Here is a 72,089-nt window from a genome sequence, read left to right on the forward strand (position 1 = left end):
TTGTTCATGAGTTCTACTAATTGACATTTTCGGTCAGTTTCATAAACGTTCCTCTTTACGGCATTTAACAAATAAATAGTAAGTCATTTTAATTGGTAGTAATCGCATTACTCAAAGTTATCTTATAGTTAAAGCAATGGCTTTCTCAAACTCATGAGGACAAAGGAAAGAGAGATAGCAAGAAAGGCACTAAAGGAACTTTTCTTTTTTCTTTTGCAAAATAACATGGTAATCATTTCATCGATTCTTCATGCATTGATTTGAAGGACAAACGTCATCTCATTCTCTTCAGGTATTATGCAGCCATGTCAGGGTACTCATCTCTGTCGGGGTCTTTCTCTGTCTCTTCTCCCATGGCACTTATAATTTCTTGCCTCGAAGGGAAGTCTCCCACTGTCCATTCTTTGTAGATGTTCGTTCCATTTTCTTCTGTAATTTCTAATTTTATCATTGAGGCTAAAGATTTGCAGTTCTTGTCTAATATCTTGATTTCTTAGCCTGTCTTCTCTTGTGCAACCTTTAACACCTCTAAGGAATTTCATTTATTGTGCATGAATCCGGCTTTCTTGCTTCTTGGTAATCACCCATGTCTCACTTCCATAGAGCAGTGTGGGAACTGTAACAGTTTTGTAAAATTTGATTTGAGTGTCTTTCCTGGTTTTGTTTTCCATGTTTCTGTTTATTGTTCCACATACCCGGTTGAATTTACTGAACTTAATTGCAATATCTCTGCTGTAGCCATATGTAATTTCACATCCGAGATAACTGAAATGGTTTACTTGCTCTAAAATCTTCTGATCTATTTTGGTTCGGATTGGTTCTTTCCCCACGAAGGCCATTGTCTTAGTTTTTTCCTTTGAAATTTCCATGTTAAGTCTTACACATATTTGCTTTAGCAAGTAGATTCCTTTCTGAGGGTCACCTTCCTTATCTGCTAGGATTACTGCATCATATTTAAAAGAATATTCCTGTCTAGGCAGATGCCTTTCTGAAGTTCTGATTTCCATATATGTATTATTTCATTAATGCAGATGTTGAACAAAGTTGGAGAGATGCAGCAGCCTTGTCGTACCTCTTTGTTAGTTGATACCTCACTAGTTGTTTCACGATTAAGATCTAGAGTGATATTTGTGTCTTGATATAAATTTTTTATCGCATTTACTAGAAGTTTTGGATATCTATGATTCGTCGCTATTTCCCAAAGTTTCTGTCTATTGACACTGTCAAAAACTTTTTTTAAGTCAATAAAAGCAATGTGTGTTTCTGTCTTAAACTCTTTCCGTTTTTCTATTATTTGCTGTAGAATAAAAAGTGCATCTATTGTAGAGCGTCCTTTCCTAAAACCCATTTGTTCCTCATGCGGTAGTGCTTAAGCTACTTTTTTTAAGTCTTGTATTTAAAATCTTACCATACACCTTGTATGCTGAGTCCAGTAAACTTATTCCTCTGTACTTATTGCATAGGTTTTTATCTCCTTTTTTAAACATTGAAACAACTCTAGCTGTTTTCCAGTCTTTCGTAATACTCTTCTTCTTCCAACATTCGTTGAAGAGATGTAGCAGTCGTTGGTGTAGTATCATTCCTCCACATTTTAATAATTCAGAGTTAATGCCATGTTTTCCTGCTGCTTGTCTGTTCATAAGTGATGTTAGTGCCGATGTTAATTCGCCAGACTGTATTTCATCTAATTCTTTCTCGTCTAGTTGTTCAATTTCAGTTTCTTGTACAGTATGATCATACCACAATTTGTTATAACAATTTAACGTTGTTTTTCTCCAATACTATTTATTGGTATCTTCTAGCTTTCTGTTGTGTTTATGGTTTTTAAAACCTTATATGTCATTTCTTGTCTTCATATTTCTCAATATGTTACTCAATTAAATGACCAAACGACGAACACTCAGCCGCCCCATCACACCTTCATTGGGCCGCTAAATCGAGTACTGTCAATACCGCAGAAAGCCTTTAGGAGTAATTCGCACACCTGGTGAAACATAGAAATCAACATCCTTGAAATATTTTAGCGGTGCAGGATTAATCATCAACAAATAGCTTCAGCTGGCTGCAGCACAGTTGAAGAAAAAATGGTTCAAATGGCTCTGAGCACTATGGGACTTAACTTCTGAGATCATCAGTCCCCTAAACTCAGAACTACTTAAACCTAACTAACCTAAGGACATCACACACATCCATGCCCAAGGCAGGATTCGAACCTGCGACCGTAGCAGCAGCGCATTTCCGGACTGAAGCGCCTAGAACCGCTCCGTCACAGAGGCTGGCAGTTGAAGAAACTATGGACTTTCTTCTTCACCGAACTGAGACTATTGTCAATGCTGGAGCCGGTGATATCTAGTATTAGCATGACGTCTCCTGCTGGTGACCACAGCTTTATCAGTGTGCTTGCGTCACTGCTAGACTTGTAAGACTACCAAGCCCTACTGTGGACTATCATAAGTAAGTGAAGGCTATGGTAGTCTTTCTGGTAGCTTTGGTCATTTAAGGTTGTACCTGCGTCACATGCACATTAGTTGGGTTGCATACCTGTCTGGCGTTACCTCTTTAGATATGTGGTCAATGTTTTATTTGATTCCCCTAAAAACCAGAGTCGGTGAACCATCTGGAAACTGAGTGAGTGTATACAAAGAGCTGGGTATGTTACAGAACAGTTTTATTGTACGTAGTCATATTCCTGTCTGTTACTTAAAAGTAAAGAATATTTATAGCAAAACAAAAACTGTCAATGTTCATTTCAGGTTTTATTCGAAAACTGTTGACTTGTAAAGTGAAAAAGAGCTAGTTTGTAGCATAAATAAAGAAAGCAATGCAGATTTATCATATAGAACTAGAAAACGAAATTTCCCCTACAGACAGGTGAAACAAAAAGCCACAGAACAAAAATCTGTCAGACATCGCTTCAATACTTCGTCAAGGTCATATAAAACCTGTTGTAGCTATTCTTAAATAACTTTCACATTTATCAGTAATAACAAGAAACTCTTGCCTTTGATCATCCTGAAGACTGTTCTTTTGAATAAAAGGTAAAAATTATGATGTGTATATTGTTATGTTTGCGCATGTAACCTGCACGTGCATCAAAAGTAATTGCTTTGCTTACATAAAACGGCAGAAGCTACGCGATCAGATAATTTTTAATACTTATAAATTGCAACATAAATTCTGTCAAGATATAAAATACATAATGGATTAACACTGAATGATGTGCGGTTGTAATTATGGGCAAAACAAACAACTAAACAAAAAAATGCAGAAAACTCAGCAGCTCCCAGTTTCTTTTTTACACGTTCATTTACAGGGTGTCCAGAAAAGGACTGCCTCATTTCAGAATTAAATATCTCGAAAACAAAGATCGATAGAGGAATGCAGTAAACGGTATGTTTATTGTGAAAGCTGTAAGAAGTTTATACAGCAGTTTGAAATAATAGTTACAAAAGCTGCTAACAGATGGCGCTGTAATCGCCATACGTAATGCCTAGTATAAATAGTGATCCGTAGCCCAGAGCGATCAGTTCCACTATTGAAACGTGATAGGAGGTTAGCGTACCGAAGGAAGAGATTAAAACCATGTACTCCATTGAGCAACGCGTTTTTCTGATGCTAGAGTACCACAGGTTAGAAGAGAGTCCTACGACAACAAGGCGAAGTTTTCAAGCACGATTTAATGTTCCAAAAGGACCCGATGCGAAAAACATTCGTACGCTCTTCGCAAAATTTCAACGAACAGGCAGCTTAACTGATGATTTAGTGGGGCATGTTGGCCGCAAGCAAACCGCAGTTACGCCTGAAAATATCGCCACAGATTCTGGAATAATTCAGCGAAATCCAATGTCATCCGTCCGTAGAATTGCATCTGAGACTGGTTTGAAGCGTTCCAGCTCGCAGAAAATACTGAGAAAGAGCCTACACATGTTTCCATTCAAAATTCAAAAGCACCAGGCCATACCCGTACGAGCTGTGCAACAAAGGGTTGCCTTTGCTAATCAGATGCTCACAATGATTGACAGTGAAGGATTTGATGTTGGCTGCATCTGGTTTACAGATGAAGCACACTTCCACCTGAATAGATACGTGAATAAGCAGAACTGGTGATTTTGGGGTTCCGAAAAGCCATATTGGTGTGAAGCGAAACCCCTGTATTCTCCTAAAGTTATTGTGTGGGGTGCAGTATGCAGCAGATGCATTACTGGCTCTTTTTTCATTGGAGAAACGGTCACTGGTGCACGTTACGTTGCTATTTTTGAACAATTTGTCGCCATACAGGAAGCGTTAGAGGATCGACCAGGTACTGAATGGTTTATGCAAGATGGAGCCCAACCACATCGGACCGAACAAGTGTTTCGCTTTCTTGAGGAATACTTCGGGAATCGAGTCATTGCTTTGGAATATCCCAAATTTACTGGTGCAGGCATGGATTGGCTTCCATATTCGCCGGGTTTGAGTCCCTGTGACTTTTTTTTGTGGGGAACAGTGAAATACATGGTTACCCGAAGCATCCCGCCACGCTGGACGAGCTTGAATCTGCGATCTCTGTGGCATGTGAATCCATTTCGGTTGAGACACTGCGAAATGTGATGGCGAATTTCATTCTTCGTTTGCGCCACCTCTGTAGTGCCAATGGTGAACATTTTGAAAACATTGTGATGTGATTGTTTGAAAAGATTGTTTTCATACGATTATTTCACTTATGTATGCTGATATGAGCTGTACAGCGTACAGCGCCATCTGTTAGCAGCTTTAGTAACTATTATTTCAAACTTCTGTATAAACTTCTTACAGCTTTCACAATTAAAATACCGTTTACTGCATTCCTCTATCGGTCTTTGTTTTCGAGATATTTAATTTTGAAATCAGGGAGCCCTTTTCTGGACACCCTGTATGTTTCCTTCCCTACCAATTCTGCCAATAGTAAAGGTAATCCTACTATGTACTACGTCGTTTGTGTAGTGTACCGAAACTAACGAACCGTAATTTTGGTAGAGTGCAACTCTAGCCAGCACAGAGTCAAGTAACGTTATTGTGAGCGTATTGAGAGGGCAATTATCGTTCTTCTTTTACCACGAAGAGGAAAGGGTCGTGTCGACTTAATATAATTTCTCTCTTTCTTCTTATGATACCGGTGAAAGCATAATAAAGAAACGAGGGGGAAAGACTTCCTGGGAGCAGTCCTCGGCACTGGCTCGGCTGCACAAATTTCCGCCGCCTGATTGCATGATTCGCGTGCGACCACAGCGACTCCAGCGGGCGTCAGCGGTATTTCCGCGCCCCACACTCCACCCCCCCTCTCCCGCGACCGCCGACAACGGCGATCCTCCCCTCCCCACCACCGGTTCATGCTCACTCCGTCCGTCCCGCGCTGTCGGCCTCCTCGAATACGCAGCTAATTGCTACGCCGAATAATAACGGTCCCAGGAAATTAGCGCAGCAATTTCAACCGACTGCCGCCAGTAATAGGAGCGGAAGTCGTTTCGGGGTACTGAGCGGTCTTATGGCTTCCCTTCTAACCAGGCCAAATGCGCTGATTGGCGTTGATAACCCACGTTAAGGGACACACCTGCGTCAATTTGGGCTGTAAGGACGGTGAACAAGAAAAGGCGTTCCCTCGTAAGTCGAAAAGCATTGTAACTTCGAATAAAAATTATACTATGTGATCAAAAGTATCTGGACACCTGGCGCCCTCCATCGGTAATTCTGGAATTCAATATGGTGTTGCCCCACAGCCTTGATGACAGCTTCCACTCTCGCAGGCATACGTTCAGTCAGGTGCTAGAAGGTTTCCTGGGGAATGGCAGCCCATTCTTCACGGAGTGCTCCACTGAGAAGAGGTATCGATGTCGGTCGGTGTGGCTTGGCACGAAGTCGGCGTTCCGAAACATCCCAAAGGTGTTCTATAGGTTTCAGGTCAGAACTCTGTGCAGGCCAGTCCATTACAGGGAATTTATTGTCGTGTAATCACTCCGCCACAGGCAGTGCATTCTGAACAGGTACTCGATCGTGTTGAAAAATGCAATCGCCATCCCCGAATTGCTCTTCAATAGTGGGAAGCAAGAGGGTGCTTAAAAACTCATTGTAGGCCTGTGTTGTGGTAGTGCCACGCAAAACAACAAGGGATGATAACTCCCTCCATGAAAAACACTATAACACCACCGCCTCCGAATGTTACTGTTGGCACTACACACGCTGGCAGATGACGTTCACCGGACATTCGCCATGCCTACACCCCGCCATTGGATCGTCACATTATGTACCACGATTCGTCACTCTACACAACGTTTTTCCACCGTTCAATCGTCCAATCGTCCTTACACCAATAGAGGCGTCGTTTTGCATTTCCCGGCATGATGTGTGGTTTATGAGCAGCGCTCGACCATGAAATCAATGTCAATGTCATAGCACTTGCAGTGGATTCTGATGCAGCTTAGAATTCCATTGTGATGATCTGGATAGATATCTGCCTATTACACATTACGACCCTCTTCAACTGTCGGCGGTCTCTGTCAGTCAACAGACGAGGTCGGCTTGTATCCTTTAGTGATGTACGTGTCCCTTCACGTTTCCATTTCACTGTCACATCAGAAGCAGTATACCTAGGGATGTTTAGGAATGTGGAAATCCTGTGTACAGAAGTATGACACAAGTGACACCAAATCACCTGAACACGTTGGAAGTCCGTGAGTTCCGCGGAGCGCCCCTTTCTGGTCTCTCACGATTTCTAAGACTACTCAGGTCGCTGATATGAAGTAACTGGCAGTAGGTGTCAGCACAATTGCACATGATATGAAAAACATATGTTTTTGGGGGTGTCCGGATGCTTTTGATCACATAGTGTAGCTCCTGAAAACGTGCATTCACGAGGTAGATTTCTAGTATCTACACCATCCCCCTAACGAAAACTTCCCTACAGTAGCGTTCGACCACATTAAAAGAGCTTGTGTAAAGGTAAATTAACGCTAGCCACCATCTAGTGGCAGACGCAACTGATCCGTGAATTTACTTTCAAAATCTTTTCTTAAAGAATTTACTTTATTTACTACCGATTCATCAAGTACATTAACACATCACTAGGTGAGCGTGGAAGTAGTTGCCAGGGAGTAACTGATTAAAATGAAATTACCTTTAAAAAATGGGAATTTTATTCATAAAAGCCTTTTCAAAAACAGATTTAAAATTTATAAGCAGAGAAACACCCTCGAAATATCGAGTTACAATTTTATTTAGAGGCAGAAAGAACAATATTGACAGCATGACCCATCGGGCTGAGAAGCTTGCCGCTCCCTTTCAACACGGCCGTAGTCACGACCGCTCACAACAACCTCTGAAATACTACACTGGTGCAAATCTGCAACGCACCAGATTACTTTAAACTAAAAATTTCAACAACTCACACAAACACATTAACTGTGCACCCCGTAAGAGGGATGGAAATGTTACACTCACACTAAGAAATTATTTGCCACCGAAAGTGCAATTGGTTTTTAAAAGGACTCTTACGGTGGAAGGGTGGAAACTTTATAAAAATTACTATTTAAATAAAACCCACGAAATTCAGACTTACATAAAATGTACAACATGCTCTACATTACACATATACCGCCTCGCACGATGATAGGCAAGATAAAAACATATTTCAGGAATGCGGCCTTCACCTTAATTCTATAAATTCGTTAACACCGAATCCGACAAACATGACAGGCAGCTATTAACGTACGGCAGACCGACAGACAGACACTAACTGCCTAACAAATGCGGACGAGAGACAAACGAGCAAGCTGGGGACGAGAGACTGACCAAGAAAACACGTAGAATTTAACAAGTAAATGAAACAACATATCTCCAATCACTTAACTTCCAATAAACTGAGATTTCTGGCGAAGACGTGGCGCAGCACTCCCAACGCTCTCCCGAACCGTCCGCTGCCAGTCGCTTCAACGGAAGCAGGGAGACGCGCCGATCTCCCGTCTCACGGCGTCGCAGCTCGCTCCGGCCAGCCCGATGTCGTGGTTTCACTCCTGTTGCTCTCGTGTCAACCGCGAAGCCACTACCCATTTCCATACGGCGCGGCCCACTGGACTCACGTGGGGACCTCACACGCGCCGACGCTCAAGGCGGACAAGTCATCTCGTGTCTCAGTGCGCGTCCGACCAACCGACCGAAGCAACCGCCAATGACCGTTGCCCGAGCAACTCGAGCAGACTGGCGGCCTAACGCGCAGACTAAGATGCAGAAACTAAGCCCCGACCGGGCGACCACTCGCTGAGTTCTCTTACTGGCTGAGTAGAAAGACTCTCATTTTGCCGGCTTTAAAGATTAATTCGAACGACAGACATACTAGCACTCCGAACGACAGACAGACACAAACTGCCTAACAAATGCGGACCAGAGACACACTAGCAAACTGGGGACGAGAGACTGACCGAGACTGACCGACTGGCGAGCTCATAGCGCCCCTTAAATGCGTGTGAACAGCCAACCATTCCGCTTTCCCACCAGAGGGAGACACCAAAGCTGCCATTGAAACAGCGGCGCCAACGCCAGAAACGGAGGGCGACTGCTTCACACAACGCGCTGCGCGCGTTCTTCAAAACAGCATTTTTTTTAAGGGGCTCCGGAACGCCCTATACTTGCAATGTTAAAATAACGCTTATAAATTACATCTTTCCTCACCAAGTATTTGAGGTAGGAAGTTGAACTTTTTACAGATTATTTATTGGAATGTGGGCTACAACTTAACACAGGGATTTTACAAAATTTTAGTTCAGTTATTAAAGATTTTTTTTCAATTGTAATGAAAATTCACAACATTTTTTTGAAATTTTTTATTTATATATTCAAAAATATGCAGTTTTTTGAAAAAAGACTGTGTTAAATTATGCAGAAGGTACTGTGTAACATTTACTGAAAATTTGAAACAAATATGTTTGGAAGATCCTTAGAAAACATGTAATTAGTATGAGAAAATAAAAGTTTTGGGAATCGAGCGACAAAGATTGGATTAACTTTTTAGTGCATTCCAGGTCCATAGGATGGATTATCTTCATCCTCTGCAAACTCCTCCTCCAGCTTCCTCTTGTTCCTCCTCCTGTTTACTCTTGCTTGTATTTCTAGACTCTTTACAGCCCTGTCTGCAGCTCGAAGGCGTTCCTTGTCTAAAGCATATATCGCTCGTACCATGTTAGAACCTATCTTCATTCCCATATTTCTAAATACCTTGCACCTTACAATGTTGCCATCATTGAAAGTCGCAACAGCATCATACACACCAAAGTGAAGTGTTTCTATTCCAACAAATACAGTCTTGGGGATTCTCGGCCATATAACACTATTTACACTTTCATTGGGGATTTGAGTTTTTCCGTGAATACACTTTTTCAACAGTTCAGGTGCTGCTAAGTCTCTGAAAATAGGTTTTATCACCTCCATTATTGCATGAGGCAGACCTGATGAACACGGACGTTAATAATAACACCATTTGACAGCAGTTTAACAGCGCCACAGTGGGTCACGCCCATGTAGAACACATTTCAAAAAAAAATTTAAAAATAGTTGTAGTCTTCGGAATTGAATAAATTATATATCTATTAAAAGGTAATAGTCTGCAGATTCAGAAAACGTAAAAAATAAAAATTGAACTTTTCATGATTTTGAGCTTTTCCGGAGCCCCTTAACCACGGCTCAGCAACATTTACTGATAAAATGCGATGGTCGTTCAATAAGCAACACAATATTTTTTTTTAAAGCGGGTTGCTTTTATTGTGATTCCAGTACAATTTTCTCAACGTTATATCAGTTCAATGAGGCGGCCTTACGGCACCTTACTGAGCAGGGCCTGTATGCCGGCGCGGTATGACTCTAGTGGTCGACGTCGGAACCTACTCTTGTTGCATCAGTAACCTCGCTATCGTCCACGTACTGCTTCCCGGAAAGTGCGTCCATCATTGGGCCAAACAGATGGAAGTTAGCAGGTGCGAGATCCGGGCTGTAGGATGGGCGAGGAGTGACAGTCCAGTGAAGTCTTATGAGCTTCTCTCGGGTGTTGAGGCTTGCGTGCGAACGCCCGCTGTCGTGGAGAAGAAGTTCGTTTGGAAGTTTTTTTGGTAAAGAACACACTCAAGTCGTTCCTTAAATTTTCCGAGGATAGCACCACTACAGAGTTGATCGTCGCTCCATGACGCAGGACATCAAACAGAACAACACCTTCAGACTGCCAGAAGACCGGCGCCAGGACTTTGCCTTCTAAGAGTGCGGCTTTGAACTTTTTCTTCGGAGGTGTGGAACCACTCCAAGGATTGCTGTTTTGGTTGCAGTTGGAACTGATAAGCTCATGTTTTAATGCTTGGCACGATGTTCGACAAATGTTTGTCACGATCAGCCTCATTACGCGCAAGCAATTCCACATGGACGGTCCGCCGTCGCTCTTTATGGTCTTCTGTTACACGGCAATGAACGCAATGGGCACGCACACCTTCGAGTACCCCAACTGGTGAAGGAGTGTGTCGGCACTACCGAGAGAGACGTCCAGTTGTGCGATGAGATTCCGAGCCAGCGTCCCACAGATGTTCGGCCTCACATGAGGTTCCTCTTCGTCGAAATGTCTTGGCTCACACTCCTCTAGGGGTAGAACCGTACCTGTCGCATTATACGCCATAACTACACTTGTGACCCGTTGGTGTCTGCATGATTGCAAATACAAAGTCAATATAACATATAGTAACAGTAATATTTATATCTGGAACTAAATTAACGACCCATAAATGATGTAGGCCACACAGTTTCGATTTGGTTAGAATAATGTTTATTCAGATAGCAAACTAATAGCAAAAGTGGTCGTACTTAGAATTACTATCATACAAGGGCGATGTACTTGAGGACAATATTATGGAAATGGAAGAGGATGTAGATGAAGACGAAATGGGAGATTAGATACTCCGTGAAGAGATTGACAGAGCACTGAAAGACCTGAGTCGAAACAAGGCCCCGGGAGTAGACAACATTCCATTTGAACTACTGATGGCCTCGGGAGAGCCAGTCATGACAAAACTCTACCATCTGGTGAGCACGATGTATGAGACAGGCGAAATACCCTCGGACTTCAAGAAGAATATAATCATTCCAATTCCAAAGAAAGCAGGTGTTGACAGATGTGAAAATTACCGAACTATCAGTTTAATAAGTCACAGCTGCAAAATACTAACGCGAATTCTTTAAAGACGAATGGAAAAACTGGTAGAAGCCGACCTCGGGGAAGATCAGTTTGGATTCCGTAGAAATGTTGGAACACGTGAGGCAATACTGACCTTACGACTTATCTTAGAAGAAAGATTAAGAAAAGGCAAATCTACGTTTCTAGCATTTGTAGACTTAGAGAAAGCTTTTGACAATGTTAACTGGAATACTCTCTTTCAAATTCTCAAGGTGGCAGGGGTAAAATACAGGGAGCGAAAGGCTATTTACAGTTTGTACAGAAACCAGATGGCAGTTATAAGAGTCGAGGGGCATGAAAGGGAAGCAGTGGTTGGGAAAGGAGTAAGACAGGGTTGTAGCCTCTCCCCGATGTTATTCAATCTGTATATTGAGCAAGCAGTAAAGGAAACAAAAGAAAAATTCGGAGTAGGTATTATAATTCATGGAGAAGAAATAAAAACCTTGAGGTTCGCCGATGACATTGTAATTCTGTCAGAGACAGCAAAGTACTTGGAAGAGCAGTTGAACGGAATGGACAGTGTCTTGAAAGGAGGATATAAGATGAACATCAACAAAAGCAAAACGAGGATAATGGAATGTAGTCAAATTAAGTCGGGTGATGCTGAGGGAATTAGATTAGGAAATGAGACACTTAAAGTAGTAAAGGAGTTTTGCTATTTATTGAGTAAAATAACCGATGATGGTCGAAGTAGAGAGGATGTAAAATGTAGACTGGCAATGGCAAGGAAAGCGTTTCTCAAGAAGAGGAATTTGTTAACATCGAGTATAGATTTAAGTGTCAGGAAGTCGTTTCTGAAAGTATTTGTATGGAGTGTAGCCATGTATGGAAGTGAAACATGGACGATAACTAGTTTGGACAAGAAGAGAATAGAAGCTTTCGAAATGTGGTGCTACAGAAGAATGCTGAAGATAAGGTGGGTAGATCACATAACTAATGAGGAGGTATTGAATAGGATTGGGGAGAAGAGAAGTTTGTGGCACAACTTGACTAGAAGAAGGGATCGGTTGGTAGGACATGTTTTGAGGCATCAAGGGATCACAAATTTAGCATTGGAGGGCAGTGTGGAGGGTAAAAATCGTAGAGGGGACCAAGAGATGAATACACTAAGCAGATTCAGAAGGATGTAGGTTGCAGTAGATACTGGGAGATGAAGAAGCTTGCACAGGATAGAGTAGCATGGTGAGCTGCATCAAACCAGTCTCAGGACTGAAGACCACAACAACATTACACTCGAGCGCCTATCCATTTGACACAGTTCGATCTTTCACAATCTCATCGCGAATTACATCGCCTCGTTAACTACGCGAAAAGTTAGAGCTCACACTAGGCGCGCGGGTGCCCACCGCTCAGAGACTAAGACCCGCGATACCACACAACGCGAAATTTTCTAAGTCGTTTCACTTCTTAGCCACCTAAAGATCGACCGTCCGCTATCCCATCTTCACCAGCGCTGTACCGTCCGCTTTGGTGTCTAACCAGCACCGTACTCTTTGGTGTCCAGACCAGAGCTGTCCCTCTGCCCGTCTCGAGGCCGCGTCTACAGCCTGCCAAACATCGTCGCTCAACTGACTAGGGAAGTTCCCTTTCCTCAAGCCATCCATCTGATTGGCTACAGATTATTCTACATTATTTTACATTTTAACGTATTTAAATAACCAAAGCTTGACCACTTTAACGTTCTAAATAAAGTAACAATAATATCTATTACATAATAAACGTTAAATTCTCTTACACACAGCCAGTACAATTTCCTTCTTAACTTTGAAAGTCACGGCCAGTACCCTTGCACCAATGTGCTTTCTGATAAATAAATAAAGAACAAAAGGAACTGTTATGCACTAAATTTTACAACAAATATTCTGTTACCCAATGATTCAATAAGGCGTCATGCTGTCATCAATCAATGTGTTTTGTGTGTAGGAAATGATCTGACGCATAACTGAAAATACCGACAATTTAAATTTACTATATCTTTTAAACAAATCATTTTAATGAGGCGCTTCTATATGAAATACCGATCGTTAAGATCGACCGAAGCGTTCTGATTTAGCGTTCAGGTCTCTGTTACGAAACTTATTAATTTCACTTCAACAGTAAATCCTAAACTATTATGGATATGATCAATATTCAGGTTTTATTGGGATAACCATGAAAATTTATGAAGTATGGTAGACTAAAATTACTGTGATTTCATTCCTGAATTACTACAGAATTAAATATTTTTCATAAATGTTTCCCTTTATGAGCAATCTTAGATCCTCCATATTTAATACTGCTACGTCTCCCTGGCCACAAACGGCTTCTACGGGGTTTCCCTGGCACGTAGGTTCTCGTCTGTCTCACTACACCGCCTAGACCTCATTGAGCACAAGACGCCTGCGAATTTCCCCATCTCGTGGCTAATCTGCGCTCTTTATGCCTCACGGTCTTGGATGACAGTGTTCGTTTCACAATTCCTGAAGGCTGACTCTTTCGGCCATATATTTAAATGAGAGCGAAATGCTCGTTAACTCACAAGGTGTTTGATTTTGATCTGTCGGCCACCTCAATCGTGAGTCTTCGCACATTCCAAGTTTGAAGCAGTCACAGCCGTGTGGTGCCGGCCGGACAGGTTCACACGACCCACGACTTTGTTGCGTTGATGACACACACCTCGCCCAACGACTCATCGTGCTTTTGTTCACTGCCAGGTCTCCGTATTAGACTCTCTTCAAACGTCTGTAAATATCTTCAAAGATATTCCACAAAAAATAAGAAAAAACTCAGTGGCAGCTCTCTGCTCGGAACGCAGCTCTGTTGCAGACATCTTTTTGAGGCCACGTATAGCGCCATCCCCTACCGCAACTTCATGAAACTGTTGAGGCTGAAGCGGAAATAATCCACGGTGTCCCATAAGAAATTCAAAATTTTTTCAACAGAAATTGGCCGCGAAAATACATGTGTCACGTTAATTATTGTCCCACACGAAAGTGATAACCTTGAGATCATCATCAGTAAAATAAGCACATTGTTTTCTTTTACATATTAGTGAGTGAAGAAATGTTGATGTGTCGTAGTAAACTTTATAAACGATAAATGCAATCTGTGTAACTATGGTACAAAACATTTTGTGGAATTAAAAAGAAGTGGAATGTGCTGTAATTAATGTCTCTAGCAAAAAGAAAGTTAGTCATCCCTTCATAAGGGCACACTGGTCGCTTCAAGACGTTGTATATGCTGAAGAACTGATACCACAGAGTCGTGTAATTAACTCATGGCAGTGTAGTAATATGTAGACCCTATGTGGCAGTCGGTTGTATGCAATCGCCGCAGTAAAATGGGTCCGCGTGCTTGGATGTGCCCATGACCACACCGTGAATGAAGTCACTAAATGTCTTAATGTTATCCAGCCTGTCTACAAGGAAATATGTACCTGATGAACGTGAACCATGATGTTCATTTAACGTTTTCGATGATCAGGTGTTGACCTTCCTTTTACATCTTCATTTTGAATGAACTGTGGACTCCACATCTACATTTACCTCTACATACATAATCAGCAAGCCACGGTATGGTGCCTGTCTGAGCCTTGTACCACCACTATACATCTCTTTTGCTGTTCCACTCGAAAACAGAGTATGGGAAAAACGTCTATCTACACGCCTTTGTAAGAGCCCTCCTTTCTCTGACATTATCTTCGCTGTCTTTATGCGAAATGTTCATTGGCGGTAGTAGAATCGTTCTGCTGTCAGCATCAAATACCAATTCTCTACATTTTCTCAACAATGTTCCTCGAAAAGAACGTCGTCTTCACTCCAGGGATTCCCTCCTGATTTCCCAAAGTATATCTGTAATACCAGCGTGTTTATCGAACTTACCAGTAACAAATCTAGCATCCCGCCTCGGAATCCATTCGGCGTCTTGCTTTAGTCCGTGCTGTTGGGGATGTACCATCTCGGTTGCGTCAAGACAACAACATGTACTTAAATTCACTCATTAACGATACATAAAATCAAAGTATACTTTTTAATTCTGTGTTTATAAATTTCAATCCTTAACACGATCTGGAATATTTCGTAGTATGCGAGACTGTAATCCCATATGCTAATAGCGTAAGAACCTGTTTACAGGTACAAAAGTATTTTCAAAATGGTTCAAATGGCTTTGAGCACTATGGGACTTAACTTCTGAGGTCATCAGTCCCCTAGAACTGAGAACTACTTAAACCTAACTAACATAAGGATATCACACACATTTATGCCCGAGGCAGGATTCGAACCTGCGACCGTAGCGATCGCGCGGTTCCAGACTGTATCGCGTAGAACTGCTCGGCCACACCAGCCAGCTAAAAATAGTGTCATTTCAGTATTTGCGGATAATATTATTTACGTAATCAGTTATTTCAAAAGTAAAACTATGCTGAAAACTATAACATGTTTTAAGAAAACAAAGTATGTAAGACATTTATTGCTCTTGTAGGAGAAACCCCACAAGTTGGGCAGTTTGAGAGTAGTAGTCTGTGGTATTTGGTTCGTTGTGTCTATGGCGGGTGCCCTGTGTGCAGCCGTGAACATTCTGTGATGATCACCGTGCGAAGTCGCGCAGTGGTCAGCACACTTGTAACGCCGGAAATGCATATCCTCCTATTTCCATCTATTGTACTATAATTTTTTCCTTATTTTGTTACCTGAAGATATAACATTTCTGTGTCTTTGTATATTGTAATTGTGTTACTATTTGTATATATACACATTTATGTCGATGTATAATTGGTTTGTTTTGTGAATATTATTTGTATTTATACGCTGGGTCTGGCCTAGGGAAAACTATACTATCGAACGAATACATCGATAGGTCGTGTGGAGAACGAAAGTGTTTAGGATCTTTGGCAGTGTTAACTCTGCCGCGTGGAGTGCGGGCTGAGCAGAGGGAGTCTGACTGGGGTGGTGCAGTGGAGCAGGTGTGTTGTGTGACGCTCCCGCAAGTTGCCGCGCTTTCGGGGTTTGGCAGAATGTAATTGCGCTCGACATGCTATGATAGTTTCTGACACGGTGTAGTGAACGGGAAGCGTTAGCTGGCGCGCATCAAGAGCCCGTTTCGTCTGGTGACCATGTCGAGAAGAAGGCGCGCCAACATCCAGCTTCTGCAACAGCGACGGCCGACAATGAGTGACTGTCGTCACCTCCTCGATCGACGGCTTCAAACCTTCAATCAACCAACAAGGAAGACTGGAAGCACGTAAAGTTTTAGAACTGTATGGCAGACCTCAGCTTTTCAAACTTTTAAAATTGTTGCATCACAAAATTACAGCAACTTAGCATGAACGTTTGTTGCTCATTGTTCTAATTGCATTACCAAGCAGGGTCCCTTCCTTTTCCGGAATGAACCTGAGTGTCGTTGAAATTCAAACGCCAGCATCATTCGATTTCACTGCTTTAATTTCAAAGTTCAGTTAAGGTATTCATAGCTGGCTACAATATTCAGATTACACAAGCACAAATTAAGAGTGCGAGTTTTGTTACCGTATTCTATCTTACCTGTGACTGCAACTCAGCTTGGTACGTACTAAATTTTGCTACTGTTAATTGTTCAGAATCATTTAATTCAAGTTCAAAGTTAAATTCCTTATTTCTAAATTGCGTAGATTCAAGTAGCTTTTGAAATGATTGTCGAGGTAGTCCAAGAATAACCGTATTTTACTGAATTTCGATGTGCTTCAGAAAGAAAGCTCACTATTAACTTCAGTCACTAAATTAACTTTCGATTTTCCTGTTTTATTAATTCTTTTGCTAAATTAAGTCAGAGTGTAGCGAAATTTATTACTTCTGACAAACTTTCAGTTTTCACACTGCACGTATCAACCTTCAGTTGCCACGCTTCTAGTGCTAATTATATGTGTAATAACCTTTCTTTTTCAGTTACTATAGTAATTGTCCTTAGGACTGGCGACCGTAATTTCCCCCAAATCTCAAATATCTAATTACCGCTAGTTAATTGTTAACGTAACGGCCGCACATCTACTTTCTTTATTATCTTTACCCCTTTTCAAAATTAATTTCCACCTGTTTCATTTGCAGTTTTTCTTTCATTTAGATGTAACCCTTTCGTCCCTCTTTACCGACAAATTAACTTCGGTGACGATTGCTTTTCCCAAATTTCCATTAGGTACACGCGGTTTAATTTGTCACTGTCATTAAGGTCGATAAGTGAGGGGGAGGTTACACACTGGACTCGCGTTCGGGAGGACGACAGTTCAAACCTGAGTCCGCCCGTCCTGAATTACGTTTTCCGTGATTTCTCTAAATCGCTTCAGGTAAATGACGGGATGGTTCCTTGAAAGGGCACGGCCGATTTCCCTCCCCATCGCTGATACAACCCGAGCTTGTGCTCCGTCTCTAATGACGGGACGTTAAACACTAATCTACCCCCCTCCTCCGTGATTATCGGTGAAATACTTACGCTGGAATATTTATAACGTTGCTGCATACTGAGATTGTACGTAATAATTAATACATCGGAACAGTAAAAAAAGTGAGGAAGAAATGCAAACTGTATATCTGCCACCAGTCAGTGACGTCACAGCAAGAGTCCAGTTAAGTGATACTTACTTGTTAAAGCGGAGTTTTCCACTGACAGTTTTTGTTCACAAAGGATTAAATACAGTGTAAACACTGTATTACTACTGAATTACAAATTACTGTGGCACTCAGAAGTTTCAATCCGAGCGTAGTAACCACACTACATTATCTGCATGAATGCTCATGTTGATTAATCCGTGAATAATATTTTAATGTGCGTGCATGACGGTATGAATGATTACCAGATTATTGCGTGATCCAGTGATTCTGTGTAACACACCATTAGCTACTCCATTCTATCCCTCCACTTGGATAGCGTTTTGTTTCATGCTAATTACGAGATATCATTGCGTGAACATAAAAGTGGAATAGTTTTACCGAAAGCACTAAAAAAATAATTATAACTCGATTGCACTAAAAAAATAATTATAACTCTGCGTCAGGTAGTCCGATGTCGTCACTGTCATATTTTCAATGTATTCACATCTTTCGTAGTAAATCCTAACAGCCGCGTCGTAGGGATCGCAAAACCTTGAATAGTACTCAAGAATGGATCGCAGTAGTGCTCTATTTGCGCTCTCCCTTGTAAGATGACCCACACTTCCCTAAAATTCTTCCAATAAACCGTAGCCCACCACTCGCTTTTCCTAGAACAAACCTTACATGCTCGTTGCATTTCATATCACTTTGTCAAGCAGTCCTTACCTGTTCGTTTAATTTCATATCACTTTTCTCAAGCAACAGTCCACTAATACTGTTTTAGATTGTTTTTCACTATTCATTTTCATAACTTAAATTTTTCTTCGTTTGGAGCAAGCTGCCATTCGTCTCAGGAACTAGAAATTGCGTCACCTTGTGTCCTCCTACAGTCAACGGCGACACCCTCCTGTACACCAGAGCATCATCAGCAAACAGCTGCAGATTGCTGCTCACGCTGTCCATCAGATCATTTATGTATATAGTGAATGAGAGCCGTTCTATCACACTTCCCTGGTGCACTCCTAGCGATACTTTGTCAGAATGGCTCCAATGGCTCTGACCACTATGGGACTTAACTTCTGAGGTCATCAGTCCCCTAGAACTTAGAACTACTTAAACCTAGCTAATCTAAGGACATCACACACATCCATGCCTGAGGCAGGGATACCTTGTCTCTGTTGAACACTCGCCGTCGAGGACAGCATACTTGGTTCTATTACTTAAGAACTCTTCGAGCCACTTACATATCTGGGAACCTATTCCGTGCGCTTGTACCTTCGTGAACAGTCGGCAGTGTGGCGTCGTGTCAAACGCTTTACGGAAATCTCGAAATATGGGATCCACCTGTTGCCCTTCATCCACAGTTTATTATATTCGAACTCGGAATATTTTAAAGAATTCTGCAGAAAACCACCATCTCTGTTTTTCCAGTTTCCCTTAGCACTTGTAATCTCCACCTTCTCCTCTTGATTTTTAATGCCACCTTGCGGCCTGGCTCTTTCTGATTGCAGAGTTGCACGTACGTGAAGTTGTGGAATACTTACTCAACAGGAACATTCATTATTATACGACGCCTTCCATACGTCTTTCGACTCTTAGATCAGCGGCTCTGCCTAACTGCCGACGATGTGAGACGAGGCTGGAGCAGCTTCCACGTAAATCGACCAGTGACTGGGGCGGAGACAGCGCTGATTCAATGCTCGTCGCCGAAGGAATGTTGCTGCCGGCTGAGCACGGAGCATTTATACTCCATGCAGCCGGGTGTGTTATGACAGATGGTGGGCTGCCGTCACGTAGTCGACCGTGGGAACGCCGCATCGTGTTACACCACACAGGGGTGTGGTAGCCCAGTCAAGCATAGACGGCTGATGGCCGCGTTGCAGAGTGCTGCTCTGTTCCAGTTCCTAGCTGCTTCGACGTAAATTCGACCTGTATCGGTTACAAAGCTCGTCTGTACCTCGTGTCACAGTAGTTATATAGCAGTTGGATATCACACGCTCTCATCTTTATCAGCTGCCATACGTCATCCCGTAAAGTGGTAAATACTATTTCAAAAATCTTCACGTCAGTCAGATCGAACAAAGGTTCCTGCTGTTCTACAAAGTGCTTAATCTTACACATTATTGATTACAACAATATTAGGAAGAGCACAGTGTGTTCTTTTCGGGCGGAGCTGCAGGTAGTAGTTATGTGTGCGTGAGATGTGATAGCTTGTGCGAATGTGTGTGTGTTTTATTTGCTGAAGAAGGATTTGGCCGAAAACAATATGTGGAAGGGTCTTTCCGTTGTGCTCCAGTCTTTCCGTTGTGCCTGTCTGCAGCTCAACAGATCATCTTTACCGTGAGAATCAATCTCTCTCTCTCTCTCTCTCTCTCTCTCTCTCTCATAAGGCTCACCGGCCACTTGACCATGTTCTTCTTCTGTGCGGATGCACAAACAGTGCCCGAACTCTTACGGGAATCGGCAACGCGCCGCGGGTAATGAGTATAATGGGCGGGGGCACTACGAATGTAGTGCGGGACAATACGTTGAGAATGTGTTTCGCGGGAGGCGTGTCTGAGACAAATCCTTGCAGTCGTACTATCTTCTGTCTGCTCGGTGGCTCAAATGGACGGAGACTCTGCCATATAAGCAGGAGATCCCGGTTTCGATTCCCAGTCGGGGCACAAATTTTCATCTGTCCCCGTTGACATATGTCAACGTCTGTAAGCAGCTAAGGGTTGTAATTTCATAGTAATCAATCTCTCCTTTTCCTATGCTGATATTCCAACGTGGAGTTCCATCGTTTGACATTATTGATTACGATCGTCTACCTTATTGCTATTGAGCCGTGCATGGCTCCTGTTCCTGTCATCATGTATTTTACACCTTGTTTTTAACGTACTTCCACATCACTACGTTAATTTAAATTACTACTGTCACTGAGTTGCTGCTTTGCCTGACCGTGATCGGCGCTAGCAGCGCGTATCGATATATCCCCTCTCATAGTATCTTTGCTCGACTTCTATTACTTCCCGCTCGTTGTCTATCGTAAGAGAGTTCGGGTCGCGAGCTCGGGTTGGCCAGTCCGTCGGAATGCGTCTGGAGTGCAGTCCAGACCTGCCAGTCGGGGAGTTGTTATGCGGCGCTAGGGCAGTCGGGTTGGAGCAGCAGTGAGCTCTGCGTCGGCATGGCTCGTCCGACCATTGCCGCCACGCATCACTTGAGCTGGGCAGCGGTCTTGGTGGATCGTCGGTCGGTCGTCCTACCGGACGACGCGTTTTGGCTCGCCGATTGTTCATGAGTCAGCTGTGTGTGTGTGTGTGTGTGTGTGTGTGTGTGTGTGTGTGTGTGTGTGTCTGTCTGTGTGTGTGTGTGTGCATCGACTCCCAGTTTATCTTCATGCTTAGTTACTGTTGGGTATCGTTCATGTCTTCGTGCAAGTGTTTGTAGAGTCGTGTGTGTGTAGTTGGCGTTAGGTCCACTGACGACTATTTTAGATGTTGTCTGCATTCTGAGGAAGTCGGTCGGAGCTTCGTGATTCACCGACCCAGGACGTCGAGGTTGAGTAGTAGTTTCAACTACCCAAGCCACATCCATTCATGTTGTGGTGGTTCGTTTCAGTGGTTTGCTGTTGGGGAGGTTTCCATGTGAGCAACATCGAGTGTTTCGATTGCTGAAATTTAGCCGCCATGCGGTGCAATTAACTATACTGGTTGACTAAAATTCGAGTGCACCAGCGGAATTTTCTGCCTTGTGGTCGTTAGTGTTCTGGTTACCAGCCCTGGCCACTGACGTAAATTCAGGCAGTGTTCCTTTTGGGTGAAGTTAACTGTATTACCGTTGAAACGTCCCCTTTCAACAATTATACATGACTGTGCTTAAACTGACACACAATATTTTTAGCGCAACGCAATCTGACTTTCAAAAATCCCTACAAAAAAATGGCCCTGACTAACATTAACCTATACCTTTCACAAATCACTTACCTCACAAAAATCTTCATTACTCGAACTACTGCAGTACAGCGAGCGCCACTACTGTCAGCTAAATAAAAGATTCAAACTACTGAAGGCACTAACTACTGATAGGCATAGTTAGCAAATGAAAGATTTTAATATGCAAAAATGCATTAGTGTCTCGAATCTGTTCCTCTACGCTTTTCGGCAGTGCCGTTGCACCGGCAACATTCACATTTTGACAAGCAGAGTATGTGTCTTGACTTATTTGAGAAAACGGTGAGGACGCAAAACCTGAATCTACAGTATTTGCAATATTGTGTTCTGTCATTTCGGATTCCTGAGGCGAGCTGTTGCCGACCGATCGATCGATAATGCTTCCCTGTTCACTAATTGTTTCACTGCCTACGCCATTGTTTGCCGCCCGCTCCATTTCCTTATGCACAATTACCAAATTACTATGTTAAACATTAGTTAATTCATTACACGGTGGCGCTAACACACTGCTTTCGTCTTCACTGTCATTTCTCACTTTACTTTGGAGCCTAGTATTACGTTTTTCACACACCATTATTGTCACAATATTTCACACGACAACACAGAAAAACACAATTTGAAGAGCAAAAATAGGGGAACACATTAACATAGCACTGAAAATAATATCTAGTTAACTGCAAGCGCAGCTGCGAAATACTTGGTGCAAATCTACATGCATGCCACAAGTGTTTTACTGTACAACAATGAAAGACTGCAACTACAAAGGAAATTCTCTCTACAATTACGCGCTATCAATAAACAAAATCTACACTAATTACACAAACTACAAGAAAAAATCAGAAGATTCCAGTGATGTATCCTCGGCTAAGGGTCGACATATGAAACGTCCCCTTTCAATAATTATACATGACTGTGCTTAAACTGACACACAATATTTTTAGCGCAACGTAATTTGACTTTCATAAATCCCTACAAAAAATGGCCCTGACTGACATTAACCTATACCTTTCACAAATCACTTACCTCACAAAAATCTTCATTACTCGAACTACTGCTATACAGCGAGCGCCACTACTGCCAGCTAAATAAAAGATTCAAACTACTGAAGGCACTAACTACTGATAGGCATAGTTAGCAAATGAAAGATTTTAATATAGAACAAACAATGTATTTACCTTAATAATCATAATATATATGCCATCCAGTCTTACAAATTTCAAATCTCCTCCATTTCTCTCCCCACATCCACCACTGCTGGCGGCTCACCTTCTACTCCGCAACGCTACGCGCTGTTCACGTCCAGCTGCCGCTGCCCAACACTACAATGGCAGACAAAAATGCAAACTAGCCACAGACTGCACACAACACAGTCGGTGATTTTCATACAGAGCGCTACGTGGCGTTACCAATATAAAAACCTGAACAGCCTACTTACACCGTATTTCAGATTCGAGTGCACCAGCGGAATTTTCAGCCTTGTGGCCGTTAGTGTTTCGGTTACCTGCCCTGGCCACTAACGTAATTTCAGGCAGCGTCCTTTCCTCATCTGTTGTCACTGTTCAACATGATGTGTAGTTTTTACAGCTAATACATACTTCATTGTGGATCATCACGTTCCTAACCTTTTAGCGTTTGACTTCTCATGTACTGATTGGTGGCGAGGAAGTCCTTGTGTCGGTCGGTCCGTGGCTGCCCCTGGTTGGGTTCCGACGGATCAAGTGTAGCTGGGCTCACCACCTGTGAACGAGGGCAGACTGACCTCCCTGGAAGCTTCTGAGTGCCTTTATGTTTATTGTCCCACTCACCGGTGTTTAATTGTCTGTTTATAATCTATCATAGCCATTGATTTAAAAATTCTTGTTTTTACTGTACTTTATGTGTTTTTTGAATTTTGGAAAATCAATTGTGGGCCTTAAGCCGCTTAAAACCTTATTCTTGAAATTACCCTTTAAGCAAAACATTGCGTCCTTCTGCCTTAAAAAATTATGCTATATATTTTAAAATTTTCAGATTCAACTGTGGCCCTCAGCCGCTTGTATTTCTCCTTGCATATGTTTGTTCTATCTGCTTTTGCCTTGAGGCTTTCCTGCCTAGCTGTGGTACCATATACAGGGTGTTACAAAAAGGTACGGCCAAACTTTCAGGAAACATTCCTCACACACAAATAAAGAAAATATGTTATGTGGACATGTATCCGGAAACGCTTACTTTCCATCTTAGAGCTCATTTTATTACTTCTCTTCAAATCACATTAATCATGGAATGGAAACACACAGTAACAGAACGTACCAGCGTGACGTCAAACACTTTGTTACAGGAAATGTTCAAAATGTCCTCCGTTAACGAGGATACATGCATCCACCCTCCGTCACATGGAATCCCTGATGCGCTGATGCAGCCCTGGAGAATGGCGAATTGTATCTCACCCGTCCACAATACGAACACGAAGAGTCTCTACATTTGGTACCGGGGTTGCGTAGACAAGAGCTTTCAAATGCCTCCATAAATGAAAGTCAAGAGGGTTGAGGTCAGGAGAGCGTGGAGGCCATGGAATTGGTCCGCCTCTACCAATCCATCGGTAACCGAATCTGTTGTTGAGAAGCGTACGAACACTTCGACTGAAATGTGCAGTAGCTCCATCATGCATGAACCACATGTTGTGTCGTACTTGTAAAGGCACGTGTTCTAGCAGCACAGGTAGAGTATCCTGTATGAAATCATGATAACGTGCTCCATTGAGCGTAGGTGGAAGAACATGGGGCCCAATCAAGACGTCACCAACAATGCCTGCCCAAAAGTTCACAGAAAATCTGTGTTGATGACGTGATTGCACAATTGCATGCGGATTCTCGTCAGCCCACACATGTTGCTTGTGAAAATTTACAATTTGATCACGTTGGAATGAAGCCTCATCCGTAAAGAGAACATTTGCACCGAAATGAGGATTGACACATTGTTGGATGAACCATTCGCAAAAGTGTACCCGTGGAGGCCAATCAACTGCTGATAGTGCCTGCACACGCTGTACATGGTACGGAAACAACTGGTTCTCCCGTAGAACTCTCCATACAGACACGTGGTCAACGTTACCTTGTACAGCAGCAACTTCTCTGACGCTGACATTAGGGTTATCGTCAACTGAACGAAGAATTGCCTCGTCCATTGCAGGTGTCCTTGTCGTTCTAGGTCTTCCCCAGTCGCGAGTCATAGACTGGAATGTTCCGTGATCCCTAAGACGCCGATCAATTCCTTCGAAAGTCTTCCTGTCGGGACACCTTCGTTCTGGAAATATGTCTCGATACAAACGTACCGCGCCAAGGCTATTGCCCCGTGCTAATCCATACATCAAATGGGCATCTGCCAACTCCACATTTGTAAACATTGCACTGACTGCAAAACCACGTTCGTGATGAACACTAACCTGTTGATGCTACGTACTGATGTGCTTGATGCTAGTACTGTAGAGCATTGAGTCGCATGTCAACACAAGCACCGAAGTTAACATTACCTTCCTTCAATTGGGCCAACTAGCGGTGAATCGAGGAAGTACAGTACATACTGACGAAACTAAAATGAGCTCTAACATGGAAACTAAGCGTTTACGGACACATGTCCACGAAACATCTTTTCTTTATTTGTGTGTGAGGAATGTTTCCTGAAAGTTTGGCCGTACCATTTTGTAACACCCTGTATATTTTAATTACTTTATTTGCTATTTTAACTGCATTTTTGTTTCGTTGACTTTTAAGATTTCTTGTTTTGAGGCCCTTAGCTCTGAAATAATTGCCTTTTTGAAACTCGTAGTTCTAAAGGTTCGGCTATGTACTGTTTTGGTTTAAAGGTGTTATTAAATTACAACAAATTACAATTTTGAGTGAACCTGACCGACACCTTATTCGGCCCTTCCCACAGTCCTAATCACCTGTTCTGCCCTGCGGGTTTAGCAGGCGTCTCAGCTACAATTTCGACGTCTTGTGTTTTTACCTTTTTTAGGAGTTGTAGTTTCACGTATTTATTCTTTCCGTTTACGTCGTTATACCCCCATATTACCTCTTTTGTATGTTTTACCAGTAATACTTATATGCTACGACACTTCCCTTTTCACAAACAATTAAAGTCAGTAAGTTTTGAGTCTTCCTCTTCTGGTCTTGGTGGTGGTTCCAGCATGCAAACGGAACTGATCAGACATTTGAAAATATTCAGATTGTTGATTCCTAATTCTCTTCAGTAATGAAGCTTTCTACTCTTTCGGGTTTTTCACACAAAATTTACATTCCTACTGCGAAGGAATGTACCCTGTCTTAGTCACTTATCATCAGTTAATACACTGTTGACCATTCAGATTACAACACTAGAAAGTGTACCAAACAACGAACTTTCGCGTGTTGTGTGTGAACAGTAGGAGTAAAAATACGTGATTAAATTGGTTGATGGTTTTGGGATGTGCAGTGTGTCAGTACACATATCTGTCTCCTCTGTCAGCGGCAGTGGCCCTAACAGGGATCTATTACTGTGCTTGGATGACAAGATACAGATACGTCATACCATGGTGCTTAAATTTTCTGACAGATTCTGTCAACCCAAGAGGCATCGATCGCTCTTCTGTTTTTTAATGACCACCAACTTCGCAAAACTTCTGCTCCTAGGATAGAAACGATCCTGTCCATTACATGAAAGTACTGATTGGATTTAAAATACAACTAGAGAGCATCATACTCTCATTTATCCACATATCAGCAAATAATACAAAAATGTTGTTGTTGTTGTTGTTATCTTCAGTCCTGAGATTGATTTGATGCAGCTCTCCATGCCACTATATCCTGTGCAAGCTTCTTCATCTCCGAGTACTTACTGCAACCTACATCCTTCTGAATCTGCTTAGTGTATTCATCTCTTGGTCTCCCTCTACGATTTTTACCCTCCACGCTGCCCTCCAATGCTAAATTTGTGATCCCTTCATGCCTCAGAACATGTCCTACCAACCGATCCCTTCTTCTGATCAAGTTGTGCCACAAACTTCACTTCTCCCCAATTCTATTCAGTACCTCCTCATTAGTTATGTGATCTACCCATCTAATCTTCAGCATTCTTCTGTAGCATCACATTTCGAAAGCTTCTATTCTCTTCTTGTTTAAACTATTTATCGTCCATGTTTCACTTCCATACATGGCTACCATACAAATACTTTGAGAAACGACTTCCTGACACTTAAATCTATACTCGATGTTAACAAATTTCTCTTCTACAGAAACGCTTTCCATGCCATTGCCAGTCTACATTTTATATCCTCTCTACTTCGACCATCATCAGTTATTTTGCTCCGCAAATAGCAAAACTCCTTTACCACTTTAAGTGTCTCATTTCCTAATATAATTCCTTCAGCATCACCCGACTTAATTCGACTACATTCCATTATCCTCGTTGTGCTTTTGTTGATGTTCATCTTTTATCCTCCTTTCAAGACACTGTCCATTCCGTTCAACTGCTCTTCCAAGTCCTTTGCTGTCTCTGACAGAATTACAATGTCATCGGCGAACCTCAACGTTCTTATTTCTTCTCCATGGATTTTAATATCTACTCCGAATTTTTCTTTTGTTTCCTTTACTGCTTGCTCAATGTACAGATTGAATAACATCGGGGACAGGCTACAACCCTGTCTCACTCCCTTCCCAACCGCTGCTTCCCTTTCATGCCCCTCGACTCTTATAACTGCCATTTGGTTTGTGTACAGTTTGTAAATAGCCTTTCGCTCCCTGTATTTTACCCCTGCCATCTTTAGAATTTGAAAGAGAGTATTCCAGTCAACATTGTCGAAAGCGTTATCTAAGTCTACAAATGCTAGAAACGTAGGTTTGCCTTTCCTTAATCTATTTTCTAAGATAAGTCGTAGGGTCAGTATTGCCTCACGTGTTCCAACATTTCTGCGGAATCCAAACTGATCTACCCCGAGGTCGGCTTCTACCAGTTTTTCCATTCGTCTGTGAAGAATTCGCATTAGTATTTTGCAGCAGTGACTTATTAAACTAATAGTTCGGTAATTTTCACATCTGTCAACACCTGCTTTCTTTGGGATTGGAATTATTATATTCTTCTTGTAGTCTGAGGGTATTTCGCCTGTCTCATATATCTTGCTCACCAGATGGTAGAGCTTTGTCAGGACTGGCTCTCCCAAGGCTATCAGTAGTTCTGATGGAATATTGTGTACTCCCGGGTCCTTGTTTCGACTCAGGTCTTACGGTGCTCTGTCAAACACTTCACGCAGTATAATATCTTCCGTTTCATCTTCATCTACATCCTTTGCCATTTCCATAATATTGTCCTGAAGTTCATCGCCCTTGTATAGACCCTCTATATACTTCTTCCAACTTTCTGCTTTCCCTTCTTTGCTTAGAACTGGGTTTCCATCTGAGCTGTTAATATTCATACAAGTGGTTCTCTTTTCTCCAAAGGTATCTTTAATTTTTCTGTAGGCTGTATCTATCTTACCCCTAGTGAGATAAGATTCTACATCCTTACATTTGTCCTCTAGCCATCCCCGCTCAGTCATTTTGCACTTCCTGTCGATCTCATTTTTGAGACGTTTGTATTCCTTTTTGCCTGCTTCATTTACTGCATTTTTATATTTTCACCTTTCATCAATTAAATTCAATATTTCTTCTGTTACCCAAGGATTTCTACTAACCCTTGTCTTTTTACCTACTTGATCTTCCGCTGCCTTCACTACTTCATCCCTCAGAGCTATCCATTCTTCTTCTACTGCATTTCTATCCCCCATTCCTGTCCATTGTTCCCTTTTGCTCTCCCTGACACTCTGTACGACCTCTCGTTCTTTCAGTTTATCCAGGTCCCATCTCCTTAAATTCCCACCTTTTTTGCAGTTTCTTCAGTTTTAATCTTCAGTTCATAACCAATAGATTGTGGTCAGAGTCCACATCTGCCCCGGAAATGTCTTACAATTTAAAACCTTGTTCCTAAATCTCTGTCTTACCATTCTATAATCTATCTGATACCTTCTAGCATCTCCAGGATTCTTCCATGTATACAACCTTCTTTTATGATTCTTGAACCAAGTGTTAGCTATGGTTAAGTTGCGCTCTGTGCAAAATTCCATCAGACGGTTTCCTCTTTCATTTCTCTCCCCCAATCCATATTCACCCACTATGTTTCCTTCTCTCCCTTTTCCTACTCTCGAATTCCAGTCACCCATGACTATTAAATTTTCGTCTCCCTTCACTACTTGAATAATTTCTTTTATCTCATCATACATTTCATCAATTTCTTCATCATCTGCAGAGCCAGTTGGCATATAAACTTGAACTACTGTAGTAGGCATGGGCTTCGTGTCTATCTTGGCCACAATAATGCGTTCACTATGCTGTTTGTAGTAGCTTACCTGCACACCTATTTTTTTATTCATTATTAAACCTACTCCTGCATTATCCCTATTTGATTTTGTATTTATAACCCTGTATTAACCTGACCAAAAGTCTTGTTCCTCCTGCCACCGAACTTCACTAATTCCCACTATATCTAACTTTAACCTATCCATTTCCCTTTTTTAATTTTCTAACCTACCTGCCCGATTAAGGGATCTGACATTCCAAGCTCCGATCCGTAGAACGCCAGTTTTCTTTCTCCTGAAAATGACGTCCTCTTGAGTAGTTCCCGCCCGGAGGTCCGAATGGGGGACTATTTTACCTCCGGAATATTTTACCCAAGAGGACGCCATTATCATATAACCATACAGTAAAGCTGTAAAATACAAACATAATAACAAATTAAAGATTAATTATTTTATTTTTAAAGCAAAAGGATTGACAGTATCATTTTAAATTTTATTGGTTCAATTAAAGTACCCAATAGTATGAGAAAGAGACCTTATTTCTTCCATAATAACCAGATCTAGATTATTATTAGGCTTCCTACCACAAGGCGGTGACGGATCAGAACGTGTTGTTTTCGTTTGCCCAAGAAAGAACTTTAGTGTTGGCCAGCTGAGACCTTGAATTATCCTATCAAGCTCGGAAACGTTAGTCTTTGACCCTGTGCCCCACAATTTAGGTACCATTAGGACGCACTCGGCCCCGTTGTCGGTTACGACACACCCTTGTGATCTGCATTATCATTTTTCATCATGTACGAAGAGCCTGAAGGGCTATTTCTTCATCACTTGCCATTGTTTTGCAGGTTACTATGCCAGAGTATCAACAGCTTAATATGGAAGACGAAATTGGTCTATAATTGCAACGGCAACGTGCTGAACTAATAGATGACGACTGTGAATGTAAAGCTGAGAAGTAGAAGTCAACACAATGGTACATGGGTAGAACTGATTTAACAGAGGTAAAAGCTGTTACAGGCCTATTGTACATGTCAGGTGTCCTAAAAGTTTCTGAACTGACCGTAACGTACACGTTTCCTCCACCTTTGTTTCTATACACTATGACAAAACCTAGATTTGTATCTCTACTGAGTGCAGTGCGTTTTGATAAAAACAGAAAAAAATAAAACTACAAGGGATCTTAAAAAAGAAGCGATAAATTAGCCGAATTAAACGAATTTTTGAATTCGTTCACTCAAAATCGTTCGAATACTACAGCCCTTCACAATTCGTCACTGTATACGACGCCCTTTTCAGCTTTATGGGAAGAAGCCCTTGTCGCATGTATATACCCCAAAAATCAGATACATACGCTCTCAAGATCATTGCAATGTGTGATGCGAGAACATGTTATTTCTGTGGTGGGATTCCTTATGTTGTCAGAGAGAACAGACCCGCAAGTATCTTACTCCTGCCGACACAGCACGTTGTAAAAGCCATTGAAAAGAACCAACAGAAATGTGACGACCGACATTTGGTTCTCCTCTTCGGAATTGCTTGAAAAATTAAATAAGAGAAACCCCACTTAAATCGGTACGGTCTGGAAGAACAAAGAACTACTTCTTCCGTCCATGGCAAATTCCAAAGGTCGTCATACGAACTCTTCAAAATTTCTGTATGGTGATCTTAAACTGCTTGTTTTTTTTTCTGTTGCAGGCCTTCAAAACGACTCCGTACCCTCAGACTCAACGTTTCAATATTAAAAGCTTAGGCTGATTTCGTTGTCTAGGGGCTGGGATACGTAGTTGCCACATTACAAGCCAAATACTGCTTAGTCTACAGTATAAAATATGAACACACATATGAATCGAATGGTTGAAGGTTCCTATCACTCGGCAATTGAGAATTAATATAGAAATTTATAAATGAAAGACTGTAATTAAATAAAATCTGCAGATACTATCTTAAAGACTTTAAGTGATGGGTACGAAAGTAGAAGTACTTTTGAGAATGTGGTATATTTCTGCAAAACACTTACTGGTGTCGATGGTCCAGCAATTAAATGAAATATAAGTTGAATAACAGCTAAACAATTAGAGTCCTACAGCATGTAATTAGTTATGAACAACAACACAGCTCGCGAGATATTCACTTATAAACACACACTACGTCTTCACTATAGAAGCCACGGAAATCTCACAAGTGGACAAGTCGGCACGCCGAAGTATTTCTATCTGCGCAAACTGTAAGGGTTTCCACCGAGTCCGCGTCCGTCGCGCCGTCGCGTCCAGGAGCCCTATTTTGTATCGTTCATACCGATCGGTGTAGTAGGTTAGGCTCGGTTGTGACGTCATTTTCGGTTCTTTATCGAAATATCCTATTCAGTAAGCTTCCGGGACTTGTTACCGAACGGTCCTCCCGCCGATTTTACGACAATTGTACCGAGAGGTTTTGGATTTCGGTCTGGCCCTGTCGGCCGGTGAGCTGTGGTTTATGTACACCTATAATTTGTTATTTTAAACATATTTAGCGGTTTTAGCTTTGGATTTAGTGATTGTGTTACTAACGGATCACGAGAGGACGCATCCAGTTGGAAAGTGAGTTCGTAATAGACTATTTTCCTTTGTTAGAAATATGGTTAGGTTAGGTTGTTACTGTGAATGATTACATCAAAAAAAAAAGTTTTCGGTAAATATTCTCTCAAAATACGTGTTATTTTTATGCAAATAAGAGTTTAACGATCATTAAATATCAAGACATCGGCTCTGCGTACATATATTACATGAGTGAGAACTGACGTTACTAGTGCCTTTGTGTGCTTTTTACCACAAATAGATCAGTTAGTAATTATCGAAACGTGTTTACAACTTTCAAGTAACAATGGAAAGTAATTACGTGAAGCCTAATATTGGAAACCTCCCAAACCGTCACGCATTTATGACTTATGGAGCACCGTTTGGCAACGAAGTCAGCCTACATTCCTCCCCAGAATACTACCACAAAATGTCACTGCGTGTCTGTTGTTTGGCGTGGCCAAGTGGTAGTATCTCTGCTTAGCAACGTAAACAGAAATCGCAGTTTGGTTCGCATTGTGAAATAACTTAAAAATATAGTTGTATTACAGATAGTTGTACTTTGAGCGATGTCCTTTATCGTTCATAGCCTTTCGACAAGCAATTACAGAAAAGTATCGTGTCTGGGACCAGAATATCGGCTTTTGCGGCCGTCCTGAGAGGACGCGCTGTGGCGCTTCTGTTTAGATTTTACAACTTTATATTCAGTCTCTGCGTTACAGTGTTGTGTAAAATTGTGATTGTGGTGATGCAGGATTTTAGTTTCCTTGTTTTCGCGAGCTGTTAACTGCTGACATGGCAACCATGTTTCACAGAAAGCTGACCCTAAGGTTTGGATTTGACAAAGCAATCCGTAATGTTCAGCCAAGTTCATTGGAAATTCATGACTGGATCGTTGACGTTATTGGCATTACTTAGGATCAGACGCACACTGCTTATTATGACTTGAAGCAATACTCCTTTTTTGTGAAGCTGATTTCCCCGTTGGTGCTGGAACGGATTTTGCAGAAATTCGAAGGAAAAGCTGAATTCCGCCATCGCGATAATTCGGCGAGTACAGTTACCATTTCAAATGCTGATGTTGATTATAAACAAGTCAGTGTATTTAATTTCCCCCCTGAGGTAGAAAACTGATACTTAAAAGACGCATTATCTAAATACGGTGACATCAGGCAAATTCTTAATGAACGATGGTCAAGCCAGCATAGATTGAAATGCTTTAGTGGTGTTCGTTCTGTCGATATGCATGTCGAACAATACATTCCATCTCATATTTTGGTTGGTGGCTACAAAGAGCACATTATGTACAATGGACAGACTTTGACTTGTCATATATACACTCCTGGAAATGGAAAAAAGAACACATTGACACCGGTGTGTCAGACTCACCATACTTGCTCCGGACACTGCGAGAGGGCTGTACAAGCAATGATCACACTCACGGCACAGCGGACACACCAGGAACCGCGGTGTTGGCCGTCGAATGGCGCTAGCTGCGCAGCATTTGTGCACCGCCGCCGTCAGTGTCAGCCAGTTTGCCATGGCATACGGAGCTCCATCGCAGTCTTTAACACTGGTAGCATGCCGCGACAGCGTGGACGTGAACCGTATGTGCAGTTGACGGACTTTGAGCGAGGGCGTATAGTGGGCATGCGGGAGGCCGGGTGGACGTACCGCCGAATTGCTCAACACGTGGGGCGTGAGGTCTCCACAGTACATCGATGTTGTCGCCAGTGGTCGGCGGAAGGTGCACGTGCCCGTCGACCTGGGACCGGACCGCAGCGACGCACGGATGCACGCCAAGACCGTAGGATCCTACGCAGTGCCGTAGGGGACCGCACCGCCACTTCCCAGCAAATTAGGGACACTGTTGCTCCTGGGGTATCGGCGAGGACCATTCGCAACCGTCTCCATGAAGCTGGGCTACGGTCCCGCACACGGTTAGGCCGTCTTCCGCTCACGCCCCAACATCGTGCAGCCCGCCTCCAGTGGTGTCGCGACAGGCGTGAATGGAGGGACGAATGGAGACGTGTCGTCTTCAGCGATGAGAGTCGCTTCTGCCTTGGTGCCAATGATGGTCGTATGCGTGTTTGGCGCCGTGCAGGTGAGCGCCACAATCAGGACTGCATACGACCGAGGCACACAGGGCCTACACCCGACATCATGGTGTGGGGAGCGATCTCCTACACTGGCCGTACACCACTGGTGATCGTCGAGGGGACACTGAGTAGTGCACGGTACATCCAAACCGTCATCGAACCCATCGTTCTACCATTCCTAGACCGGCAAGGGAACTTGCTGTTCCAACAGGACAATGCACGTCCGCATGTATCCCGTGCCACCCAACGTGCTCTAGAAGGTGTAAGTCAACTACCCTGGCCAGCAAGATCTCCGGATCTGTCCCCCATTGAGCATGTTTGGGACTGGATGAAGCGTCGTCTCACGCGGTCTGCACGTCCAGCACGAACGCTGGTCCAACTGAGGCGCCAGGTGGAAATGGCATGGCAAGCCGTTCCACAGGACTACATCCAGCATCTCTACGATCGTCTCCATGGGAGAATAGCAGCCTGCATTGCTGCGAAAGGTGGATATACACTGTACTAGTGCCGACATTGTGCATGCTCTGTTGCCTGTGTCTATGTGCCTGTGGTTCTGTCAGTGTGATCATGTGATGTATCTGACCCCAGGAATGTGTCAATGAAGTTTCCCCTTCCTGGGACAATGAATTCACGGTGTTCTTATTTCAATTTCCAGGAGTGTATAATGAAAATGGGCATCTCCGGCAAAACTGTCCAAAAAAGGTGTTTGTATTGCAGAATAATTTACAACAGCGTAAAAGGTTAACACTGGCTGATCTTGTGACCTAAAAACAGATGACGGGTGGTGAAGCTTCCAGCATTACGGGGAATGTAGGCGACAAGCCACAAAATACTCTTGAAGCGTTTCCACCTTTACTCAGGAAAGACACTGTAGACAATCCGGCTGGAAAAAGTAGTATGGCCACTAACAAGAGACGTCGAACTTGTGACGGCAGTAGCACAGATGAAGAAGATATCAACCTGTGGCTGAAAGCTGTAGGTGACATTCAGAAAACAGTACTGGAAACTACTGTTTCGGACAATATTGTCAGCATAGATTCAAACTCTGAGTCAAGTACATCAGTAAACAAATCGAATACGCGACCATCATCCGAACAGGTCGAAGTGACATCACAGCCCCAGTCTGTAACGCTGGACGCGCCAGTAGATGGCAATGCGCTGCTCTTGGTGAAGCTACAACCCCGCGCTGCAGTGCCTGTACGTCAATCAATGCAGACAGATTCACTCGCGGATGCCACTGAAAGCAAACATGACGAGGTAGCGAGTGATTGTCAACAACAGGCGACGTCATAGCCCAAATCCCAAGACGAAGAAGCGGAGTTTTACAGCAATAACACACAAACAGCACACTAAAGTGATGACAGAAGTGATGGGGCACTGGAGGAATGTTTGCAAACTGCTTCTGCGCCGCCTTTGGCAGACGAGATGGTGGCACTCGACTGCCCCTCAGATTCACCGACGCCGCCCTCGGTGGAAAACTACTCAGGGGGTGGGCGGAGCAGACATTCGGTGAAGGCCAGTGACAATGCAAACCGCAAGAAAAGTAAAAAGAAAGGTTCTAATGCAAACCGGTACGGTGGTCTCCAGTCAGATTCTCAGGAAGTATCCGGCATGGAGTGGCATGAAGTGATAGACCAGCGGGAAAAAAGGTCGCTCCCCTATGTTAGTCATATACGATGACCACGTTAAACATTAATAGGATACAGTCGGATGTTAAAATAGCTGCTCTGAAACAGTTTCTGTATGAGTCAGCAACGGATATTGCTCTCTTAAAGGAAGTGGTATTCCCGCAATTAAATTTTTCCTATTACGTTGATTTTTACAATATTTCCACTGAAACAAGTGTTGGCACGGCATCCCCGTACATAACGTTGATAAATTAGAATCGGGGCGAGGTACTGGAACAAATGTAGCAGTAGTCATTTATATGCTCCTTCTGGCAGCAGTAATAGAGCTGCAAGAGCCACATTCTTTAATGAAAGCGTTATTTATTTACTGAGGAAAAACCCCCTCCAATTTATAATAGGGGGAGATTTTAATTGTGTATTGAGTCGAAAGGATCAAATCCCCAACTTCAATTACTCAACTGACTTGAGACGTCGTGTTGTTGATTTAAAATTAAAAGATGCGTGGGAAATAAAATACCCAACAATGGTGAACTTCAATCATATTGTTGCGAAATCCTGTAGTAGAACTGGCTGAATTTACGTATCGGAAAATTTAGCAGATAAAGTACTGAAAACAGAAACTGTTCCTGTTAGTTTTTCCGATCACAGTGCGTTGTTGACCTGCATAAATTTAACACCGCAACCTACCCGAAGAGTAAGAAGTCAGTGGAATCTAAATATATCGTTATTATCATAAGAAGACTTAGAAGATGCGCTAACCAGAGCTTGGGTAATGTGTCTCCGTTCACTGAACAACTTTCCAAGTGTGATAGAATGGTGGACCCAACGAGCGAAACCGAAGCTAAGGAAAGTTTTAATATCTTTTAGTATAGATATGGCCAGAGAAAGGAAACAGACTGTACAATTCTACTACAGCGTACTAAGGGACCTCTACGATCAGACAGATGCAATTCCTACAAGATTAAAAGACATCAAGCAAATAAAAGCAAAATTAATAAGTCCGGTACGTAAGAAACTGGAGGGACTTAAAATAAAATCCAAAGCAAAGTCGGTCAATGAAGATGAGACTGCTGCATTGTCAGACACGCCAAGAATAGAAGAAGAAGTTTCATGGATGAACTTCAAATAGATGATGGTACCATAATCACCACCCAGAAGGAAATAATTAAAGAGATCTCAGCGTACTATGAACGTATGTATGCGTCAGGGGAAACAAACGAAGAAGAATACGATGAGCTCTTTGGTACATATCTTCCACGAATATCGCGAGATGATGATGAGAACATTTCTTCGGACATCACCAAGAAAGATGTATTAGAAATCGTGTGCAGCTCCCCTGCTAGGAAATCTCCAGAACCTGACGGGCTGCCCATTGAATTCTATAAACGATTTTGGACCCTAATAGGAGAAAAGTTCACCGAAATTGACAATGACAGGGAAAGCCAGTTCGTGCAGAGTTCAAACAGTGCAAAATCGTGTTGATCCCGAAGAACAGAGGCTGCAAAAAAATAAACAACCTACGGCCGATTTCGCTTTTAAATTCGGATTATAAAATTATAGCTCGAGTAATTAACAAGGGCTTTACACCGTGCACCGCTGACGTCATAGGCCAACAGCAGACTTGTGCTTTTAGAAGGACGATTTTACAAACTGCGGCTTTGTTTCGCGATGTCATTGCGCTAGCGCAGGCAAGTAACATAAAATGTGGACTGTTTTTCATAGACTTCCATAAGGCATTTGATCAAATTAATCACAAATACCTGTTAGAGACAATGCACCGAATGGACTTCCTGCCAAAAACCATCGACATCATCAAGAACATGGCAATGGGTGTTACTGCACAAATCTCCGTTAACTGTCAACTGACAAATCAAATTGAAATAAACTGGGGTGTTACCCAAGGAAGCCCCTTATCCATGCTCCTGTTCGTTATATCGCTGGAACCTTTCCTGAGACAGCCACAGCACAGGCTGACAGGCATTACCATTCAAGGAATGGTACGCGGACGATGTAGGCGTAATCATCAGAGACCAAACAGATGTCACACAACTAGAGATGGTACTTGCAAAATACTGTTCCGCATCAGGTGCGAGGGTAAATGAAAACAAAAGTAAATTTCTAAATATAAAGCGGCTTGCTAACTTGCGCATTGAGTGGGCGAACCATGTTAATGAACACAAAGCTCTTGGATTGGCATTGACAACTCCCCTTTTAAAAATGATAGCAATAAATTGGCGGGAGATGGCAAGAAAAATCAAGGGAGATTTGACTGAAAACTGTCAACGACCAGTTCCATAGAATGCTGTTTATCAACACGTATATTTTATCCAAGGCCTACTACATAGCATAGGTTCTCCCCATTCCATCAATGGTGGCGAATACGATCATGTCCACCTTAGCAACGTTTTTGTAGAAAGGGGAATTGTTTCGAGTGCCGGTGAAGACAGCAGTTTGAATCCAAGCAATGGAGGAATGGGTCTAACCGACATCAAGTCTAAAGCGATGGCATTGTATGTCAAACGAAAATGGAGCATAATGTGAAATGATCCAGGGTGCATTACAACAAAACTATACGATATTGTCAGGCCAGAAAGTGTAGAGCCGCCGATAAATACACAGAAAAAACAATTTTTAAGCTAACGCACATTAGGGAGTATTATCTTGAACTAAGTAATCTCAGCAAAAAGCCTTTAAACTCCAAAAATGTTACAGCAAAGGGATTTTAGCTGAAAGACGGAAACATGAAAGGAAAAATAGAATGAAAACTAAATATGCTGGAATAGCATGGAATGTGGTCTGGAAAAACATCAGTAGTGATGTTCTCTCGTCTGACGTGAGAACAGCGTGGTACAAGGTAGTCAATAACATCATCAGCACTAATGAGCGTCTCTTTGCCATCGGTTTAAGTGACACTAACCTCTGCAGTAAATGCAATCTCGTTGATAGTGTGCCTCATCGTTACACATGTGGAGATCGGATTATCAACTGGAGGTGGACCAGGGATAAAATTGCTGAAACAACAAGAACTTCAGCGAACAATGTACCGACTAACATTTTCTTCAGACCAGAGGAAAGTTACTACCCTCAGGCAAAAAATAGCGCAGTGATTTGGTTAATGGGCAGATATACAAGCTATGTTTTTAACATTATTGGGAGCGATGAACATATTGAATACAAGATGTATTGGGAAAATGAATTCGAGAAAATACTTAAATATCAGAATCACAATAAGAAATATGGTAACATGCTCCGAATTATCTTCAACAGAATGGGTATAGGTTAGGAACTGGATTCCTAGTAGAGAGGGAATGGATTGGGTCACGTTCCCGACCCTAACCTCACCTGCCAGTCATACATGAAAAATAAATCAGTAGTACAGCAGATACAAGAATATGGCGACAAACATCTGGTGTCTGATATAAAGGAAGATCTTGAACTCCCTATGGATGCGTTTAGAAGGCTGGAACTGACAAAAATAACAAGGCAGTGACTTTGCGATGTCGCTGTTCGGGACGGCTCGTCTGTCCACGTAATTTACCCTGGAAGGAACACACATCAAGGATTTACTGAATGATTAATTTGGGTCTTGGAAATGATGATGAGGAACCTCAGGCTGCAGAAGAAGAAAATGTGCATGCTGAATTGACAGTGAAGGTGCTAAATTGTGCTACTGCTAAAGACTTATTCTTTAAATGCTGTAATTTTTGACTGCAATTATCTGTCACCTTACTTATGTGATTTCATTGTAGCCATTTTTGTTACTGTTCTTGTGGAATAAAAAAAAGTGGTTAGAGCGCGGGAATGCGATACTAAAGGTCACGGGTTCGCGCATGGGTGGACGCAAATTTTTTTTTTTCCCTCTTCGTATATGCAACACGTTCTGAGACATTGTTATTCGTGTAAGTTAAGATTTTTCTGCAATATTCATTATTATTTACGTGTAAGAGCGCACTTCCTCAGTAATGATTTCGTGATTTCTGTGTGTTTAAAATACGAAATATGAAATTGTTGGAGATGAAATCGCTGTGAATGAAACAACCGACAGTGACCTTTCTTTTTTCTTGTCAGGAATAATTCATCATATTTTCCGAATATGTACCAATTTCCGAGAATCTAAGAGCACAACTTAAATTACTGGGAATGTAACTAGCAGCAGTCATCTTCATAATCTTGTTTGTCACAAGTATTTATCTGCGATCGAATCTTCAACCACAGTAGACAGAGATGAAAGAGCTCTGCCGTAATATTTTTAGACTGTAGCACCATATACGAAACATTTTCATTTATGAGATGCGTGTTATAAACTTCGACGAACTGCAGGAGCTCTCGAAAATTCGTTTTTTTTTTTCAATTTTGTTTTTAAGACCCAAATCGTTGACGCATCATATAGGGACGTGGGCTACTTAATCATTTGGATCTCTAGGAGCGTGTTATAACCACATTCTGTTTATCTTCTTATTCTTTGAAACTCTCAGAATCAATTTTTCGGGTGTTTTTATAGATGTATTAGTGCAATGTGGTACTACACATTATTCCTAACTCATTTTCCGAAACGTAAAATCCAAAACACGATGTCAGTGTGAATGAGAATACGCTATCGTTATTATGCATGCATAGAAACATGTGGTCAGAGAAACTGTAAAAATTTTTATACATTTCAGCTGAGAATCATTGAAATGGATACACTGCGCCTGATACTGTTAAGGAGGAGGCAAGGGCGATGAAGGCAGGCAGGTCAGCTGTATGGATTGCAGCGCCATACGTTACGGCAACGTAAACGCAATTCTCGGTACTTGGAAGAATAGCGTGCCTGCGTCGTCTGCTAGCCGCTTTGTGTTCGTGGCGCGGTGCGCGCAGCAGTGCGCATGCGCGGATCTGTGGCCGCTTGCTTTTGATTGGCTTGCGCGACACGAACCGACAACATCGCTTTGGTTCTCTTTACCCGAACGGTATCGCTACCGAAATGCATACTGAATAACGCAGAGACTCTAATTCGATTACTAGACCGTTCGGCGCTATTGAGTACCTAAACGATCGGCACAATGGCGGAAAGTTACAGAATAGGCACCCAGCCCTTCCCGTGTCATGTGCCACACTCATCAACTTTCCCTGTGTCCAGTGCCGTACTCCCAGGACTACCCCTGTATCCTCTTCAGAAACTCGCTTCCATCCAGTCTCCCCGTTCACGAGCACTGTGATTGGCTAGAGCGCTCGCACCATGTCTTCATGCCAATGCACAGTCACACAAACATAATGAAAAATATTCGAAATAATGGATTTACATTTAAATACTTGAAATTAAATAAATATTCCAATGGCTTGACCATAAACTCGCTCTAACACACATTATTAAATACAGAAACAATTAAATAGACACATATCAAAAGAAAAGAAGCAAAAGGTAGGCCACGAGCTTAATGTCTCTGTGCTTCCTAAAACACCCAATTTCTTCATTAATAGTATATATCGGTTATATACAAAGACATAGATAAATAAATATATTTATGAGCATGCTGCTACCGTTTTTTCATGTATCTGTTGAGTACTTATGGCGTGATGCGATCGATAGTAATCCGCCACTTTGACCTCCAATAGCTCTTGTACTATTCAAGTTACATACCTGTAATTTATACCAATCTAGGTTTTGACTAATAGCTTTCTAAAGACACGTCGATCGCCGAACTCGGATGAAGCGTTTATATTTTGGAAATTCGTTGCTGGGTGTTACTTGTACACTCCTGGAAATGGAAAAAAGAACACATTGACACCGGTGTGTCAGACCCACCATACTTGCTCCGGACACTGCGAGAGGGCTGTACAAGCAATGATCACACGCACGGCACAGCGGACACACCAGGAACCGCGGTGTTGGCCGTCGAATGGCGCTAGCTGCGCAGCATTTGTGCACCGCCGCCGTCAGTGTCAGCCAGTTTGCCGTGGCATACGGAGCTCCATCGCAGTCTTTAACACTGGTAGCATGCCGCGACAGCGTGGACGTGAACCGTATGTGCAGTTGACGGACTTTGAGCGAGGGCGTATAGTGGGCATGCGGGAGGCCGGGTGGACGTACCGCCGAATTGCTCAACACGTGGGGCGTGAGGTCTCCACAGTACATCGATGTTGTCGCCAGTGGTCGGCGGAAGGTGCACGTGCCCGTCGACCTGGGACCGGACCGCAGCGACGCACGGATGCACGCCAAGACCGTAGGATCCTACGCAGTGCCGTAGGGGACCGCACCGCCACTTCCCAGCAAATTAGGGACACTGTTGCTCCTGGGGTATCGGCGAGGACCATTCGCAAACGTCTCCATGAAGCTGGGCTACGGTCCCGCACACGGTTAGGCCGTCTTCCGCTCACGCCCCAACATCGTGCAGCCCGCCTCCAGTGGTGTCGCGACAGGCGTGAATGGAGGGACGAATGGAGACGTGTCGTCTTCAGCGATGAGAGTCGCTTCTGCCTTGGTGCCAATGATGGTCGTATGCGTGTTTGGCGCCGTGCAGGTGAGCGCCACAATCAGGACTGCATACGACTGAGGCACACAGGGCCAACACCCGGCATCATGGTGTGGGGAGCGATCTCCTACACTGGCCGTACACCACTGGTGGTCGTCGAGGGGACACTGAATAGTGCACGGTACATCCAAACCGTCATCGAACCCATCGTTCTACCATTCCTAGACCGGCAAGGGAACTTGCTGTTCCAACAGGACAATGCACGTCCGCATGTATCCCGTGCCACCCAACGTGCTCTAGAAGGTGTAAGTCAACTACCCTGGCCAGCAAGATCTCCGGATCTGTCCCCCATTGAGCATGTTTGGGACTGGATGAAGCGTCGTCTCACGCGGTCTGCACGTCCAGCACGAACGCTGGTCCAACTGAGGCGCCAGGTGGAAATGGCATGGCAAGCCGTTCCACAGGACTACATCCAGCATCTCTACGATCGTCTCCATGGGAGAATAGCAGCCTGCATTGCTGCGAAAGGTGGATATACACTGTACTAGTGCCGACATTGTGCATGCTCTGTTGCCTGTGTCTATGTGCCTGTGGTTCTGTCAGTGTGATCATGTGATGTATCTGACCCCAGGAATGTGTCAATAAAGTTTCCCCTTCCTGGGACAATGAATTCACGGTGTTCTTATTTCAATTTCCAGGAGTGTATAATTTGTCGTCAGATACTAAACTTTAAACCAATAAATATATTGAAAATCTGATTACACCATCAGAATTGTCGTGCAAATAATGGTAATGTACATGTTTCTTTTTGAGATATCATAATGCATCTGGCTACTGTTAATTTCTGTACGAACTGTGAAATGTCTGCCATTAAGGTTTCACTAAGTCCGCCGTCTTTGGCACTCCCGCCGTGTCTCCTACATCGACACAAAGCACCGTCCTCGTCACAGCGGAATTCCCAGCCACGCGGCTGGACCATGCGCTGCGGCTACCCCTCTCGTCCGGCTGACGTTCGCCACCACGTGTTTGCTGCCGGGCCCCGGCTTTGACGAGCGTCCTGTGCGGTCGCCTCAGCTCCGAACATATAATATTTCCAGGGCGCCACAACTTGCCTGTTACCTCACACTGTCCGAAGAAAAATAAAAATGTTGACCTAAATCATCCACGAATTCCACTGCAAAATTGCCCAAATCAGTTAAACCTGCCATAGTTGGAGTCTATACATCCGTTAAATGAGAGTGGAATGTTTTTGATAAGTTATGTGATGCAAAATCCGTCAAAACAATGACAAGTCACTGGCCTATGCCATACTTCGGAGCCGGCCGTGGTGGCCGAACGGTTCTAGGGGCTACAGTCTGGAACCGCGCGACCGCTACGGTCGCAGGTTCGAATCTTTCATTGGGTGTGGATTAGAGATGGGGGATCCGCTCTTGAACTAATTCATAGAGTTCAATCTTTCAAAGGAGTGAACAATCAGTGATTCAGAAAAAAATAACGGTAGCTCCAAACGTTTCCCACGGCAGAGAGAGAGAGAGAGAGAGAGAGAGAGAGAGAGACGGAGAATATCAGCAGCGCCTCTGCTGGTCAGAGCACAGTGCATGCTTCACAACACAGCCAGCGCTGGCCTCTGCTCTGCTTCTACCTTGGCTGCCTGCATTGTGCAGTGCCCCATTGGATTTTGTGTTTCACATATGCCATGCCATCTCTGTGCGTCATCTGCCGTGTGCACTGTGCAGTGTCTGGCGCAGCTTAACTTCGCATCGCACTCTGTCGGCGATCGTTTCAGTCGCACGTCCTGCCCTCTGGGCAGTTGATGCGAGCAACAGGACAGAGAGCCACCTAGCGGATAACATAGGAACTACTTGCAAAAACCTGCTCGCAAGGGAACGGACGATTTGTCTCGGAGCGGGTGAGTTCACCGCTCCCCCCCACCCTCGGAACTCGCCCGCTCAACGCTCACCCCACTGTCTCGACTCTAGCCAGAGCGTCGAGCAAAGCGACTCAGGTGTCACTCTGGTCTCTGCGGTCTCAGCTCACGCAGTAATACAGCTCGCGGCTCGACCTGCTCGACTCAGCGCCTCTGCATCGGAGTTCGTCCCCACTGGATTTTGTTCTTCGTAGTAATACCGCTATGTATATTACATTATTATGTTATGTATACATCAATTGTTTTTATTTTATTTTTATTTGTTTAAACTGATTAGATTAGGTTCCTGATGAATCCTCTTACTATAGGATTTTTATTATGGACACTCGAATTTACGCTTTAATTACGAGCGAACCGATAAGCGTATCGGAAAATGTGATACATCATTATTTTCCTTGTTTTATTCTGCGTAAGGCTATATACAGCACTTTCGTTTTACAGTCAAATTTATATTTTTTTTCTTATTCTGGTACGGATTTTGCGATTTTAGGCGTCTTCGAAAGGAAACGTTCACTTTAAAAATATATGGCTTGCGATGTATTTGTATGAGGTTAATGAAATTTTAATACATTATAGCCAAATATATTGTTAATGTAAATCTCAAGTTACAACATTTTACGATCACCCAAAAAACCACGATAGTGCAAAATAAATCAATAATCGAAAACTTTGTCATATCGTGGAAATTTCAATAAACAATACAAAATTCTTACTCATTATCTGTGTTACTTCAAAATAGGATCAAATAAGATCAAAATACAGGTATAGTACTGGAATAAACCAAGTTTAAAGGGCAATGTGCCTTCCATTTATTTTCTATTGTAAATGAGTGGTGAGTCATGAAAAAGAGCTAATTCATTTCAGGGAGTGAACAGTTCTGATCCAATCTCTGAAAAGAACAGTTTTGCCCATCTCTAGTGTGGATGTGTGTGATGTCCTTAGGTTAGTTAGGTTTAAGTAGCTCTAAGTTCTAGGGGACTAATGACCTCAGCAGTTAAGTCCCATAGAGTTCATAGCCATTTGAACCATTTTTTTATACTTCTGTGGCATTTTAGATGCAGCAGCAGTAAATGCCTGTGTAATGTACAAGCTAACTGTACCACAAGAACATCAAAACAACACCTGTCGCGCTGAGTTCACGCATCCTGGCCAAGTTGATATCCGTCCATGAGGTTGATGGTCGTCCACTGTGGTCTTCATCTTCAACATTCGTTCTGCTTTCACTAAACATCTTATTCCAACGAAAAACTTCAGCTCTTGACATAACCTCCACTCCGAAAGCATTCTGAAGCTTACCGTAAGTTGTCGTTGCGTTTTCACCCAATTTAACGCAAAAGGAAACAGCATACCGTTGCGCAATATTATGTGGTTCAATTTCCGTGATAAGAGACACAAACACGTGGTAACTTATTACAGCACAGCTCACGGCTGAGCAGTTGCATCGATGTGTCGCTTGGACTAGAAGCAGCTTACAGACCAAGTTCAAAGATACTGTGCCTACGCAAGCCTGCACATCTTGCAAAGAAAATCAGTCTCATTTCATCAGTTTTCAATTCAACACTAATAGGAACAGCAAGACTATTATCGTTGAATCAAGTGAATGTGAATGATGTATTCCTTTAAAGAACAAGTCGATATTCTTCTCATTTACAGAGAATGCCAACGAAATTCAGAGAGAGCTAGAGACACACGCTGAAAGATATCCTCAATGTACTCACCCTATACGTCGTACATTGAAATATGTGTATGATGAATTGATTCCAACTGGATCTTTAACGCATCAGAAACATATCTGGCAAAGGAAAGTTACTAACGAAGACACGGAAATTGATACTCGTGCCACTGTGGTACAAGATCCTTGAGTTAGTTCACGTCAAATCACAAGGGAATCTGGCATGAGTCAGAGTAGTTTTGTTCGTGTTCTTCATCGCCATAAATATCATCCTTACCATAACAGTCTCCACCAAGAGAAAGCTGGTATGGATTGTGTGCGTCGCATTGAATTCTGTCGATGGGCTCAACTTCAGATTCAGAGGGATAACACATTTATTAATTTGATTTTATTTGCTGACGAGGCTCCATTCACGAAGCATAGAAATGTTAATTTGCATAACATGCATTGTTGGGCAACTGGGAATCCATGTTGGCTGCGGCAAGTTGCACACCAAAAACTGTGGTCGGTGAATGTATGGTGTGGGATTCTGGAGGACAGAATTATAGGCCACTATTTCATCGAATGAAATCTTAATGGTAGGAAGTACACCACATTCCTACAGGAAACATTAGGTCTGTTATTGGAAGAAATAACTTTAGGAACAAGGAACATAATGTGATATCAACGCGATGTGTGTCGGGCATATTTTTTTGCTGATGGCTAGATATGAGTTGCAGAGACAATTCCAAAATCGTTGGATTGGACGCGGAGGAGATGTGACGTGGCCGGTTCGTTCGCCGGACTTGACGGCTCTGGATTTTTTCTTGTAAGCATTCGTAAAAGACATTTTTATAAAGATGTTCCAATTACATTTGAAGATATGCGAGAGAGAATTGTCAGAGCACGTACTTCGATAAGTGCCGGTGTGATAAGGAATACCACTCAATCCATGTTAAGAAGATTGCATCACTGCATTGATACCAATGGTCATCACTTCGAACACCTGTAAATGGACGTTCATGCCATCTTTTTTAGTTTCGTTGACCTTCAAAGACCTTACTGCTATGCATCACTGGATTCGTCTCGATATCTGCTATCAGAAAATGAGGACCAAACAGTTGCATCCCCATCCCATTTAGAAAAACAAAGTTGACCTTCAGATCTCTCAAGCGACCCCACCTAGCAACAAAGAACCAACGTCATATTATGGCCCCTGTTATCCCATGCAATTTCTGCCCCACAAGCTTTTCAGCTCCTATCACACTTTCGGAGTTATTCTTAGTGGCAATAATTGGTGATTCACCCTGTACACAAATAAAAACATTGGTTGTTAAAAAATGATTTTTTTAGAATAAACAAAATAGCAATTCTGTACAAAAACAAACAGTTTGTTCCTAATGAAACATGACTTTTTTTACGTTTTGTGGATATACATATTCTCTTTAACGTGTATTTATGTGTGTAAACCAAATGAACCTGATTTATAAGGGGAAAATCAGTTTTTTAGCATAGTGTCGTATACCATACTGCCTTGTGACAAGTGTCCTGCTAATCCACCTTGTGACACGAAGATTAAAAATTGGAACTGCTTCAATCCACTTTTGGTTACCTGATGTTATTGGAGTATCAAATTTAATTAATTCTCTTACATCAATAACATAACAAAAATACTCCTTTAACAGTGGTGGCATTCCAGTCTCTGTTAAAGCTATGAGCAAACATTCAGAGTCCGTGTGAAGTTTAGAGAACATACTGAAAATGACGATAGCCGAAAACCCTCTCTGTAGGGACAGATCAGAACAGCATTGACAACATGTGGTACTGTGTTTACTCGTTACGGAGACTCTACAGATAGTGTACAGTAGGGCTGCTGACAAGATGTCGATATATCGATATTGCCCCTTGTAACCTCCCCACAAAAATAATAAATAATTATTATTGATAATGATTCTGATTTTCATGTAACTTCAAAACAAAATTCTTTCTCTCTCATTTGTAACCTCCCTACAGAAATTCATTCACATTTAACCTCCACACAAAATTTGTTTCCCATTTAATGTACCCACAAAATTCTTTTCTCATCTAATGTAAGCTCAAAACAGAAAAAATCCTAAACCTCGTAATAAAAAATAAATTCAGTAACCTGGTAAATTTTGGACGACAGCAGTGCTGTGTCATGACCCTGTAAGATCATTCTGAATAAAAAAGGAAAAATTCTTACCTCAAGAAAATTGTCGAATATATCTGCTCTTACAATAAATTTTTCCGGCACAGCTCTGTGCAATGCTGGCCGATAGATTGCTGCCCGCATCTCGTGGTCGTGCGGTAGCGTTCTCGCTTCCCACGCCCGGGTTCCCGCGTTCGATTCCCGGCGGGGTCAGGGATTTTCTCTGCCTCGTGATGGCTGGGTGTTGTGTGCTGTCCTTAGGTTAGTTAGGTTTAAGTAGTTCTAAGTTCTAGGGGACTGATGACCATAGATGTTAAGTCCCATAGTGCTCAGAGCCATTTGAACCATTTTGATAGATTGCTCATTTATGAAAGGGAAGCAACTGATTTTTCTTTTGCAACAATCGGAATGATCATGGATTGGAGAAATTAGTAAATTCTTTAAATTGAAATGAATGCTTGTTAGAAATTACTTTATATGACAAAGATTATTATTAGGACATTTTTAAAACATTTACATGGGAATTCAGATAACATTACTAGATATGCGCGAGGCTGCTTTTTACCTTATACAATAATGCTCAGGCTCCGGCATCGCTGCACTGCGACCGACCAGCCAACACGATACACCATACCAGACCAGAGCAGACTCCAGACAAGTGCAGACTGGCAACAACTTACTGCTACAGCTACACAGTTCCTACTCAGTCAACACTGCTCTCTGGTAAGCGATTCTCTTATACATTGCATATCGCAGGCAGCGCACGAGCAATACATCGAAATTACATCTGCTCGCACCTCTTACACCCTATAGAATAACGATAAACTACGGCTATACTTTCTTCCCCGAAATATCGATGTTGATATCAAAACAGCAAAATCGAGTGCTAATATTCTTATTTTATAGTATTTTTTCGCAAATTCGGTAAACATTTGAAATTATTATTTTGTCATTGTCATAGAACATAATTTTACTTTCACTGTGTGAAGTAATCTTACTAGCTTTAGAGCTCTCATCGAGTGTAGCATGACTGTGTGAAGCAATTATTGATGCTACAAAAGAAGTAGTCCGTTTGAAGTGGAGGGGGGAGGGGGGTGGCGGTATTAATGGAATAACAAGATATTCGATGAGAAGAAATAGTACACCAGTTGTGTTAAAAACTATTTTTAACGCAGCTGGTGCGCCATTTCTTCACAGCGACATTCTCGAAAACCAGTTGCTGAAAATGATGAATAAAAATATGAATGACAAGACTGGTCTTTGCGGCGGGTGAAACAGTGTGAGGGGAAATGCTGACGTAATCGGCGCTCGGCACTACCAACAGATCACGCAGTTTTCCTGCGTGAGTGTGAAAAAAGGTTTATTACGACATGTAGCCAATGACAAATTAAGAAATAAGTTCCGAGAGGTTAACTGGAATGAAATACTGCATTATGATGCACCATGTACACAGTTGTTAATTAACAACACAACAGTCGACCAAAATGGATTGTAATACATGTTTTTCATCTGCACAAACTCTCACGCCTTTTTCTTTCAATTCTTGCTGTAAGGGTATAGGCAGGCTGCTGGTTGATGTATTGATTACTTAATAATAAATCAGTACTTAAATATACAACTCTTAAAACCGACATTTACATTGTGCAGCCGATATTATTACGAGGGCAGTTCAATAAGTAATGCAACACATTTTTTTTCTCGGCCACTTTTGGTTGAAAAAACCGGAAATTGCTTGTGGAATATTTTCAAACATTCCCGCTTCGTCTCGTATAGTTTCATTGACTTCCGACAGGTGGCAGCGCTGTACGGAGCTGTTAAAATGGCGTCTGTAACGGATGTGCGTTGCAAACAACGGGCAGTGATCGAGTTTCTTTTGGCGGAAAACCAGGGCATCTCAGATATTCATAGGCGCTTGCAGAGTGTCTACGGTGATCTGGCAGTGGACAAAAGCACGGTGAGTCGTTGGGCAAATCGTGTGTCATCATCGCCGCAAGGTCAAGCAAGACTGTCTGATCTCCCGCGTGCGGGCCGGCCGTGCACAGCTGTGACTCCTGCAATGGCGGAGCGTGCGAACACACTCGTTCGAGATGATCGACGGATCACCATCAAACAACTCAGTGCTCAACTTGACATCTCTGTTGGTAGTGCTGTCACAATTGTTCACCAGTTGGGATATTCAAAGGTTTGTTCCCGCTGGGTCCCTCGTTGTCTAACCGAACACCATAAAGAGCAAAGGAGAACCATCTGTGCGGAATTGCTTGCTCGTCATGTGGCTGAGGGTGACAATTTCTTGTCAAAGATTGTTACAGGCGATGAAACATGGGTTCATCACTTCGAACCTGAAACAAAACGGCAATCAATGGAGTGGCGCCACACCCACTCCCCTACCAAGAAAAAGTTTAAAGCCATACCCTCAGCCGGTAAAGTCATGGTTACAGTCTTCTGGGACGCTGAAGGGGTTATTCTGTTCGATGTCCTTCCCCATGGTCAAACGATCAACTCTGAAGTGTATTGTGCTACTCTTCAGAAATTGAAGAGACGACTTCAGCGTGTTCGTAGGCACAAAAATCTGAACGAACTTCTCCTTCTTCATGACAACGCAAGACCTCACACAAGTCTTCGCACCCGAGAGGAGCTCACAAAACTTCAGTGGACTGTTCTTCCTCATGCACCCTACAGCCCCGATCTCGCACCGTCGGATTTCCATATGTTTGGCCCAATGAAGGACGCAATCCGTGGGAGGAACTACGCGGATGATGAAGAAGTTATTGATGCAGTACGACGTTGGCTCCGACATCGACCAGTGGAATGGTACCGTGCAGGCATACAGGCCCTCATTTCAAGGTGGCGTAAGGCCGTAGCACTGAATGGAGATTACGTTGAAAAATAGTGTTGTGTAGCTAAAAGATTGGGGAATAACCTGGTGTATTTCAATGCTGAATAAAACAACCCCTGTTTCAGAAAAAAAATATGTTGCATTACTTATTGAACTGCCCTCGTATATACCGATATGTCGATATTTTTCGTAACGATATGCCTATACGTTTTGGTCGATATACTGCGAGTTGATTAAGATATTAAGAGATTAGCAGTTACGCGGACCAGATGTGATCGTATTGTGTACCATGTGGCGTCCCTTGCCATTGCGCAAGTTGCTGGTCGTATCACGAGTACGAAGGGATTCTGGCAACGTTCGGCCTTCTCGGATGGAGCCTTCTCACGCGGATCTGCGCGTCTCGACGTTGATCGCAGAAACCGGATCCGCAGGAGAAGACGAAGTGCGCCCTTCCTGCGCTCAGTGATGTCGTTGGGGCACCGTTATCGTCGATCTCCTCTTCTGCTCTCGCGTCAATTGAAGTCACAGGAACAGGCGCCTTGCTGCGACTCCTGTTCGGGACGCTCTAGACGTCGTCGCATTGTAGGTGTGTATGCTTTTCTTTCTGGAACAAAAAGTACTAGTAAAGATATGTGTTCCTTACATGTCTGTTTCTTACATGAGGCATAATACGACGTTCTTACAAAGAACCAAACATCTAAATGTTAGTTGTGAATGAGAAGGCCAGTACGTACACTTTCCTAAAATACAGAATGTAGATGGCGTTCAGAGCACTCTCTTCTCCTTGGGGTGGGAAACTGCCCCTAAAGGCGGAGGAATCGGCAATTATCTACGACAGGGGCGGGCAAACGTTGCACGCGGCTCGTGAGCGCACAGCGCTGCACGTGTGCTGCTCGCGTGCAACCGTCGACTGGGGCTGTGGTGACAGCCGGCAGGTTGCGGCAGTGTAGTACAAGTACTACAAGGCTAAGCCGCGGACGTTGATGCGAAGCGACCACTACGTAGTGAACGTTGTATTTCAAGAACCGGAAAATGCAGAGTGAATCAAGGAAACGGAGACGTGGAGATTTGCTATCTTTTAAAAAGTAATGGGAGAATCATTTTTTCTTTGTGCAAAGACGTGAAAATTCGAAATGTTTAATATGTGGCAGTTTTCTCGCTGGTCAGCGGAAGTTTAGTATTGCAGGCCATTATAATAAATTTCACAAGGACGAGTACAATTTATTGTCGGATTCTGAGCGGATGGGGAAATTGACTGAGCTTAAGAAGAGCGACCTGACGATATTAGATGCATCTGTCCTAGTTGCCGTTGTCACGAGAGATCTGCGACTTTCTCTCGTCATGTCTCTCATCTAACTGATTTAACATTTTATGGAGCACTGTTTTCAATTTTTCAGGACGACGACAACAATAGCCCAGCGGTACGTGCAAGCTATAAAATTGCGCTTAATATAGTGAGAGCTGGAAAACTATTTGCTGAATTAATAAGCCTCGGTTAAGAGCAAACATAAGTGATGAAAATTTACGTAACTGTTTGCGCTTGTCTGTATGCAGAAATTTTGTTCCAGATATTAAACGTATTGTAAGCTCCACATGTGATAATTAAATAAAACGTATCGTAGTTAATAGGTACTCTTTCAAACCATGATTTATTTCAAGTACTCCTGCTAACCTTATTCCATCATTCAATAAAGCAAGCTAGAAAAACAAAACGCATTACAGAGGAAGGAGTGGACAGAAGGTATGGTGGGGAGGGGAGGTAAGCGGGTGGCCAGCTTTCCCCTGTGTGCACGCAGAACACCTGTTAACTGCACGCGTGCAAGTGCACCGCACACGTGCAGGATTCCTGCCCGCCCCTGATCTACGACATGAGAATGCAGAAGGCAATGTACACCACTGTGTTAAAGACACATAATGTGAAATCACAGGACATGTCACCTGTAACTGAAAAAGTGTCATCATGATCTCTCCATTGACAAAAGATTCCGGAATAGTCCCCCATTCGGGTCTCCGGGAGGGGAATGCCAAGGGGTAGGTGTCCATGATAAAAAGACCGATCAGCCAACGGAAGGATAACGTTCTCCGAGTCGGGGCGTGGAAAGTCACAGACTTCAATGTGGTAAGGAAGCTATAAAATGTGTAATGGGAAATGCAAAGGCTCGGACTACATATGGTAGGGGTCAGTGAAGTGAAATGAGAAGAAGACAAGTATTTCTGGTGTATAGTGAGTATAGGCTAATAACAACAGCAACAGAAAATGGTGTAACAGGAATAGGATTCGTTATGAATGGAAAGGCAGGGCAAACAGTGTGTTACTGTGAACAGTTCAGTGATAGGGTTGTTCTTGTCAGAATCGACAGCATACCAACACCTATAATATAGTTCTCATATATTTTCCGACGTCGCAAGGTGAAGATAGAGAAAGTGTATGAGGGTGTTAAAAGGGTAATACAGTATGTAAAGGTAATACAGTATGTCTAATAGACATGCGGGAGTGGATTTCAGTTGTAGGGGAAGGAGCAGAAGAAAAAGGTACAGTAGAATATGGGCTTTGAACAAGGAAAGCGAGAGGAGGGGGGCCAATTGAGTTCTGTAATAAATTTCAGCTAATTATAGCGAATACTCTATTCAGGAACCACAAGAGGAGGCCAGAAAATTCGGTAAGATTTAAGTTAGATTACAACATGATTAGACAGATATTCCGAAATCAGATATTGCATTGTAAGGTGTACCCAAAAGCAGATATAAACTCAGATCACAATTTAGTACTGGTGAAAAGTAGGTTGAAGTTTAAGAGATTAGTCAGGAAGAATCAATAAGCAAAGAAGTGAGATACGGAAGTACTAAGGAATGACGAGATACACTTGACGTTATCCAAGGCTACAGGTACACAGTAAGGAATAGCTCAGTAGGCAGTACAGTTGAAGAGGAATGAACATCTCTAAGAAGAGCAATCACAGAGGTTGTGAAAAAAAAAAACATAAGTACAAAGAAGATAACTGCGAAGAAACCATAGGTAACAGAAGAAATTCTTCAGTTGATCGATGAAAGATGAAAGTACAGAAATGTTAAGGGAATGTCAGTAATACAGAAATACAAGAAAAATGTGAAGAAATAAATGATTGTTGGAAGTACTGACTCGGCACACAGGAAAGTCAGAACAAGCTTTGGTGAAATTAATAGCGATGGTTGTAACATTATGAGTGAAACAGGGATTCCACTGTTAAATGCAGAAGAGAGAAAGTGGTTCAAATGGCTCTGAGCACTATGGGACTTAACAACTGTGGTCATCAGTTCCCTAGAACTTAGAACTACTTAAACCTAACTAACCTAAAGACATCACACACATTCATGCCAGAGGCAGGATTCGAACCTGCGACCGTAGCGGTCGCGCGGTTCCGCAGAGGAGAGAGTGGATAGGTAGAAACAGTACATCGAAGGCCTCTCTGAGGGGGAAGATTTGTCTGATGTGATAGAAAAAGAAACAGGAGTCTATTTAGAAGAGTTAGGGGATCCAATATTAAGATCAGAATTAAAAATACCTTTGGAGGATTTAATATCAAATGAGGTAGAAGGGCTGGATAACGTTCCATCATAAAATCTAAGATCATAGGGGGAAATGGCGAAAAGACGACTATTCACTCTGGCTTAGAGAATTTATGAGACTTTCTGAAAAATATCATCCACACTATTCCAAAGAATGTATGAGCTGACAATCGTGAGAATAATCGCACAAGCAACTGCTGACAAGACTAATACACACTTTAATGGACAAGACGATTGAAGATGTGCTAGCCGAATCAGTTTGGCTTTAGGAAAGGTAAAGGTAGAAGTAAGGCAGTTCTGACGTTGTGGCTGATAATGAAAACAAGACTAAAGAAAAATCCAGAGACATTCTTAGGGCTGTCGAGTTGGAAAAAGCGTTCTATAGTGTCAAATGGTGGAAGATATTCGAAATTCTGAGGTTAATACTGGCAAGCTATACAAAGAGATGGGTAATATAGGATATGTACAAGAGTCAAGGGGAATAATAAGAGTGGAAGATTAAGAACAAAGTGCTCGGATTAAAAAGGGTGTAAGACAGGGATGTAGTCTTTCACCCCTATTGTTCAATCTGTATATCGAAGGAGCAATCATGGAAAGAAATGAAAGCTTCTGGAGTGGAATTACAAATCCAGATGAAAGGATATCAGTGGTACGATTCGCTGATGACGTTGCCATCCTGAGTGAAAGTGAAGATGAATTTCAAGATCTACTGAATGGAATGAACAGTCTACCGAGTACAGAATATGGACTGAGAGTAAATCGAAGAAAGACGAAAGCAATGAGAAGTACCAAAAATGAGAACTGCGAGGAACTTGACATCATTATTGATGGTCATGAAGTTTAGGAATTCTACAGCCTAGGCAGCAAAATAACCAGCGACGGACAGTGCAAGGAGGAAATCAAAAGCAGGTTAGGCATTCCTGGCCGAGAGAAGTCTACTAGGCCTTAATTTGAGGAATATATTTCTGATAATGTACGTTTGGAGTACAGCATTGTATGGTAGTGAAGATAGACTGTGGGAAAACGGGAACAGAAGAGAAGCGAAGCATTTGAGATGGTGTGCTATAGACGAATGTTGAAAATTAAGTGGACTGGTAATGTAAGGAATGAGTAGGTTCTGTGCAGAATCGGAGAGGAAAGGAATATGTTGCAAATATTGACAAAGAAAGGGGACAGGATGATGAGACATCTATTAAGACATCAGGGAATGATTTCCATGGTATTATAAGGAGCTAGCTGACAAGTGCGAGAATTATCGCACAATCAGCTTAACAGCTCATGCATCGAAGCTGCTTACAAGAATAATATACAGAAGAATGGAAAAGAAAATTGAGAATGCGCTAGGTGACGATCAGTTTGGCTTTAGGAAAAGTAAAGGGACGAGAGAGGCAATTCTGACGTTACGGATAATAATGGAAGCAAGGCTAAAGAAAAATCAAGACACTTTCATAGGATTTGTCGACCTGGAAAAAGCGTTAGACAATATAAAATGATGCAAGCTGTTCGAGATTCTGAAAAAAGTAGGGGTAAGCTATAGGGAGAGACGGGTCATATACAATATGTACAACAACCAAGGAGGAATAATAAGAGTGGACGATCAAGAACGAAGTGCTCGTATTAAGAAGGGTGTAAGACAAGGCTGTAGCCTTTCGCCCCTACTCTTCAATCTGTACATCGAGGAAGCAATGATGGAAATAAAAGAAAGGTTCAGGAGTGGAATTAAAATACAAGGTGAAAGGATATCAATGATACGATTCGCTGATGACATTGCTATCCTGAGTGAAAGTGAAGAAGAATTAAATGATCTGCTGAACGGAATGAACAGACTAATGAGTACACAGTATGGTTTGAGAGTAAATCGGAGAAAGACGAAGGTAATGAGAAGTAGTATAAATGAGAACAGCGAGAAACTTAACATCAGGATTGATGGTCACGAAGTCAATGAAGTTAAGGAATTCTGCTACCTAGGCAGTAAAATAACCAATGACGGACGGAGCAAGGAGGACATCAAAAGCAGACTCGCTATGGCAAAAAAGGCATTTCTGGCCAAGAGAAGTCTATTAATATCAAATACCGGTCTTAATTTGAGGAAGAAATTTCTGAGGATGTACGTCTGGAGTACAGCATTGTATGGTAGTGCAACATCGACTGTGGGAAAACCGGAACAGAAGAGAATCGAAGCATTTGAGATGTGGTGCTATAGACGAATGTTGAAAATTAGGTGGACTGATAAGGTAAGGAATGAGGAGGTTCTACGCAGAATCGGAGAGGAAAGGAATATGTGGAAAATAATGAGAAGGGACAGGATGATAGGACATCTGCTAAGACATGAGGGAATGACTTCCATGGTACTAGAGGGAGCTGTAGAGGGCAAAACTGTAGAGGAAGACAGAGATTGGAATACGTCAAGCAAATAATTGAGGACGTAGGTTGCAAGTGCTACTCTGAGATGAAGAGGTTAGCACAGGAAACGAATTCGTGGCGGGCTGCATCAAACCAGTCAGTAGACTGATGAAAAAAAATAAATAAATAAATAAATAAAAATAAAAAAAGACGGCGAAAACGGTAGATATAGAGACAGAGAAAGGAATACATGTAGCAAATAATTGAGGACGTAGGTTACAAGTGCTACTCTAAGATGAAGGGTTGGCATAGGAAAGGAATTCGTGGTGGTCTGCATGAATTTCATCAAGAAGACTGTTGTTGTTGTTGTGGTCTTCAGTCCTGAGACTGGTTTGATGCAGCTTTCCATGCTACTCTATCCTGTCCAAGCTTCATCTCCCAGTACTTACTGGAACCTATATCCTTCTGATTCTGCTTAGTGTATTCATCTCTTGGTCTCCCTCTACGATTTTTACCCTCCTTGCTCCCCTCCACTGCTAAATTTGTGATTCCCTGATGCCTCAGAACATGTCCTACCAACCGGTCCCTTCTTCTTGTCATGTTGTGCCACAAACTCCTCTTCTCGCCAGTTCTATTCAATAAGACTGATTCAAGAAGACTGATGAATTTTCAAAAACACTCAAAAACGTATTTTTTCACCTCTAACAGAAAAGTCAAACACCTGTCCTCAGAGATTTAGCTTTAAATGGAATATTTTCGTAAAACAATTCACCGCCTATTTCACCCCCTTAGGGTTTGATTTTCAGAAACAGTGACATGCATATGTTTTATTTCTAACTGAGAAGCCAAACACAAATTTTCATATTCAGCTTCAAAAATCCTTCAAAAATACTTGCACAATGAAATACGTCCATAAAAAAGTTTCATCCTCCTTTCACCCCCCATAGGGGTTAACTTTCTAAAAACAGTGAAGCACTTATTTTTATTTTTTTTATTTTTTTTATTTTTATTTATTTATTTATTTTTTGTACTCTAGAAGTCACATACCAGTGTTCATAGTGGTAGCTTTAAAAATACTTTAGTAGTTCTTTAATAATAATATACTTTAAAAAAAAAGCTTTCACCACTATTTCAACTCCATAGAGTTAAATTTCCAAAAATGTTGAAACATGTATTTGTTTATTACTGACCGACTAACCAAATACCAATTTTCGCAGGTCTAGCTTCAAAATTGCGTTAATAGCGAAATTTTTCAGAATAACGGTTAATCATCTGTTTCACCTCCTTAGGGTTGGAGTTTCGACCAATCCCTTCTTAAAGGACGCCTATAGTATAAATGCACACCTTCTGCAAATTTCAAGTTTCTATTTTTTTCCGTTTTGGCTGGGCGATGATGAATTAGTCAGTGAGGCAGTCATTGACTTTTATACATAGAGAATGAATATATTGTAAGGTAGCAGATTTTGCACCGTACATGATGCTAAATCAGAACTAATACACCGAATAATAATTGATAATTGGTCCACCGGTAGGAGAGAATGGACACAGAAAAGGAAGTTGTGTGTGTCATGTCAAACTAAAAGGATGGCCGCAGAGGCTGGAACACGGCCGAAACCCTTTGTCGGCTGGCACTTCAGACCATCAAAGACGTTGGGAGAGGCTGGGCCATCACAACAAGAAGTAAGAAGGAGCTATATGCGAAAGAGAGAAGGACGATTTCGCGCCACAGTGGAAAATTTGCGGAAGACTGCGACGGGATTGGCGGCAACAGTAACCGCGGAAGAATTCTGTGTCGTGGTTGGGTACAAACGCGCACGGATACATGGATTTCTGTGTCGTGATTGGTTACCAACGCTCACGGATCCATGCGGCGAAGAACGACCAGGTTTGCAAAAACTCTGAAGGAGGACTCTGAGGTCGGCAGTGGACTAGAGCAGTCGCGGTGTCTGGCTGCCCTGCTTGGAGAGCGTCGAGAGAAGTAGGTTGGAGAAATTACCGTCATTGAGTCCAGTGGTTACTCTCCAAGTCTGAATAGTGTAGAGCATACGACTCCACTCCATTATCTGTTCCTCTGAGGAGAGAAACAGAAATGTACTAACTTGTGGTGTTCATATGCGTTTAAACAGAGCCAAGTTAAGTCAAATAGCAACTCATGGTCGACTAAGACTACCAATAGATATTTTTCAATATATCGATAATTTTACAATAAACTCGCCGTACGTTGCAATATTTCCGTATTGCAGCTAGTTTTGGAGGTGTCATTTTCGTTACGTCTTATAATTACGTATACTACGCTGCGGGCTCAACAGTACGTTAAATATTTAACATCATGTTACACATATCGGCTTCTCGCTGGTGTCTGGCTAAGAGCTCTTAAAAGCTCCATTCCAATCATCTCGAATTCAAATCAAAAATGATTGTTGTCGCTGGCACTAAAGTTTTTTTTTTTTCATTTGCCTTTATGTTGCAAGTACTCGCAGTAGTGCGGCTTAGAATTCACGCTGCGGAATATTTGAGAAACGGCAGCAGGCCTCAGGGGCACAATTGCAACCTCCTTTTCTCCCTCAAATCCTTTCGTTCCGAGCAATGATTATACCGCTGCACGTCATTTCTCTTCCGAGAAATTCTCCGCGCACTTTCAGCAACTTGAGCTCCGGAGAGAGCGCTGTTCTCCACAGAAAACGAGCGCAGCGTTTGTACATAAACAATTTAGCGCGGGATGAGGATTACAGCGTGGAAACAAAAGGCAGAAGCAGGAAACGGCACAATGGCCGCCCACCCCGGCGCAGATTGAAATGAATCCTTCCGCCGGCGCGGCGCTGCCTGCCACGGTCCCGCCCCGTCCAGCGCCGAAGAACATTAATTTCCGCTGCGGGTGCCACCAGAGGTCTGTGATTACGTCGAGGCCGGCGCCCTGCCTGCCTACGAGATCGCCGAGCGGCTGCTCAAGTCGCCGCTCCGAGGCACGACAACGCGGCAGGCCTCGGGCTGACGAGGCGCTGCTGCAAAGTGGGCAGGCGGTGAAGAAGGGAAACTGTCATTCTGGAAAGGAGGTAAAATACAAATCGGCACAGATCGAGAAAATAAATAATGTTATTTTCCATTAAGAGGATAATACACCGACACAACAAAAACTCGCAACACCAAAACATAATTAATTTAGAGTAATGAAATTTCGTTGTATACATGGAAGAACCCTGGAGATACTAAAAGGTATCAGACAGATTATATAATGGTAAGACAGAGATTTAGGAACCAGGTTACAAATTGTAAGACATTTCCAGGGGCAGATGTGGACTCTGACCACAATCTATTGGTTATGACCCGTAGATTAAAACTGAAGAAACTGCAAAAAGGTGGGAATTTAAGGAGATGGGACCTGGATAAACTGAAAGAACCAGAGGTTGTAGAGAGTTTCAGGGAGAGCATAAGGGAACAATTGACAGGAATGGGGGAAAGAAATACAGTAGAAGAAGAATGGGTAGCTTTGAGGGATGAAGTAGTGAAGGCAGCAGAGGATCAAGTAGGTAAAAAGACGAGGGCTAGTAGAAATCCTTGGCTAACAGAAGAAATATTGAATTTAATTGATGAAAGGAGAAAATATAAAAATGCAGTAAATGAAGCGGGCAAAAAGGAATACAAACGTCTCAAAAATGAGATCGACAGGAAGTGCAGAATGGCTAAGCAGGGATGGCTAGAGAACAAATGTAAGAATGTAGAAGCTTATCTCACTAGGGGTAAGATAGATACTGCCTACAGGAAAATTAAAGAGACCTTTGGAGATAAGAGAACCACTTGTATGAACATCAAGAGCTCAGATGGAAACCCAGTTCTAAGCAAACAAGCGAAAGCAGAAAGGTGGAAGGAGTATATAGAGGGACTATACAAGGGCGATGTACTTGAGGACAATATTATGGAAATGGAAGAGGATGTAGATGAAGATGAAATGGGAGATACGATACTACGTGAAGAGTTTGACAGAGCACTGAAAGACCTGAGTCGAAACAAGGCCCCCGGAGTAGACAACATTCCAGTAGAACTACTGACGGCCTTGGGTGAACCAGCCCTGACTAAACTCTACCATCTGGTGAGCAAGATGTATGAGGCAGGCGAAATACCCTCAGACTTCAAGAAGAATATAATCATTCCAATCCCAAAGAAAGCAGGTGTTGACAGATGTGAAAATTACCGAACAATCAGTTTAATAAGCCACAGCTGCAAAATACAAACACGAATTCTTTACAGACGAATGGAAAAACTAGTAGAAGCCGACCTCGGTGAAGATCAGTTTGGATTCCGTAGAAATACTGGAACACGTGAGGCAATACTCACCTTACGAGTTCTCTTAGAAGAAAGATTAAGGAAAGGCAAACCTACGTTTCTAGCATTTGTAGACTTAGAGAAAGCTTTTGACAATGTTGACTGGAATACTCTCTTTCAAATTCTAAAGGTGGCAGGGGTAAAATACAGGCAGCGAAAGGCTATTTACAATTTGTACAGAAACCAGATGGCAGTTATAAGAGTCGAGGGGCATGAGAGGGAAGCAGCGGTTGGGAAGGGAGTGAGACTGGGTTGCAACCTCTCCCCAATGTTATTCAATCTGTATATTGAGCAAGCAGTAAAGGAAACAAAAGAAAAATTTGGAGTAGGTATTAAAATCCATGGAGAAGAAATAAAAACTTTGAGGTTCGCCGATGACATTGTAATTCTGTCAGAGACAGCAAAGGACTTGGAAGAGCAGTTGAACGGAATGGATGGTGTCTTGAAGGGAGGATATAAGATGAACATCAACAAAAGCAAAACGAGGATAATGGAATGTAGTCGAATTAAGTCGGGTGATGCTGAGGGTGTTAGATTAGGACATGAGACACTTAAAGTAGTAAAGGAGTTTTGCTATTTGGGGAGCAAAATAACTGATGATGGTCGAAGTAGAGAGGATATAAAATGTAGACTGGCAATGGCAAGGAAAGCGTTTCTGAAGAAGAGAAATTTGTTAACATCGAGTATAGATTTAAGTGTTAGGAAGTCATTTCTGAAAGTATTTGTATGGAGTGTAGCCATGTATGGAAGTGAAACATGGACGATAAATAGTTTGGACAAGAAGAGAATAGAAGCTTTCGAAATGTGGTGCTACAAAATAATGCTGAAGATTGGATGGGTAGATCACATAACTAATGAGGAAGTACTGAATAGGATTGGGGAGAAAAGAAGTTTGTGGCACAACTTGACAAGAATACGGGATCGGTTGGTAGGACATGTTCTGAGGCATCAAGGGATCACCAATTTAGTATTGGAGGGCAGCGTGGAGGGTAAAAATCGTAGAGGGAGACCAAGAGATGAATACACTAAGCAGATTCAGAAGGATGTAGGATGCAGTAGGTACTGGGAGATGAAGAAGCTTGCACAGGATAGAGTAGCATGGAGAGCTGCATCAAACCAGTCTCAGGACTGAAGAAAACAACAACAACAACAACAACAACAATGAAATTTCGGGGGTACGCTTGGGTGACATATTTAATTGATAAAAACTGCAACATCACTGGTTAAAGTAAGTGCCAGGTAAGCCATTGCAAATGTGAAACCGCCGGAATGTTGAACGCAAGCATGCAAACGTGCATGCACTATGTTGTACAGGTGCTAGATGTCAGTTAGTGGGATGGAGTTCCATGCCTGTTGCACTTGCGCGGTGAATACAGGGACGCTTAATGCTGTCTGTGGACGAAGCTGGAGCTATCGTCCGATGCTGTCTGCTGTCACGTATGTGCTCAATTGGATCGATCTGGCCAAGGCAACACGCCGACACATGTAGAACATGTTGGGTTACAACAGCGGTATGTGGGCGAGCGCTGTCCTTTTGGAAAACGCGCCCTGGAATCCAGTTCATGAGAGGCAGCACAACAGGCCGAATCACCAGACTGACGTACAGATTTGCAATTAGAGTGTGTCGGGTAACCGAGAGCGTGCCCTTGCTGTCATACGGAATTGCACCCCAGACCGTTTTGTGCAAACGGTAACCTAGATGGGTGGCCTGGGAGGAGCTAAATAGCAGAAGATGAGAGGAAGGGAAATTTTATAGGGATTTGTTCACTTCCCAGAGCAGGCATTGGTCGGCACTGGGAAGCGACGCATAATTAACGCGACTTGCGCTGCAATTGGCGTACGTGATTTTGCTGGAGGGGAAACTGAGGCGAAGAGCGGACTGGGAGAAGTCTCCGTAGTGGATTTCTTCCGTTCCCAGCTTGCCTAGAGTGCGGACGTTGCGTTCTTTACTCAGCTTGCCTGAGAGAGAGTGAGCATCTCTGCAGTTTAGGTCTTAGCAAAGGGAACGATTGAGCTTGGAGATAGAAAGTTTTGGTTCAGCTAAGTACTGAGCAAGATAGCTAGGAGTGAATAGACGAGCGCAGCCTTGCAGCACCACGAGGCCGGCCGACGTCCGCACAACGACGCCGCCCCGCCACACTGAATTCGGTCATATTGCAACCGCCCCGGCTTGAGTTAGGCACTGATTAATTTGTTGGATCCCGTTGGCAAAGTTTCCACGAGGGTTTCATGAGCCGTGTATTGTGGAATTCTTCTCCCACTTCACATTACGCCTGGATCAGTCGATAGTAATTAATTTTGATTTATCGCGCTTTACTCCACGTAAACGCAATTTGTTACCACTGCCTGTTAGGAGAGTCATGTAATCCAATGATTGAAGGTCGGGAGTTAAAATAAATTTGTGCTATTCGACTGCATCTGTTTTCAATCAAGTAGTTGAAATCCCAAGCCACTTTCTTAATTAATTTTATGTTCAACATTTGCATCTGGTGTTCAGTAGCTTAATATAACATCAATGTGCACCCCTTTTTAATTAAAAGTGATCAATTCTGAATCAATTAGTGTCAACACTGCCACCGCAGATCACTTTCTTTGCGTTATCCGATATTGTGGCAGTTTTGCACTCTCTGTTGATCTGTTAGTCAATTAGCTGGGGTGAACACACGCCAAAACCAGATAAGTGACGGGTGGGGTGTTACAAGTTATTTACATAAACCTGGTATAGCTCACTTTTATTAAATAAATTCTCACGTTCTATACAGCAGATGTGCTTCGAGACGAATCTGTTTCCTAGTTGCTTAACGTCTCTTTCCATTCTACAGGTTCAGGATATTCCAAATCCTACACTATTTACGTATTTTTCGATAAAAAGGTGTACAATCTATAGTTTTTACTTCTCACTGAGGACTCGCTTATAAGACACAGGGCACGTGCTCTGAATAGACAAGGTTAATGAGGCATCCTTTTCGAGAGGAACCACCGAATTTTTGTCTTAATAAATTTGGTGAAATGAGAGTGATAGTCTCTTATAACCGCACTACCTCACTCGGTTTAGTTCTTCAAATATACGCAGTTAGTTTCATTTTATATTTGATTTGTATCGGTATAAAGCGTTAAGTCCGACATGTTTTCCTTATCGGCAAATTCTAAGGACTATTTTATCCTCTATATAGGCAGGACTAGCTGAGCGTGGCTCACGACGTAAAGCCGTTGCTTGAGTTGCGTTAGTTCATTATTCCCAATGTTCTTCCATCTCTTTGAACATTACTACTAAGCACTACAGATGGAATAGGAAAATCATTTTGTTGTAATTTGAATAACACTCATTACTTTTCTCTCGTCTTCTTAGATAATGGCACTCTCGGCCGCTTTTAGCAACATCGTATCCAAGCCTCTCGATCCTTGTACAAATCTTCTTTCAAAATTTTTCATTGCATCTCCTATTCCATCTGATTTTTCCATTCCGTATGGGGTCTCTCCTTTTTTCTTGTTTGGTGGTTGCCAGCACCGTACTTCTTTCGGTCATCGCTGATCTCTTAGTCTCATCACATGCCCATACCAATTTAAATACCATTTTTCCACTTACTCGGTGATTTACTTGGGAGTATTCATTCGATTTAACCTTTTCGTTGGTGTTTTTATATTTCTCTTTCCTTGAGGTCTATAGTCTTACTAAAATACAAACTTGGATTAATTGTTTAGTATAACCTGGTGGTCTTTCCATTCTATTCCATAGCCTATACCTGTCCATTGTGTCAAAAGCTTTTTTTTAATCTACAAATGCAATTTGAGTCTCCAGATTCTCGTTTCTTTTCAGCTATACGTGGCACTACTGTAATATTCTCACTGCATTATCGTCCTTTTCTAAAACAATTTCGTTCCTCTAGTAAGAGGTTGCCGGCTTATTCCGCCGTAATTTTTACAGGCGTTTCTAGTTCCGGTTTAGGCTTCCGTGCCTCAGTCTGTAAAACCGGGACCCTTACAGGATTGCTTCCTTGTCCGTCTGGCTTTCTGTCTCTCTGTCAGACTGCTAATATCCGATTGTTAATACCATTTTTTAAAGAACGAACAGTTGTACCAAGTTCAAATTTATGTCACATATTAAGGTCTATGGTCCCTTCGCAGTGGAAATATTTTAAGTTTCTGAATGAATGAAATTAAAAGATACGGCCATTTATCCGCTATATTTTCCTGCTCGAAAACTCATCCATCCAAAATCTGTTAAGTACTTCCCGTTGACCTAGACTCAAGAAATTTTACAAAAGCAAGATTTCGCTGTACAAGTAAAGGGAAAAGCCCGAAATCGTTAATTTGTAATTATATCACACGAAGAAAAAAATATCTTTTGTCATTCGTTCTCATACTTCAGACTTGAAAATTAAACATTCTGGAAAGTCTTAGAATCCCTGGGACCAATATCTTTCCAGTATCAGTGTTGATAAGAGACAAAAATCATCACCACCCTCGATTTCCGGCATGGATGAAAAATCTAGTTTGTACGGAACTCTCAGGGAGCGAGTCCTATCCGCACCTAGGCCACTTTTTTTATAGTGATGTTACTTCCGCGACTCTGCGATAGTCAGGTATTATCTCCCATTCCCAGCATTCATTTGATGCATGCAATAGCTGTTGTTTTAACATCGTTGTTGTGGTCTTCAATCCAGAGACTGGTTTGATGCAGCTCTCCATGCTACTCTGTCCTCTGCAAGCTTCTTCATCTCCCAGTACTTACTGCAACCTACATCCTTCTGAATCTGCTTAGTATATTCATCTCTTGGTCTCCCTCTACGATTTTTACCCTCCACGATACCCTCCAATGCTAAATTGGTGTTCCCTTAATGCCTCAGAATATGCCCTACCAACAGATCCCTTATTCTAGTCAAGTTGTGCCACAAATTTCCCTTCTCTCCAATTGTATTCAATACCTCCTCATTAGTTATGTAATCTACCCATCTAATCTTCCACATTTCGAAAGCTTCTATTCTCTTCTTATCTAAACTATTTATCGTCCACATTTCACTTCCATACACGGCTGCACTCCATACAAATACTTTCAGAAACGTCGTCCTGACACTTAAATCTATATTCGGTGTTAACAAATTTCTCTTCTTCAGAAACGCTTCCTTGCCATTGCCAGTCTACATTTTATATCCTCTCTACTTCGACCATTATCAGTTATTTTGCTCCCCAAATAGCAAAACTCATTTACTACTTTAAGTGTCTGATTCCCTAACATTTCCTAACATTAATATTTCACATTTGATAAGTACTGCAATTATATTATCGAGTCCTGTTGCTTTTCTACTGTTTGTATTATTCATTTAGTAACTTAAATTTCCTTTTCTTAATTTTAGCTTTCAGAGGGTGGAATTTAGCTTATTGATTGCTTAAACATTACATAAACGATAAAAATGTCTCTTCCAACAACTAAAGCTTATTCATTTAGTTTTATGAACGTGTCGTAAAGCTGTAACCCTGATTTAAGACAAATACCAAACTATCAATGCTCCCTTCAAGTTTTCGAATGTATAAGGCAGCACGAAATGTGTTTGTAAGTTGTGTCATTTTTATACTTTCCATTCTCGTTGCAAAGGTAACGGTCCTAGCTGAAACGTTTCATCGTTGATTTACTATCCTAAGCGCAAAAGTGTGCTACTAGAATAAATAATTGATACTTAATGTCACCATCGCTTTAAGCGCCTGTGTGATAAAAAACATTTTCATTAAAGGTATTTTTGTCTGATCCATAATGATGATGATAGTTTGAAACTTTTAGACTCCTTTAATCGGGATATGAATCAGAAATCGCGCTTAAGAGCGAGCAGGTAGGTAATCCCGTACGATAGCAGGAGCCTGTGGCGTGCAGAGACTTGCCGGCGTTTCGCCTCTCAGAAAAACCAATCAAGGGCCAACATTCGTGAGCTGCAGCGTAGGATCTTCAGGTATGGAGCTTCGGCCAACTTCTGCGAACTTCCCTAATCTAGAGGCTCTTAAGTGGTTTCCGCAACGACGCCAGTTCCGTATAAAACGAAAACTTGGGAAAATCCCACCGATACCTCGAGTTTTACGGTTTCTTTATCCTTCGGAAGCAAGACAGCATACCATCAGTGGCAGCTACAAGCCGTCTTCGTGTAACTAGGAAACTGTGGAGATTCAGCAGTACATGAATCAGTTACACGCTTCACTGTGAGTTTATAACTTGTGTCAACATCTCAGATTTTTTGGAACTAATAAATAATATTTCGTATTCTCTCTAATTAAAGGTTGGAAAAAATTAAAATTCTAACAGTTTCCACAAATCGGCTATCTGTTTTACTAGGATAAGAGAGAAGGTCGCCGCAGACTAAATTACAAATCGGAAATACGAATCTCAAAAAAAAAAAAAAAAAAAGCTGACATTATACAAATGATTATATTCCTTCATAAAAACAGAACCTACGTGTTTACAAATATTTCATTTATTATACTGGCAGTATTACTGTACCAAGAAAGTAATGTAATGATAATTATATAAATTTTTGATGTATCGTGGTATACGGCTAGGTATGATGCGTTTCGAGTCTCTGCACTTCATTCAAGCAATATACAGGAAGGAAAAACGTTTACATTAAGACTATAAAAATACTCTGGTATAGCTAATACCTGCTTGTGTTAGGAGAGTGTTAGCCTAATTTCGAGATAATAAGCAGTCTACATGGTCTGTTTCCAGTTTGCTTTTATAGATGAGACTTTTTCACTGGCCTACTCATTTCGTAATGGTTTGAATTTTTATAACTTTTTTTCCACTGTTTCAAACATTTCATCTGTACTGCTACAGTTTGTGATTTAGACCTTTTGTTCTATCTACCTTAAATTCACAAGAAAACGGAAACATGTAAACGTCCGGTGACTTCTCTGTAGGGCCAAAAAACTTAAAGAATAGAGTATTTCCGTCAGATCGCATAGAAAACCCACACTATATAGTGTGTTACAGCTTTTCTTGTAGTTCACCAAATATGGGGTGAAGTAAGGTGTTTTACTGGCTTCTGCGGATAGTAAATTGTTGCAGCAAGCTCCTCAAGACAGTAATAGTGTGCAATAATGATGACAATATGCAGTGCTAGTGGAAATAAACAGCAGTGAAGTGATCTAATTCGCTCGACATGGAAAGAATCGTCATGACGAACGGAAAAATTATCACAATACGCAACTCAGCCAGTACCTCAAAATACCTATTGCTACAATCACAGAGTACTTATAGAGAAACAATTAAGACCACCACGACGAACACCCGCGTCTGAAAGTAAAACGACATTTTAATTGTGCATCAAAAGCTGGAAATTGCTCAATGATGCAAATATGGAATTGCCAGGAACGTCAGCAAAAGAGACGAAAACCCTTTTCAGTGTGCATACCAGCAGCTAGCGACAGATACACAAGCACCCTGTGAATAATATCACTCTACAAATCATAATGATCAGTGTGGTGAAGAAACGTATTTTAGTACCTGGACAGATAATACATCAGTTAGTTAAGACTTACACAGTTACTGGGTTTTGAATAATATTATCGACTGAATTTAACAAAAGGTTATGATAGCGAAACATTCCATTGGGATCCGATTATTAGAATTGCTGACCCCGCTTCTTCTACGTTATAGTTCTAGTATTGCTCCAACGACGTAGTCTTGGTGACCACAGCTCAGCAACGTGGCTCACTCCAACAGGTTAACTTGATTTTTAGCGATTTAATTGTGTGTCTGTTTCTTTGTACACTCTCTTTAATTTTGTTCTGTCCTCATGACTGCAGCGTCAGCATTTAGGCTAACTTTATTGCTGTTGGTCCATGATAGTGGACTCCAGTGTACCTCTGGAAGGGGCGACCACCCAACACCAGATGGAATTAGTACGTTATGTCTCAGACTCATTTTATTAGGGTATCATCAATGAAAGTGGACTCTATTGTACTTCTGCGAACGGTTGAATAGCTGATCTAACGTGTATCTAGAATTTCAGTTCTTATGGTGACTGCAGAATGCTAAGAGAGAGAAGTTCCTAGTGAGAATCACTTCACTACAAGAGTTTATGTGAGACCACTCAACGTCTGCTCCAGGGTCATGATTTCCATTGGTCGTTTCCACCAATTCTAGAGACTTGAGCAGTACAGTTGCTTTCAGACAAAGCCCTCCACCGGAAATGCTGCCTGCTGATTCCCATGTGTAACCCCTCAACTTACCAGCACCTTGTGTTTCTTGAACCTCCTTCGCGAAATTATTATTTAGTCATTATTTCGGGCGTGCGTCCGCATTATAATTTTATTCTTCTTCCGATATTTCGGCTGACAACCTTATAGCTATCCTCAAGGTGAGTCGTTTGCAAGACTCTTAAATCACTTTACACAATGCTGTGTGGTAAACAACCATGAGCCAGAAATAGTACTTTTGCTAACATGAAAGTAAGTATACATAAAACTGTGAAAGCCGATCTGCTTTTACAGGCGGCTGTATATGCATTATTTGTCAGTATGAGAGCCCAATACATCTGCAGTGGCTGAACACTGTGTTTCAACAAGTCATTTCGTGCATTATGGGAAAGTTACATTACTAACCATAGACTTATCCTACTGATATTCAGTTTTCAAGTAAGTCTTGAGAAAACAATTAGCAATCGCTCAACCACACGAGGATTTCCAGCTCGTCAAATCATGTAAACCCCTCCTTTCAAGTCTTCACTGTATGACATTCCAGCGTATACCACCCATAATAATTAACCACATACTTCGTAAGCACTGTGGATTTACTGACTCTGCGTTTGCTTTGCTTTACTCGTACAAAGACACAACACGGCAATCGTATTTTTATATTTTTTTATAGTGATGATTCGTGAAGTTGGCATCTCAAATATCTATTATTCTAAGCAGTTCGATCCAACTCTTAAAAATCCTCTGTTATGTTGACTTTGAAGTTTTCCTAGTGGGTTTTACACTCCCACAACCCGACGGAGGTCGCAACGTACTTCCGTAAATCCCTCAGTGGAAAAGGAAACGCTGTGGGATTTTTCCAGATCCACCGATTCTTTGGCACGCTAGCGGCTTCGTGCAAGAGAGTACGTCTGTGACAGGGTCTAACTGAGGTTTATCAGGAGTCTATGGTTGGAGACAGTACAGAAGGAGTCGGTTTTCTCGCTAATGTAGAAATGAAGAGACGACCTTCTGGATTGGTACCTTGGTCTGATCTCATAGCTTCTTCCCGAGTTTCCACGAACATTTCGAAGAGCACAGGTACTGGGCCATAATTTCAATGGGAGTAGAGCATAGATGAGGCTTTCTCGATACTCAGATTACTAGAACAAATAGCCTGCCTGGCCTATCTCGTTGACTTGAATCATGAGAATTAGCCACTTTCTTATTGCTCAAACCGTACCCTCAGGTTCTGTCACAAGTCACACTGTAAGTGACAGTCAGTCTCAGGCACAAGTAAGCAAAGATGGACTAACTATCCACTGTCTAGATGTACGTACATGCAAGAATGCAAGTCCTTATTAGTGCACGAGCTTAACTGAATGGATTCTTCCACCCACATTATTTTCTGTTGTCGGCTGACAGACACCCGAGGCTCGTCTGCTGGCAGAAACTCTCGAACAGTTGAACTTTGCCTGCCTGGTCAACTGGTGGCCTCTTCACATTATGCTATGCCTGTTTGTTTATAGATGGTAAGTGACCGTGTCGCATTGTTACGCACTTGAATCAACAGCTTCTGAATGTTCGCGACCTCATATTTCTCTGGCAAAACTGTCAAGCACTGTACGTCTCCACCTAGATTTCCCGGCTCTGCTTGTTAAATTCCATACCAAGACGATTATGTGGTTAGGGAAACTTCACTTCTGGGGTGCACTTCTTGTGAGATTGTCCCGTGACTCATCGCCTCATATACCTAAGAAGCAATTCAGTGATCTTGAGCGAGGCAGTTGTTGTGGACGCATAGGTGATAATGCATGTTTCCCAACTGGATGTCTCAGTTTCTACTGTTCTTTTAAATAACTTATTTTCTAATTGTTGCAGACGGTGTCCGATTCCTTTTAGGTTCTGCAAATGACGTATGTTCTTAGGGGCGGGGAACTTCCACTCTTCGTCTTCTTCGCTGTCTTTTTGTATTCTAATCCCTGGAAGTGACCTTTTTCATGGTTATGTTAATATTGGGTCGTATGTCCCGAAGCAGTCGCTCGCTCTGTATCGTCTGCTGTGTGTGTAGCATAGACAGATCACCATATCCCGTACACTTTCTTAAGAATATCAGTTTTACTGTTCCCTTCACGATTACATCTATAGTTTTATGACTATCGCATAAAGAAGTTCATCTTTCCTCTCGGGTGGCTACATAGATCAATTTGTTCTCTCTACTACTGGGGTACAAATGCTGCTTGCTATCGATACAAGTTTCTTGGAGTTATTTGCGATGTTGTTTAGACAGATCTACCACACATGGATTACGCTCCCGTCTCATTTTGATCGCGAATGTGTGTTTGCATACCTTCTAGGCTTGTGCTGTTTCTTTGCAATCTAACTGATCCTAGTGTATGGCTGCGTGTTGTTGCTTGGCATGCTCTATTAGCAAATAGCCAACTTCAAGAGTTAGATATATGTATCATTTCTTCTCGCCTCTTACGGAAAGTGGCTCTAACCTGTGTAAATTAACGACTTGATTCTCCACAAAGGGAACTTTCAATACATTATGCTAGATATGCGTCGGTTAAGAATGCATCAGTTTATATTATTCGGAGGAACCCATACCCATTCTCCTCTTTGAGATCTTGTTTCCGACGTTGTCCCTGATTATTTGAAGGTATTCTATTATCTGCGCGGGATTAATGACATGTGGGGCTAGTTGCCCCTTTGTGCATTGACGATGGCTGCCAATATTCATTCGTATTCTCCTCTTAACTCTTGAAATGTTATTACCAATTGCCTCGTCTGTTCATTGAATAATGTCTCTAAAGTGATCCGCTGCAGCCTCTGGTGTGTTTCGTTCCGGAATTTGGAGACTCGTTTCTTGATTTTCTCCATACTGGGTCGCAGGATATCGATGTACTTCTGTCGATCCTTTTCCGTGTTCTTAAAGTGGGTTACTGCTGATTTTACTAATGTCAGTTCCTCTTGGCTCAACTGCAGTAGTTGCATCTGTTCCTCTTGTTTTATTCTAGTTTCAATTACTCGGCGTCTCACTCTTTTTAGGTACCAAATAAAACTTCGCTTGCAGCTCCCACGAAGTACATAAGTCCTCGCTTAAGTTGTGATCTATGACGTGCCAGTTGGTTAATCCATGCCTGTCATTCTCGTAGTCTTTCTGCAATTCTACCCTATTCTCTATCTTAGAAGAAAGATTAAGGAAAGGCAAACCTACGTTTCTAGCATTTGTAGACTTAGAGAAAGCTTTTGACAATGTTGATTGGAATACTCTCCTTCAAATTCTGAAGGTGGCAGGGGGAAAATACAGGGAGCGAAAGGCTATTTTCAATTTGTACAGAAACCAGTCGAGGGGTATGAAATGGAAGCAGTGG

Source organism: Schistocerca cancellata, chromosome 8, assembly GCF_023864275.1.
Source record: "Schistocerca cancellata isolate TAMUIC-IGC-003103 chromosome 8, iqSchCanc2.1, whole genome shotgun sequence".
Lineage (NCBI taxonomy): Eukaryota > Metazoa > Arthropoda > Insecta > Orthoptera > Acrididae > Schistocerca > Schistocerca cancellata.